The sequence below is a fragment of the Osmerus mordax genome, chromosome 10 (genome assembly GCF_038355195.1).
Source record: "Osmerus mordax isolate fOsmMor3 chromosome 10, fOsmMor3.pri, whole genome shotgun sequence".
NCBI classification, from domain to species: Eukaryota; Metazoa; Chordata; class Actinopteri; order Osmeriformes; family Osmeridae; genus Osmerus; species Osmerus mordax.
The window spans coordinates 1494906-1565248 of record NC_090059.1 but is presented as its reverse complement, the minus strand read 5'-3'; the positions used below and the strand labels follow the sequence as shown (position 1 = coordinate 1565248).

General features: G+C 42.9%; 5 protein-coding genes and 1 long non-coding RNA gene across 10 annotated transcripts; 2 read left to right on the top strand and 4 right to left on the bottom strand.

The window, feature by feature from the left end:
* The first annotated feature begins 4106 nt into the window (after positions 1 to 4106).
* timm23a (translocase of inner mitochondrial membrane 23 homolog a (yeast)) lies at positions 4107 to 10572 on the top strand. Its single transcript, XM_067245459.1, has 7 exons — positions 4107 to 4527; positions 4798 to 4856; positions 4962 to 5055; positions 5172 to 5256; positions 5461 to 5519; positions 5647 to 5757; positions 9850 to 10572. Exons 1-7 carry the CDS (start codon positions 4422 to 4424, stop codon positions 9966 to 9968), a joined length of 633 nt encoding a protein of 210 aa, XP_067101560.1. The 5' UTR covers positions 4107 to 4421; the 3' UTR covers positions 9969 to 10572.
* A 95-nt stretch (positions 10573 to 10667) lies between these two features.
* zgc:112285 (uncharacterized protein LOC561476 homolog) lies at positions 10668 to 13307 on the bottom strand. Its single transcript, XM_067245457.1, has 6 exons — positions 13169 to 13307; positions 12794 to 12903; positions 12583 to 12677; positions 12189 to 12469; positions 11419 to 11582; positions 10668 to 11174 (listed from the first exon to the last, which is right to left on the bottom strand). The coding sequence occupies exons 1-6, from the start codon at positions 13305 to 13307 to the stop codon at positions 10995 to 10997; spliced, it is 969 nt and encodes a 322-aa protein (XP_067101558.1). The 3' UTR covers positions 10668 to 10994.
* Positions 13308 to 30208: 16901 nt separating this feature from the next.
* On the top strand, positions 30209 to 32497 carry nat9 (N-acetyltransferase 9 (GCN5-related, putative)). 3 transcript variants are annotated; one of them, XM_067244731.1, is made up of 7 exons: positions 30209 to 30280; positions 30362 to 30448; positions 30837 to 30946; positions 31085 to 31225; positions 31314 to 31373; positions 31501 to 31595; positions 31696 to 32497. In XM_067244731.1, the coding sequence occupies exons 2-7, from the start codon at positions 30372 to 30374 to the stop codon at positions 31864 to 31866; spliced, it is 654 nt and encodes a 217-aa protein (XP_067100832.1). In that variant the 5' UTR covers positions 30209 to 30280; positions 30362 to 30371; the 3' UTR covers positions 31867 to 32497. The 3 variants fall into 3 exon arrangements, with proteins under 3 accessions (XP_067100832.1, XP_067100830.1, XP_067100831.1); XM_067244729.1 differs by having other exon boundaries at positions 30837 to 31225; XM_067244730.1 differs by lacking the exon at positions 30209 to 30280 and having other exon boundaries at positions 30306 to 30448; positions 30837 to 31225.
* Positions 32498 to 32630: 133 nt separating this feature from the next.
* Positions 32631 to 35423, bottom strand: lrrc59 (leucine rich repeat containing 59). Its single transcript, XM_067245018.1, has 8 exons — positions 35299 to 35423; positions 34936 to 35053; positions 34786 to 34845; positions 34546 to 34704; positions 34346 to 34450; positions 34141 to 34213; positions 33722 to 33913; positions 32631 to 33629 (listed from the first exon to the last, which is right to left on the bottom strand). The coding sequence occupies exons 2-8, from the start codon at positions 35032 to 35034 to the stop codon at positions 33349 to 33351; spliced, it is 969 nt and encodes a 322-aa protein (XP_067101119.1). The 5' UTR covers positions 35035 to 35053; positions 35299 to 35423; the 3' UTR covers positions 32631 to 33348.
* A 19535-nt stretch (positions 35424 to 54958) lies between these two features.
* Positions 54959 to 64011, bottom strand: LOC136951020 (uncharacterized). Its single transcript, XR_010877534.1, has 3 exons — positions 63932 to 64011; positions 63759 to 63832; positions 54959 to 55133 (listed from the first exon to the last, which is right to left on the bottom strand). It is a non-coding gene; the product is annotated as an uncharacterized lncRNA (long non-coding RNA).
* A 2061-nt stretch (positions 64012 to 66072) lies between these two features.
* LOC136950927 (putative nuclease HARBI1) lies at positions 66073 to 69785 on the bottom strand. Of its 3 annotated transcripts, XM_067245454.1 has the most exons (13): positions 69411 to 69785; positions 69059 to 69129; positions 68795 to 68971; positions 68643 to 68704; positions 68474 to 68560; positions 68345 to 68386; positions 68103 to 68276; positions 68005 to 68023; positions 67610 to 67658; positions 67335 to 67504; positions 67150 to 67265; positions 66942 to 67053; positions 66073 to 66847 (listed from the first exon to the last, which is right to left on the bottom strand). In XM_067245454.1, exons 1-13 carry the CDS (start codon positions 69566 to 69568, stop codon positions 66477 to 66479), a joined length of 1608 nt encoding a protein of 535 aa, XP_067101555.1. In that variant the 5' UTR covers positions 69569 to 69785; the 3' UTR covers positions 66073 to 66476. The 3 variants fall into 3 exon arrangements, with proteins under 3 accessions (XP_067101555.1, XP_067101553.1, XP_067101554.1); XM_067245452.1 differs by having other exon boundaries at positions 67335 to 67658; XM_067245453.1 differs by having other exon boundaries at positions 67150 to 67241; positions 67335 to 67658.
* Between the last annotated feature and the right edge of the window lie 558 nt (positions 69786 to 70343).

Below are 70343 nucleotides of genomic sequence, written 5' to 3'. Positions count from 1 at the left end.
TGCTTTTGTCAGCAGTCACATCATCGATAAATACAAGGGAACCAGTTCCATTGGCAGCATTACATGCCCACGCCATAACACTACCTCCACCATGCTTCACTGATGAGGTGGTATGCTTTGGATCATGAGCAGTTCATTCCCTTCTCCATACTCTTCTCTTCCCATCATTCTGGTACAAGTTGATCTTGGTCTCATCTGTCCATAGGATGTTGTTCCAGAACTGTACAGGCTCTTTTAGATGTTTTTTGGCAAACTCTAATCTGGTCTTCCTGTTTTTGAGACTCACCAATGGTTTACATCTTGTGGTGAACCCTCTGTATTTACTCTGATGAAATCTTCTATTAATTGTTGACTTTGACACAGATACGCCTACCTCCTGGAGAGTGTTCTTGATCTGGCCAACTGTTGTGAAGGGGTTTTTCTTCACCAGGGAAAGAATTCTTCTGTCATCCACCACAGTTGTTTTCCGTGGTCTTCCGGGTCTTTTGGTGTTGCTGAGATCACCAGTGCATTCTTTTTTTTAAATTATGTACCAAACAGTTGATTTGGCCACACCTAATGTTTTTGCTATCTCTCTGATAGGTTTGTTTTGATTTTTCAGCCTAACGATGGCTTGCTTCACTGATGGTGACAGCTCTTTGGACTTCATATTGAGAGTTGACAGCAACAGATTCCAAACACAAATACCATACTTGAAATGAACTCTAGACCTTTTATCTGCTCCTTGTCAATGAAATAACGAACTCCCTTTATGAGGGAATAACATACACCTGGCCATGGAACAGCTGAGCAGCCAATTGTCCAATTACTTTTGGTCCCTTAAAAAGGGGGGGGCCACATATAAAATGTATTTAGAAAATGTATCCAAAAAGTTGCGATGAAAGTTACTGTGTTTTTTAGGTGTTTGTTGCGATGAAATTGCGGGAGCAAGTGAAAGTTGCGATAAAAAGTTGCGAATTTCCCTCTTTGTAATTTTAATTGAGTTATTGGTTATAAATTAAGTAATTAACAAACATTCATTAAAGAATAAAACTAGAGTGACCAGATGTCCTCTTTTACCCGGACATGTCCTCTTTTCGAGACCTAAAAAATTTGTCCGGCAGGGATTCCAAAATTGTCCAGGATTTTGCCTCGTCGGATATTTGTGTTTCTCTGGGTCTTTCACAAACTATTATCTCCCTTACGTTCCACCTTCTTGCACGAACACTGACTGTAGAGAGAACTGTAATTTTAATCAGATAGTGCGGCATGCAATACACGACCAGCGCTCTCACGCTTGCCAGGCATAGACAGTAGAAGAAAGCACATGCAGCGATTGACTGGTTGGGCAACCCTGGATACAGGACTGTTAACGGTGTGTTTTTCGCCTGGTAGTCTCTAGAAATCTGGCACCTTATTGAACGAAATTAAAAAGAGTGAAAGAGTTCACAGACACCAGAATGAACACGTTCACAGTATCGTTCATCAGGCAGTAATACAGTACGTTCACGTTCACCAAAATTATGAACGAGTTCATGAACTTTCGTTCAATGAACGCGTTCAGGCGCAACACTGGACTTAACCCCTACTGGAGAGAGTTGTGGGAGACGACAATGATTGGTCACAGTTGCGGGAAAATTCCGGTAATTGGTTAAAATTGCAACGTCTCGCTGATTTCGCAGGGAATCATTGAATTCGCGTGAATTGCTGCGATCGCAACATCGCGAATTCCTGGAGGGTCTGATTAGCTCAACATCGCATTACATATTCATGTATAAATTTGAACATAAATAGAAACTAATAATATAAACAAGATTTCCAATTGAATAAACTTGTAAGTATAGCCTATATACCTTCAGATATAACATGAATTAAAACAAATTGTCTGAAAAGGGGTATGAAGAAGCAAAACTTATTTATTCATACACCTTCTCCCTCTAATTGCCCTTATAGTTATGGAAGCAAATCGTTACCAAAATTCCATTGAAGAATGTGGCTGCATTATTTGACTCATAAATGAAATTAGTAATCAATCATCCTATTTGCATTTTAATTTTCTTCTTCAAGAGTCCTCAATCTTTCACTTCAAATCAAATCTAATCTAATTTATTTGTATAGCCCTTTTTACACGCAAGCATGTCACAGAGGGCTTTACATATGCCCATAGAACTGCCCCTCAACCAACCTAAACCCTCAAGGAAGACAAGGAAAAACTCCCAAAAAACTCTCAACAGGAGAAAAAATGGAAGAAACCTTGGGAGGAGCAATTCAGAGAGGGATCCCCTCCTCCAGAGACGGTTGGTGAGAAAGAGGTGCAGAACACAGGCTAAACATAGTCATACAGTGTCGGTGGGTTTTTAAAACACCAAAATCCATTGTTCAACTTTATAGATGTAGGACAGGACCGGGAGACTCGCGACCAGGTCCAGCGTTGGCTGACCGACGACCAGGCAGGTGCTGACAACTCAAACCCCCCACACCACAAGGGATGTGTGTGGGGGGGGGACAGAGAGAGGAGAGCAGGGATTAGAGAATGCCAGGAGCAGCTAACAGTTACAGTCATAATAGAATGAGATCCCCACCGGTCAAGTGTGGACTGGTGCAGCAATTTAACGGAGCAAAAAAGGGGAATTTGATGCAACCCCACACACCAAGACAGCGACAGCCCCCCCCCCCATTTGGAACATGAAATCTGTTCCAGGGGAAGAGAACTCTTAATTAAAATTTAAAAGAAATAGACATTTGAGATTTAATTTTCAAAACATGTGCCAGCAAATAGATACCAAAATTCAATTTGAAATGTAAAATTTGAAAATTCAAATGCATTTCCAGAAATGCATTTTCATTTTCAATAACGTGGCTGCAAAATCGTGAACACAATTCAAATTCAAATGCATTTCCAGAAATGCATTTTCATTTTAAGAACGTGGCTGCAAAATCGTGACCACAATTCAAATTCAAATGCATTTCCAGAAATGCATTTTCATTTTAAGAACGTGGCTGTAAAATCGTGACCACAATTCAAATTCAAATGCATTTGCAGAAATGCAAAATGAACGAAAAAGCATTCTGAGCGGCGCAGCAGAGTGACGTCAATAGCCGTTCTTCTTCAGCTCCCTGCTGACCGAGCTACCCATCTTGTTCGGTAGGGAGCGGTGTGCACATCTGCATTGCATTACATTGCAAATGTGCCGGGAAATTGATTGAGTTGACTGTGTGGTCTGCCACACAGCTTTATCCACCGTAGACATTTGGCCCTGTCTTGTTTTGGGTTGGGAAATGGGATAATATATACCCCATTGCCCATCCTCTCATGATACCTCGTATCAGTGTTGCATCTACCCCATGCACATCGTTTGACAATTTGTACTTACATTACAACAAAACCGATAAAACAAGAGAAGAATCCCTTTTCCTAATGCACAGACATCCCAACCTGCAGAGACTTATTTGAGGGAGGAGGCTTCGCCACATCCAAATTTAATTATGCCACCCCTAAATTATAGTTATGACAGATTTGGTTTAATAATGGAGGACAACATTTTTTATTTAATAATTTAATAATACTGGCAAAATATTTCATGCACAAATGTAAATGATTGAAAACCCCTCCCATGTTTAGAAGATTCTTAAATTAGGTTTATGTCACTTTATTTAGATTCGCTGAAGTTTCTTAGATCTACAACAGCCCTACATCTACACAAACACGAGTTGAAGCTTAACTGGACCCCTAAGGGAAGTTGGTGAAATATTTTACTGTTTGTATAGTATGTATTTTTGTTAATGTTTTTTTTTTTTTTTTTTTTACACACTGTATCAATACCTTTGTAATGATTTGTGTTTTTGCAAAAAAAAAAAATGTTTGAACTATTTGGCTTGGTCTAGTTATATAACTCTATGGGTGATGCTAACTTTCCGGTTAGCCTACAAAAATACGTTATAACTAAGACATTAGGTGTGTTCGACTTTATGCAGGCTGCAGCCGGCTGCCTTAAAGTTGAGAATGCCATTGGCTGCTTCAGTCAGCCAGGCTGCAGGCGGCTGCAGGCGACGCCGGCGCTGCATGAAGTCGAACGCACCTACTATTAGAGTAACCTACCGTATTCGTGCTCAACTGTCGCTAACTCGCTTTACTGTAAAGCATGTTGGAGGTCAAGAGGAAGACAGCGAAATGAAAAAGCAATAACCAGTTCAGTATGAAAATATGAGTTCTTTATTTTCGGATGCGATTTAGATTCAAGGTAAATTGATACACTGTGTTTTATACCGCTTAGTCATACCTACCTATTTTTATTCATGCGTTTAATCAGTGGGAGTCTGAATCACGTTCTCGGGATAGCAATCCTAAGAGGCCGGATAGTTAGGCTAGCTGTTCTATCTAGCTAGCTGTCTGCCACATCTTCCCTCAACGATTCTTAAAAAATATTAAAGTCGCTCCAGACATGGATAACAACGCTCCGGGATCGGGTGGTTTCAAAGGCGGACTCGGAAATCTCTTTGGAGGGAGTGCTCCTGAATATTCCAACACCGAGCTAGCTGGTGTGCCATGTAAGTTACATTAACTAGTCGTTCATTGTATTGCTCTAGGACTGAGAGGACAAACCCATTTGAGCGATTAGTCTATCTTGCGACAGCAGATTACATTGAGTTGTCTCAGACAAACTACTTAGCCTGATTAGCTTCTTCAAAGTCGTCGTTAGTTTGCTAACAAGTTAGGTATCAAACCTTTTACTTAAGTAGGCCTGTTAGGGCAACAGTTTTCAATAGCTTGATATTTCCCACTGCCACTGTACTAATGCTGCTGTTGGTACTTCCAAGTGACAGGAATGAGCCCTCTCTCTCCTTACCTTAATGTCGACCCACGCTACCTGGTTCAGGTTTGTATTGCACTGCTGAGAAGCCAAACTAACGTTAACAAATACTATACTGAAGAGCGTATGTCCGTCAGTGTTATAAACTACTCTTACATTGTGGTTCCACAGGATACAGATGAGTTCATCCTGCCAACAGGAGCCAGTAAGACCAGAGGAAGATTTGAACTGGCCTTCTTTACCATTGGCGGCTGCTGCATCACAGGTGAGGCCTCCTTCCTGACCCATCCACGCACACACTGTCAGTATCTTTTCAGTGAGCCTCTAGTTTTATCTTGTCTAATTTGTCTTCTCCCTCCTCATCCCTCGCTTACTCTGCAGGTGCTGCGTTCGGCACGGTGAACGGTCTCAGACTGGGCCTGAAGGACACACGGGACATGGGCTGGTCCAAACCTCGTAATGTCCAGTAAGAAACCTCTCAATACCTTCCACTAGTGAAATTAGGATTACAACGGGCATGATCAGTTTTAGTCATGGTATGATGCACGCTGTATTCACTGGTCTAGGCTCATCATTCTTAACAACTGGATCCTGGTTTGACGTTGTTAAGAATGATGAGCCTAGACCAGTGAGAGGTCTCACCTGGTTTGACATGACATTTCTTCCTCAGGATTTTGAACATGGTGACTCGTCAGGGTGCGTCATGGGCCAACACACTGGGCTCAGTGGGTAAGCTCTCACCTGCTTCTCCCAGAACACCACCACACTAACTGAACATGTTCTTCTGCCGTGTTTAACAGATGTGCCTTCCTTGGTGTGCTGTTTGTTGAGCTGGGTGTGTTCTGCCCTCCTGCAGCATTGCTGTACAGTGTATTTGGTGTGGCCATTGAGAAGGCCAGAGGAGCCGAGGACGATGTCAACACAGTGGCTGCTGGAACACTCACAGGGATGCTCTTCAAAGCCACAGGTGTGTGCTTCAACATACTTAGTTTAGCTTTTATTTTAACAAATGATTAATACTCAGACCACTGTTTGTTTCTCAGGCTAAGTCTGTAATTAGCCTACAAAATAACTAAAATCAATGCACAGTGTGCTATTTAAAAGATTGAAGATTAAAAGGTATTGAGATCCTTGATGATCCTCCTTAATGCTAATCTGTGAGAAGGCTCCATTCCATCCATGGAGGATGACAATGAATGGCTGTCCTACCTGTCTCTCATACTATGAGAATCTTGAATGAATATGTTGAGAAATATCAGTGGTGTTTCAAGGTGTGTGTGTATGTATGTTTGTTATATCTACACTGCAACTACAACTACATGTTTGTACTTACTGATGTTGTCACGGTACCAACATTTCAGTAGTCGGTACCAATACCAGTGAAATTTCACTGTACTCGATACCATTTTCGATACCAAAGCAAAAAACACAAATTGGTTACTGAACAACTCTCATTTGTTGACAGTAACAGTCACCTACAATATCTAAGGCTGTAGCCTACTAATGACAACAACAGAATACATATCACAATGCATGTACGCCTAAAGGCAAAAAATTTGTGTGTGTGGGGGGGGGGGGGTGTAGGCTGCCCTTCTTCTGTATGCCATGCAGGCTTAGAATTGCGAAACATTATTGGATAATTCTTATAATTGACATTTCTCTGGGCCAATCGGAATCTTAGCACTTTTTCTCTTGACAAATCGGAATCTTAGCACTTGCGTCAGAATCTTTAAGCACACAGCGTCAACTGTTACTTGCACTGGCCAGCTTGCCTACCGAAGTTGAGTAAGAAAATGTCGTTAGCTATGCTAGCTAACGTTAGTTTGCTAGCTGTATATAACATTTCACTGGGTCTTGCAGGCAGCTGTGTGTTTAGCAAGTCGCAGTATTTCCAAGCCCTGATAGTTTAACTGAGATTACGCAGTAGATACGACGTGCATATATGTGCTAGGCTGTATTGAACTAGCACTATATGGGATAGACTGTTGCACAGTACTACTAGTACTAGTAGATAGTAGTAGCTTAAGTACTATCTATCGTTCCGTGGTGTACTGGCAGCATCATACATTTAAGCAATTCAAGACTTGCATGTGCAGTAAGTAATGTCACATTAAATAATGTAGCTATTTAAACTCAAGCTTGTGTGGTGCGTCGCTGTCTTCAATGCCACAGGCTAAACTAGGTTATGTCAAAAGAAAAGTTTTTCATTTCCGGCACATTCAGTGAAGTTTGGCTAGCAACATAAGCTAGGCTAGCTGGCTCGTAGCTTCTTCATGCATCTTCTCCATGCAGGGCTCTAGACTGAGACCAAATGGTCGGTTTTTTTTTTTACTGACAATGATCGCTTCCAGCAAACTTCTTTTGAATTTGCCATTTCCCCCTAAATAAATATCAAGCTTATTTACGTGTTTGGGGGCATATTTTCAGTTAGCAGATGGTACTGTTTGAATCGCGATTCCATCTGAAAAATACTGCTGGTGACAACGTTGTTAGAATAGCTAGTTTCAAACAGAGTTAATATAACTAGAGGAAGCAACTTTTGTCTTCCAAGATGGCGTCCCCATTCATTTCTATGAAAAGTGCTCAGTGGCGCAGTGAGGCAAGCGAGAGCATGAAACTGGACCGCGCCATCTTTCCACTTCCGACTCTTCTGGTCTAGCTTTAATCAGTGGCTCTTTTTTTCCCTAGCTCCGAGACTTCGTGCACGCTTGCAACTAGCTGTACAAGTCATACTTTGCGACAGCCAGTGGCGAGCATAGATTTATATGGTTGCGAGCGTGTGAACTAAGGCATTGCAGTGGCAGAATGGGGTACAAGTCCGATAAGAATCAGAGACATGATGCAAACTTTATGTAAATGTATGCTGTCATTGTATAGTATTCCTTTCACTTGGTTGTTATAAATAGGCTATAGGGCTAAATATAGGGCTATTCTAGATGGAACTCATCACATAAGTTGCTTTTTTTCTTGTGATTTGAGAATGATTTCCAACGCATTGTATCGGATTAAATAAACTGTGAACATGAACACCTAGCTCCGTCGTTGTTCTCGCCAGGCAAAGAAAGCTCAATAGTTATTTTGGTAACAGAAATCTTCCATAATGCAGATTTACCATAGCTTACTGTCAACTGTATTTTCAAACGAAATGCCACGAAATTCACACTGCCTTCAATTTACATATCAGTGTAGAAATGTGGCCTGTGTTTTATATGTTCTACAAAACCAAACGCCTATTAATGGATATAACGTGATCTAACAAGACTTGGAATTAATGTAATAAATAAAAGCTTGAGAAGTGTGTCTAAAATATACTGATTTTAACATTTGCCTTTGAAAGGGGCATATTAACAGAACGAGGCCTATATACAAGACGTTTCCATCAGATATAAGTGCGGGTGAAACAGTCACTGAGGAAAAGCAGTCTGGCTTGATGACACGATAAAAAAAAAGAATAATGGGTGTGTTTAACAAAATCTTCTGAAGGCAAGACTAATCATATTTATATAATTTATTATTGTGGTTATCAGTTAAAGTATTAATCTTCGTCTTTGCTCCAGATAGACATGTCAACAATCTATGCGCACGCTTAACATAATGTAATATTTGCCATCATGTCATGAACGTAAACACGTTCTTGACAGAAAAATCTGTTTTCAAATAACGGGAATAAACTCTATTAACAACATTTCATGGATGTGTGACAACCATTTGCTAAACTTGCTACAACAGGGCAGGCAACTCAAGCCATTTCTCCCTGTGCTCATTCAATATGGCTCATTCAGCTCCAGGTAAATCGGCTATCGGCCAATGTGAACTTTTGTGCTCGTGCCCTGTTAGTATCCGCGAGCACATTTGCAGGCAACTTTTATTGATGTAAGCAAATAAATGGGGTGCTAGTTTACCCATTTCGGATTGGTTTCAAATTAAGCAAAAATCAGGAAAAATTATTTTATGAAAAAGCTAGTAGTATGAGCCAGGTTCGAGAATCGAACAAAAATTATTGGGGGAGATAGTTTTGTAAATAATGACTGGAGTTAATAGAATAAAAACGACCGGAAGAGCCGGAAGTCTAACAAGAAATGCAATACCACCTACATCCACCGGGGCCGGGTGGGGGCTTGGTTTCAAAGGGGGTTCGGCTTGTTTCATAACAAACGGACCCATCTGCAACCGACGCACGCCCTACAATTTCCCCCAGAAATTGTACCATCTCTAGTTCCTCTTTCAAGTAATAAGCCCATGTGTTCAAGTGTTGAGCATTAAATTAGCTGCATGGTCTGTAGAGATCTTGGGACGAAGCTGCAATAGCGTACATAACAGAAAGTGTTTCATTCTGGAGAAATTGTGTAAATGTTTTATGTAGTTAGATGGTCCGAGGAGAATGATTGGAGTTTGTGAAGCGCCCTGGTGAGTTGCAGTCATTCGCCATAGTTCTAGTACTAATCTGAGGCTAGTCTCCATAGATATCTATATTATGTCTATGGATATCTATGCCTAGTCTCCTCCACGTCTCCCCAACGTGACGTCATCACCAAATTGCGCTTATATATGCTAATGCTAACACCAAAAACGACAAAAACTGGTCTTTAACACCATTTAGAGACACAATTTGGAGATTTGTATATCAAGATATGATATACATATCTTGACTGCTTCATGTACCCATTTATCATCAGTGATGTTTAACCTGCAATATGACCTTTAAGTCACGCTCAGAAATGTTTCATTTGCATATTAAAATCACAACAACAAAAAAATCGAGAACGCCCCCCCCCCCCCCCCCCCCCCCCCCCCCCCCGACTTTTCGCCTTCCCTAGTGACAAACAATCTAATTTAGCGACTTTTCAGAGAGCCACTGGTGAGATTAGTTTGGAAACACTGTGTCAGCATTAAACTCTGCATGGGTACTGGGTAGAACCGTTGTACCGACTTGGTACCGGAGTAACGATTTTTGTGACAACATTAGTACTGACTACAATGAAAAGTACAAAATACACACTTGTAAATACGCAGGTAAACTCACAACTCTTTCATCCCCTGTGTGTTTGGTGGTGAACAGGAGGCCTGAAGGGTGTGGCTCGCGGCGGTCTCGCAGGCTTGGCCATGTCTAGTGCCTACGCTCTCTATAACAACTGGGATCACCTCACCGGCTCATCCTCCTCTTCAAGTCTGTACTGAACTCACCACCAGGTGTCCTCAGTCACCTTTTCAGCTTTCCCAGAATCACTGTCCACTTCTTCTGAGAGGAGCATTTTGTGATGCTGTTGGAAGCAAGTTGTTGAACCATGGACTGAATAACGACTTGAATTCCACTTCCACGCCCTCCTAAAGTATATGCTCTTTCCCCACAAGTTTCTGACAAGTTCCCACCCACCGGAGGAGTCCCCCTGTCACACACAGACAAAAATGAAAATTGTTTTCCCAGCAATTATTTGTGAAGTTATTTGGTAGAGTTATGAAACTCCTCATTCTTTACTAATATTAAGCCCAAGTTGTTGTTCCAACTCAGCTGATGTACATTTAAAATTGGGCAAGGTTACATGTCTGATTGCCTACAGTTGGAGTACATTATATTATTGATATCATGATACAATATATTAAAATATATGTTTTTAATGTTGGCTCTTCAAAGAAAGCCTAGTAGTGTCATCATAACTTACTGAAAGCATTTCACCCCAGCACAGTCTTAAAAATAATACTGTTGTAATGAATATGTGGGTACTAGTTTAGTGGCAGTTAGACATGGAAGCCTGGAGTGAGTAAACATGACCTCTCAAAGGTATGGTGTGTGTATGTGTGTGTTCTCTTTGTCCATGTCTCATTTACCACACTACCAGACTGTCAAGAAGAACAGATACCACCAGTGTTTTGCTTTTATAAACTTTAATTGGTAAATAAACTAGGTATTGTGTTAAATAACGAAGTTAGATCAGAGGCTTGTAGAAGCCACTGCTGTGGTGTATATCTCCTTTAATCATATTAGAGCTTCAACCTGGGAAATAGGCCAGCTAGACAGTTTTCTGTATGAGTGTCATAGATGCTGATATCCTAACCCTAGACAAAGAACACAGGTGTGTTTATCTCGCAAATCTTACAAGTTCTTAAAATACGGGGACTAGGCAGGAGTATATCTCAGGGTCCCCAGACACAGGATGTTGGGTGAAGTACGGGGTGTTTGAAGAGATACGGAATATATGAAGAGGCTTAGTGAAGGAAGAAGTCTCTGATGCGTGTGGCCTCGATCCAGGGAATGTAGGCTGCTGTGCGCGTAAACACACTGGGCTTGTTTTCCACTGTGCAGCCAATTGGTCCAAAGCTCACCACCCCATGCACCTCCCAGCTGTCATGTCCCACCTGGCACAGCAGAGGACCACCGGAGTCCCCCTGAAGGAGAGGTGGAGGAGGTGGTCAAACATATTGAACATTGGTAAATCAAGTCGAGACATGTATGACCAAATAATTGTTATGACTTGTCTCCTATCTCCAGTCCTTAAAATGACATGCATCCATCCATTTTGTGTACTTTAAGGTGTATTGTATTTTTATTTCTATTGGGTCAGTAAATAACAGGTATTCTGATGCCCATGTCGGTCAGGCAGGGAGGGAAAGCCTTTGGAGATAATCTTACCTGACAAGCTGCAGGTGGACCTTCGGTGTCTCTGAAGCCAGCACAGATCATGGAGTCTCTGACACGCTCACCCCAGAACTTCTTCTGCCGGCAGGTTTTAAAGTCAATGATGGGCAGACGAGCCTGGTTCAGAGCCTCAGCCAGAGACACGTTCTCCTTCCCACCTTAGATCCAGGGGACAGAACGTCAGATCCTCTCATCCCCTGCCCCTTCTCAACCTTCCACTCATTCCTTTTAACCTCAGCCTTGTTCTCCCACCCCCCTTCCCAACATCCCTTTCTCTTCAACCTTCCTGTCTCCTCAACCTTCCTCCTCAACATTCCTGTGTCCTCAACCTTCCCCCTCAACCTCCCTGTGTCCTCAACTTCCCTCCTCAACCTTCCCTGTCTCCTCAACCTTCCTCCTCAATCTTCCTCCCTCCTCAACTTCCCTCCTCAACCTTCCTGTGTCCTCAACCTCCCTGTGTCCTCAACCTCCCTCCTTAACCTCCCTCCCTCCTCTAGCTCCCCCTCTCTTCTACTTCCCCCTCTCCTCAACCTTCCTCCTACCTCAACCTACTTCATCCTCTCAACCTACCTCTCTCCTCAACTTTCCTGTCTCCTCTCCCTCCCTCCTCAACCTACCTCCCTCAACCTTCCTCCTTCCTCAACCTTCCTCCCTCCAAAACCTACCTCTCTCCTCAACCTCCCTCCCTCCTCAACTTTCCTGTCTCTTCTCCCTCCCTCCTCAACCTTCCTCCTTCCTCAACCTTCCTGTCCCTCCCTCCTCACCTCGTGTGTCCCCCCAGCCAGTGACCCAGCAGTAGTGGCCTGGTTTGAGACTGGTCTGTTTGCGCGGCAGGCAGGCGTAGCGAATGAAGTTGGATGGCACGATGTCTGTGCCAGCTTTCACCAGGGCAATGTCATAGTCCAGCTCGCTGTGGGTTGGGTAACGGAAGTGCTCATGCCTGTAGATACGCTTCACTGGAAAAATCCTTTCAGGTTTCTCAGACCGCTTCAGCTGGTGCTTCCCCACAACAATCCTCCAGCTCCCAGCATCCTCTGCCTTCCCCCTGAGAGAAACAGAAAGTGGGGACTGACTTGTGGGGATTCTTTCCAGAATTTGTTTATGGTTACTTTCAAAGCATTCAGTAATGTGTGTGCATGATAGAGAGACAATTCTTACTTCTGGAAGCAGTGTGCAGCGGTAAGGATCCAATTCTTGTGGATGAGTGTTCCTCCACACACATGGATGTAGTGCTTACTGCCCCGAGGACGGACCTGACAGAGAGGGATAATACATGACATAATGTCCTCGAGTCACATAAACACACGAGTGGTACATCATTGTCAACTTCTTGGTTGAATGTCTGTGTTCTTGGTAGATAATATGTTACCTGCAAGGACACCTGCCACGGCCATGAGTGAGGTCGGGCCTCGTTACCAGAGACGATCCGTTCAGCCATGTTGGGTTTGAAGTGGGACATGCCGCAGTCCTTTGGCCAGTCTGGAAGGAGAGGAGAAGCAATCCGTGAAGCACAGGGATGCTGATCACAGACCAGGCATGAAACAGTCCCAGCCATACACGAACAGCTACTTCTTTATTTCTAACTGATCTCAGGTCAGCAACAAAAACTGAGTGATTACCTTTCAAAGACTGAGATCCAAGTAACTGAAATCCTGGACTGAAAATTATTTTGGCATTTATGTTTGTGTATTTCTGTTATGCATTTGAATATTATTAGGTGTCTGTCTGTGTGTGTGTTTCTCACCCAAGTGCAATACTTTGTGTTGGGGCTGACTTCCGGGGCTGTTGAGGGTGTGTGCAGTGGCTGGCGGGGGAGCCTGGCCCACCAGCAGCAGCAGCAGCAGCAGGAGAGGGTTCCCAGGAACAGCCTTCATCCTCCACATGATCACTACCCTGTCCCCAGGCCCCACTATTTATACTGCAGCCTCAGGACCCTCCCACACACACACAATCACACAAATACAAACATACAAACCACCTCTCTTTCACCCCTCCCCCCCACACACACATGCACGCACGAACACACAATCACACAAATACCAAAAAACAAACCATCTCTGTCTCCCATGCGCACACACACACAAATATACAAACGTATCTTCCTGACACACAAGTAGACACATACAAAGATACAGATGTAGATCAAAACACATTCCACAACGCACATACAGACTCATTCAAGACACATGCATGCACATGCATGCTTACAGACTTAAACTCCCCCAGAACACGCATACACACACAAATATACGCCCCTCCAGGGACAATAAACATGTTCACAAAGCCCCAACACTGGATTGTTCTCCTGCAGCCTGGGCTTTCCACTGCTGCTGGGATTCTGGGAGTCCCTTCAGCGATTTAAAAAAACATAAGTACACACACAGGCAGACAGAGAATACATGACCTTACTGTATACATTCACTTCAACACAAACAAACAACACCCACCTCCCCCCACCTCCTGGTTACATAGTGTCATGTCACATGACACACTGCCCTGTAGATGAACCTCTTTCTAAACTCAGTTTTAACTAATCTCATTCCCCCCATCCAACCCCAAACCAGGACACCCTGTGTCTCTGCGCCTGCTGGAACAAGGTCTTTATAGTTATACTCAAACAGCTAGAGGCATGCAAGAGCTCTGGCTTTGTTAAACAACATGGTATCACACACGCACATGCTCTGTTGGTTTCTAAAGAGTAAAATATGACAACAATAACTCCAATAGAAGCAGCCAGAGAGTGAAGCATTTTAGTACAGTGAATGACAGGGAATGTGCCGGCTCATCTGAACAGAAACCACCTGAATGGCCTTACAGAGAACCGTCCACCGCTCTCACCGTCATGGTTCACCAAGCTGTGTGTGTGTCTGTGGGTGAGCCCACTAAAATGTGTGTGAATGTGTGTTTGCATCATATTTTCAAATACACAATAAGTATATATTATAGATGAGTGAAAGATCAATAACAATATATATATATATATTTTAAACATTTTATTCAGTCATGGTCCAAATAGTAGATTATATTGTTTGACGTTTGTCCAGCATTCTTCCATTCTTTGTCAGCACACCATTCCTCTAATTTCTCCACACTTGACGTACTGTATACAATAAGTTAAACCCTGGCCATGCGTGCCCCTGTGGGCCTGTCCTGCAGAGGCTGAAGAGAGGTACTGGACAAGAACAAGTTAGTACAGATGAGTCCTGGTAAATGTCTACTCTAATTCAGTGCTTATTCCCCTCTAGTTCATCTGTCTGATATTCATCTATGCTAGGTATGTTTACATATACATTACACGTAATACATTGGATATTAGATTACATTGATCCTTTTTTGAGGCAATTGTGTATTTGTTCACAGTAAATATAATGTGTTTCCTTTTCCTTTAGCTACTGTGTCAATGATTGTTTGACAAACTGAATTATTCAGCACAACAGAAGGAAACACATACAGAATGAGAAGTTCCATGTGCCTCCTTCATTTACAATCACGGTGAGTTTAAACAGACACAGGAGCAGCGGCCGGCATCAGTCGCTGGCTTTGCTGGAGCGAACACAGCAGCCAGGCTTCCTCAGTGACCTCATCACGCTCCTGCGCCTTGTCCGGATTCTCCTTCTCTCAAGGGAGGGCGACTTGTTTGATGTTTGGGTTCCCCCCTCCTCCCTCTCCTTTGCACTGCCATCTTCCTCCTGTACCTCTCTATCTTTTCCCCCTTGTCCTCCCTCTACCTTATATTCCTTTCGCTCTACAACTGCTGGCCCTGCTTCAGTCTCTACTGCAGTAGAGAGCTCAACTGGTGCAGAGGTTTCTGGGACCGTGGGCGGTGTCTCGGTTACTGTGGCAGGACTTTTGATCTTGGTGGTTTTGGTTTTGTTCTTGGTCTTGTTCTCTCTGGCCTTGTAGGTTTTCCTCTGCAGGTGCTTCTGTATGGCTGAGGTCAACTCCTCGGGGTCCAGAGATGCTCCGTGTACATCCCACGTCATCCCGTCCTCATCCCACTGCACCTGCTTCATACTACTCCTCCTCCGTGTGTAATCCCTCCCCCCAGTCCTCCTCCCCTCCTCAGTCTGGACCTTCAGACAGGACCTTCTCCTCCCTCCAGGTGCCGGTGGGGGAGTGCTGACCTCCCACACCACCTCGTCCTCCCCCTTCCCCTCCTCTCCAGAGCTGTCCACGCAGAACATGCTGGAGGAGGGAGACACCAGGTTAGAGTGGGAACCTACTGATGACCTCAGGTTGAGTCTCGACCCTGGGGGAGAGCCCAGGATGGAGTGGGATCCCATGTAGGAGCCCAGGTGTCTCCCCAGGTTCCACATCGATCCAAAAGGAGAGCCCACCTGGACCGCCATGTCTCTCAACTCCATCTGGGACGTCATCGTCCCCTCCTCCTTACATGCACCGCTCCCCCGACCGTGGCGCAGCTGTGGGGATGTCCCCAAGCTCGCCATCTCCTGTTTCACATGGGCAGACTTGAAGAAGCCGCCATCCATTTGTGAGTCGCTGAGCGATGACGTGAATTCAGACCTTTGATATTGGGAGGGGGAGGAGGCAGACAGACAGTTTGTTGATAACCATGGAAAGTCCATATGATGCCAGGAGACTCTGTCTCTCTTCTGCAGTTTGTCAAAGGGTACATGCGTCTTGCAGTTCTGTGCTTCAACTAGACTTCCTGGAAGTCCACCTTGGGGATGTGTGTCGCTGGGACTGGTGAAAAGGGTGGGGGTTCTTTCTCCGTTGTTCGTCTCTTCCTCACTGCACTCTGCATCCAGCAGGCTCCCTCCAAATGTGCCTATCCCCACCACATTCGTCCCAGAGGAGCAAGAGGTAGATGTGGGTGAGATGGCTGTGTGTTTCTGTTGTGGTAGTAGCAGTGGGGAAGGGACATATGTGCGTGTATGTGAGGGAGATGCCACTGGGGTCTGAGGCGGTGAAATGAATGAAGGAGGAGTAGGAAGGGCAGAGGCCTGTCTAGAGAAGGGAGATCCGGGAGAGTACAGGGCTTGTTCAGTATGACTACAGGGGTTTGAAGTCCCTTCCTTCCATATAACTGTGTCTGGAGTGCTGCTTCCACTACACACACTCCCACTACACACGTTACAATTCTCACATTTTGGGTTTCCTTGTTGGGATAAGTTTGTAGGTTGAAATGTGTTTGTCTGTTGTAGTTTATGTTTGTTGTGGGGTGTCTTAATGAACGCTTGCTGCAGGGCCTGTATGTTTGGGGCTATGGCTTGACTTGTGTGGGTCTGATGGCTGGCGCTCCGTCTTAGATCCAGTCTTGCCAAGGCAGGATCTCGCAAGAAAGGCATCCCTCTTGTCATGACTATGTCCATGGAGCTCTTGGACAGAGAGATAATGGGTCCATGCTCCTCCTCCTCTTCATCCAGCTGAGCTTCATGAGAGGATCTAACATGGCCACTGCCAAAGGGAAGGTGCTCAGAGAGTGGACGCCTCGCCATGGCAACAAGAATACAATCTGTAAAAAGGAGAGAAAGGTTTCCAAATAATCAATCTTTTAACCTGCCAAAAGTTTTTACTAATTTTTCCCCAGTCCTATCATCGCTCATTCTCTTTCTCTAAGAAACGCAAACATGTATGTAAAAAAAGTGAGATAGAGATTTGCCTAATCAAATAACACAATACAGTAATACATTTTTCATAGAATTACTTTTCTGAATACCGATTAGTCTACACATCCGAATTGGGGAGCCTAGCACCACATTTTCTTTTGTTTATGTCAAAGGTGGCATAGAAACTAACTGAACGCAACTTATAAGAATATTCTTTTGGGTGTCTCTATGAACAATAAAAGAACAAAATATTATTGTTTTACATCCACAAATGTAATTATAGGCTACAAATTATCAGCCTCTTTGCTCAGTTTTTTTTTTACGAATTGAAACTTTATTTGAATACATCAATACATTTGTTCTACATCTAACATTTTATTTTAATATTTCTCATGCGTCCTATATATTTATTTTCATGTTTTTTCTTTTATTATTACGAGCCATCCATCCATCATCTTCCGCTTTTCCGAGGGTGGGTCGTGGTGGCAACACCTTCCAGATCCTCCAAGGAGATCCCTAGGTGTTCCCAGGTCGGAGGATATATATAATCCCTCCAACGAAGTCTGGGACTACACCGGGTTCTCCTCCCAGTTGGACGTGCCTGGAAAATCTCCATTGTAAGGCGCCCAGGAGGCATCCTAGTGAGATGGCCGAACAACTGGCTCCTCTCGACGCGCAGGAGCAGACTGTTATTAGTGTGTTTGCTGCAAGCAAAAACACTATTGTTATTCTGCATACTTATTATTGGGTGTGCTTTGCCTTCGGCAAGGGCACAACCTTTGTTCTCTCACATATATATTATTATTGGGTGTGCTTTGCCTTCGGCAAATAAATTGTAAAAAGACACACTGTGTAAAGTATTTTTTTTGGCAAGTAGCCGTGTAATAACGGGATAATGTATAGAACGCCGTTGTATAGAACGCCTTTATACCATTTTGAACATAATTTACTTAAAAATGTATCTTCATGTGTATCCCATAGGCAAAAAGTCTGGAGTGGGGAAGCGGCTCACAGATGTGTACCCGGCCGGGCTTGATTACGGTGCCACAGGCTCAACCTCGCCGTGTCTGACTGCATCAGTCAGACCAAAGGGGTGCCCTACCTGACAAAATATGCAAAGACCTTAGGAACCATCTTCTGGTTTTATCAATGGCTGTAATGTAGGTGACAGCGCTGAAGGCGTCCCTGGTCCTACTTAAGGATAAGAACTTTGTTAGGGACAGGTGGTGTGCATACATGACCTCCGACACCGGGCTGAAGGCACTCCACGAAGAAATCCCAGCCTACTTCAAGGCTGATGTCCTTCCTAAAGCTAAACGGCAATAAAACTGAGGCCCTACTCATCGGCTCCAAATCCATCATCACCAAATCCCAACACACCCCAGCTCCACCCATCATCGTTGACAGATTCCCTGTACCCTTCTCCCCCCAACTCAAGAGCCTTGGCGTCATTCTGGACAGCACCCTTTCATTGCTTTTTGCACCCCATATTCAAAACATCACCCGGACTGCATTCTTCCACCTCCGCAACATTTCCAGACTGCGCCCATCACTGACCCAGTCCAGCACCGAAATCCTGGTCCACTCATTTGTCACATCCCACATCGACTACTGCAATGCCCTCCTCACCGGACTCCCCACCAAACTCATCAACAGACTGCAAATCATTCAGAACTCAGACTCCATCATATCATTCAAGTCTCAACTCAAAACTCACCTGTTCAAACTGGCTTACTCTCTATAACTGGACCCTGTGCACTTCACTTGTTGGTGGCCAAGCCGCGAAGTGGCGCAGCCACCTCAAGTGTTTCTACCTTTTCTTATTATTGGGTGTGCTCACGCCTTCGGCGAGCACAACCATTGTTCTCTCACATATATATTATTATTGGGTGTGCTCAAGCCTTCGGCGAGAGCACAACCTTTGTTCTCTCACATATATATTATTATTTCTTTTTTTATTTCTTTTTGCCCCCCTAAAACTCAGTCAATATTTGGCCTACATAGACAACGTAGGTGTCAAAAGTTTCGTCTTGGTAGCGATTGAGTTGCTTCTATTGGAATTTACGTTCCGTTGCATGGTTTAGGCTTAAGTTAAGTTTTTGTGGCGAAAAGTGAAGCTAACGGTGGCTAATGTGCTAGCCACAGTCACTGACGTTACTAACGTCACTACGTCACTAACGTCACGAAAACACGCGTGACTACCTTTGGCAGAACATTCGTTTTGCATCTGTTAACTTGGGGGATAGCTAGGCTAACTATAGCTTTACTGCAAGGCAGCTGCAGAAACGCCACAAGCAAAGAGGCTAGGGTGATAACTATTTACTCATTTTACTTTGTGATATGACACACAATTGTGATGTGTAATGTACAGTATAAGCTGATATTATTAAGGAAGTACATCTACTTTCGGAAACAGTAGTCTACTATTTCACTGAAGTATTAGCATCATGACATTAGCCTGTGTTGCCCGGGCAACACATACTACAGTAGTCTATGATGTAGCGTTATCTGTTTTCAATCGTTAAAATAAACACTCCTCACATATACATTTTCGTTGTAGGATTTATTCTGACATTAGTAAACGATTTGTTGGTGAAATTACCATTACCTGTCGTTTCAAACCAGTGTAGCTCACTGCAACGCTGTAGCTTACGCGAGACACACTACAAAAACATCTAGCTACAGTCAAACGGCGACAGAAAATGTTCGGCACTCCCCTTACTTAAATCAAAAGTCTATCTAACTACTAACCTGAACTTCATTGCCACAGCCTAAACGTTGCCAATCTGTTCATGAAAATAATTAATTTCAGCCTAAACCGTACAACGGAACGTTACATCCAATTCAACCAACGCAATCGCTACCAAGACGAACACAGCAGTAGTCTACTAGTACTGTACCGTAGTAGTACAATTTACCAGGGCAGCTTCTCCACACAGGGCTATATCGCATTTTGCGTTGTTACTGACAATGATCGCTACCAGTGAGCTTTTTATGAATGAGCGATTTTCCACTAAATAAATGTCAAGCTTATTTACGTTTTGGGGGGCATATTTTCAGTTAGCAGATGGGACTGTCTGAATCGCGATTCCATCTTCTACTGCCGGGTAACGTCGTAGAATAATCTTCAAAGGGGGTTCTTTATTAATGAATGAATGCAATGAGTAGGCTACATGCCTGAAAATATCACGAGAAGGGAAAAACTTAAAATGACGTTTAAGTCATAGAGATTAGGTCCATTTTTACACCGGTCTGCCAAATTTATTCGTTTTGATTCAACGATGAGGCTGCCTCTTGCAGGGGAAATGAGAAGACATCTATTTCATTCTACACTTCACTCGTATTTTCAGTTGTAAATGAGCAGCAAAAAAAAATTCCTTTAAAATCTATTTAATCTTTATAAATAATAAGTATGCATTTTCATATAAAATATACAGAAATCAGTTGTAAAAATTTCATTAAAAAACGGACCCCTGTGCAACCGACGCAAGCAAGCACACCCTACAATTTCCCCAGAAATTGTACCCTCTCTAGTTGGGTGTGCTCAAGCCTTCGGCGAGAGCACAACCTTTGTTCTCTCACATATATATTATTATTATTTTTATTTTTATTTATTTTTGCCCCCCTAAAACTCAGTCAATATTTGGCCTACATATACAACGTAGGTGTCAAAAGGTTCGTCTTGGTAGCGATTGAGTTGCTTCTATTGGAATTTACGTTCCGTTGCATGGTTTGGGCTTCAGTTAAGGTTTTGTGGCGAAAAGTGAAGCTAACGGTGGCTAATTTGGTAGCCACAGTCACTGACGTTACTAACGTCACTACGTCACTAACGTCACGAAAACACGCGTGACTACCTTTGGCAGAACATTCGTTTCGCATCTGTTAACTTGGGGGATAGCTAGGCTAACTATAGCTTTACTGCAAGGCAGCTGCAGAAACGCCACAAGCAAAGAGGCCAGGGTGATAAATATTTACTCATTTTACTTTGTGATATGACACACAATTGTGATGTGTAATGTACAATATAAGCTGATATTATTAAGGAAGTACATCTACTTTCGGAAACAGTAGTCTACTATTTCACTGACATATTAGCATCATGACATTAGCCTGTGTTGCCCGGGCAACACATACTACAGTGGTCTATGATGTATCTGTTTTCAATCGTTAAAATAAACATTCCTCACATATACATTTTCGTTGTAGGATTTATTCTGACATTAGTAAACGATTTGTTGGTGAAATTACCATTACCTGTGGTTTCAAACCAGTGTAGCTCACTGCAACGCTGTAGCCTACTGTACCCGAGACACTAGTGTGAGTAGCTAACAAAAACTCCTCAGCTGTTTAAGTCAAACGGCAACAGAACATGTTCGGCACTCCCCTTACTCAAAAGTCTTTCAGTAGGGAAACTATCTGACTACTAACCTGAACTTCATTGCCACAGCCTAAACTTTGTCAATCTGTTCATGAAAATAATTAATTTCAGCCTAAACCGTACAACGGAACGTTTAATCGAGTTCAACCAACGCAATCGCTATCAAGACGAACACAGCAGTACAGTAGTCTAGTACTGTACTGTAGTAGTAGAATTTACCGGGGCGGCTTCTCCACACAGGGCTATATCGCATTTTGAGTTGTTACTGACAATGATCGCTACCAGTGAGCTTTTTATGAATGAGCGATTTTCCACTAAATAAATGTCAAGCTTATTTACGTTTTTGGGGGCATATTTTCAGTTAGCAGATGGTACTGTTTGAATCGCGATTCTATCTTCTGCCGGTAAAGTCGTAGAATAATCTTCAAAGGGGGTTCTTTGTTAATGAATGAATGCAATATGAGTAGGCTAAATGCCTGAAAATATCACGAGAAGGGACAACTTAAAAGGACGTTTAAGTCATAGAGATTAGGTCCATTTGTACACCGGTCTGCCAAATGTATTCGTTTTGATTCAGCCTGTCAGCTGCCTCTTGCAGGGAAAATGAGAAGACATCATATTTCATTCTACACTTCACTCGTATTTTGAGTTGTAAATGAGCAGCAAAAAAAAGATGCTTTTAAATCTATGTAATCTTTATAAATAATAAGTAGGCCCGATGCATTTTTATATAAAATATACAGACCCCTGTGCAACCGACGCAAGCAAGCACACCCTACAATTTCCCCAGAAATTGTATCCTCTCTAGTTATTATTATTATTTTTATTATTCTTTTTGCCCCCCTAAAACTCAGTCAATATTTGGCCTACATAGACAAAGTAGGTGTCAAAATTTTCGTCTTGGTAGCGATTGAGTTGCTTCTATTGGAATTTACGTTCCGTTGCATGGTTTAGGCTGAAGTTAAGTTTTTGTGGCGAAAAGTGAAGCTAACGGTGGCTAATTTGCTAGCCACAGTCACTGATGTTACGAACGTCACTACGTCACTAACGTCACGAAAACCCGCGTGACTACCTTTGGCAGAACATTCGTTTCGCATCTGTTAACTTGGGGGATAGCTAGGCTAACTATAGCTTTACTGCAAGGCAGCTGCAGAAACGCCACAAGAAAAGAGGCCAAGGTGATAACTATTAATCATTTTACTTTGTGATATGACACACAATTGTGATGTGTAATGTACAATATAAGCTGGTATTATTAAGGAAGTACATCTACTTTCGGAAACAGTAGTCTACTATTTCACTGAAGTATTAGCATCATGACATTAGCCTGTGTTGCCCGTGCAACACATACTACAGTGGTCTATGATGTAGCGTTATCTGTTTTCAATCGTTAAAATAAACATTCCTCACATATACATTTTCGTTGTAGGATTTATTCTGACATTAGTAAACGATTTGTTGGTGAAATTACCATTACCTGTCATTTCAAATCAGTGTAGCTCACTGCAACGCTGTAGCTTACGCGAGACACACTACAAAAACATCTACACTACACAGCTGTTTAGGAAGTCAAACAGCGACAGAACATGTTCGGCACTGTCCTTAAATCAAAAGTCTATCTAACTACTAACTTGAACTTCATTGCCACAGCCTAAACCATGTCAATCTGTTCATGAAAATAATTAATTTCAGCCTAAACCGTACAACGGAACGTTAAATCCAATTCAACCAACGCAATCGCTACCAAGACGAACACAGCAGTAGTCTAGTACTGTACCGTAGTAGTACAATTTACCGGGGCAGCTTCTCCACACAGGGCTATATCGCATTTTGCGTTGTTACTGACAATGGTCGCTACCAGTGAGCTTTTTATGAATGAGCGATTTTCCACTAAATAAATGTCAAGCTTATTTACGTTTTGGGGGGCATATTTTCAGTTAGCAGATGGTACTGTTTGAATCGCGATTCAATCTTCTACTGCCGGTAACGTCGTAGAATAATCTTCAAAGGGGGTTCTTTATTCATGAATGAATGCAATATGAGTAGGCTAAATGCTTGAAAATATCAGGAGAAGGGAATAACTTAAAAGGAAGTTTAAGTCATAGAGATTAGGTCAATTTTTACACCGGTCTGCCAAATTTATTCGTTTTGATTCAACGATGAGGCTGCCTCTTGCAGGGGAAATGAGAAGACATCTATTTCATTCTACACTTCACTCGTATTTTCAGTTGTAAATGAGCAGCAAAAAAATATGCTTTTAAATCTATGTAATCTTTATAAATAATAAGTATGCATTTTTATATAACATATACAGAAATATCAGTTGTAAAAATGTCATTCAAAAACGGACCCCTGTGCAACCGACGCAAGCAAGCACACCCTACCATTTCCCCAGAAATTGTACCCTCTCTAGTTATTATTTATTTATTTTTCCCACTTTTTTCCGTCGCCTTCTCCTTTCACACCGTTTAAGGTAGAAACACCGTTCAAACTTCATTTGATAAAGTCTGAACTGCTCTAGTGTGCTATTACTTTTCTCATTGATAACTTTTAAAGTTTTTAAGGTATTAAAGTTTAAAGTGCTAAAAAAAATGAATGGGTTTCAATGGTTCAGAATGTTCAAGTCAAATTCAATTGTGACGTCATGCACTGACAGAACTGTTTCTCACCGCGTCAATTTTTGACACTTTAACACTTTCCTGCCTGAATATGCAGACTTTTTCAAATAATATACCTGAACTGTTTATGCCATTTTGAAGACAAGATTTAGGGCTTTCTAATGATGTAAATATTTATATGATAATGTTAGGCAAATCATCCTTTATCAAGACGATTTCACGGAGCCATTCTGACAAAAGTCTTCTCCGTCTGCATAACTTTTTTAGAAAACCTCATTTTTAACCACTTTCACTACAAGATAGAAGATAAGTTAGAAATGTGCGTACTTTTGTCGTGAATTCAGAACAGCAGACAGATTTAAGATAGACTATTTTGTTTAAAAGTTATGACCACTGAAGTGATGAGTGGGATAACGCAATTCCAAGCTAGCGCGATGGCTCTCCATAACTAAAAACGGTTCTACTTTTTTCCACAATCGACCTAATTGGATCGAACAAGGTATGTACATTGAACTTAAAGTGTACATAATCTAGCTAGATTATTTTTCTTTAAGAAAGTTTAACAGAAATCTGCAAAAATCGAGGCTCAACACTGTCATATCCGACTCAGCCAGTCACGAACAGCCAAACCGGGGTCACGAAAGGTTTACTGCAGCTGGCGTTACTACGAACAAAAGCTTCGTAACTGAAAAGTTTTTACTTTTAGTTGACGATATTGAACACAGACGTTAAGAAACTTGTCTTTACTCTAAATATCTTCTCCGTTTTCAATTTGAAGCAGTAAATCGAACAGTAGGAATTCTCCCACGACATCCGCTCGCTCTGCTTTGACAAATATGTTTTCTCAGTCCACCATACATTAGACAAGCTAATTTTCGAGCACTTTCAATACAAGATACAGGCCATGTTAGAGTTGATATATATACATAATTGTGTGGGCAATGTAGAACAGCAGACAGATTTGAAATATGATCTTTTGTTTTAAAATCATGGCCCTTCTAGTGACGAGTGCTTACAACGCTAGCTACGACTGTCATCATACAGTACTGTAGCTGCCATAGAACGGCGAAACTGGCTACGTCTATCGTTCGTTACCTACAAACAAATGCTTCGTAACAGTATTTACTTTTTATCGGCGATATTGACAACAGAGGTTAAGGAACTTGTCTTTAATCAAAAGATCGTCTCCGTTTTCAATTTGAAGCAGGATCTATCTTACTGTAGGAAGTCTCCCATTGCATCCTCTCTAGCTTCTTCGGCTAAAGATGGACGACAATGACGATGCATGCATTATTCACGCCTACGGTGTTAATACAGTCTTTCAACCGTGAGAAAATATTGCAATGCATAACAATGACAGATATACTTTTAACACTGTCTCACCATTTTGGTTTCAAAGCAACACTTTTTTTCACCTTCATACTGCTGACATACTTTTGTCTGCTATGATATTGATAACTGTTATGCAATATACTCTTCATCACTATATTTGCTCATTTTTCTAACTTCAAACTTTTTTCTGTTTCTCAATCTTTCATCCTTTAATACTTTTAACGCTTAAAAATGTATGAAAGTCAGTAAGATACTCTTTTCATCACTGTTTTTTCTCAATTTTCAACAGTAAGGAAATATCGCAATGCATAACAATGAAAGATATACTTTTAACACTTTTTCTCACCATTTTTTTTAAAGCACATACCTCTTTTAATTTTTTTGTAAAACCTTCACTATTCAAGCCATCAAAACAATCGTTTCAACTGCTTTCAGCAAACACACACATTTTCTTCAGGAAATGTACCTTTCTAGTTATAATTGGTGACCAAGCAGCGAAGCTGCGAAACCACCTTTTGTTTTTTCTTCCTTTTATTATTATTATGATGTTTTTGCTTGCATTGGAGTCTATTGCAGCCCCTAGAACCGTATGGTTAAAAACTTGTGAAATTTGGCACACTCGTTAAGGACAGCCTCCTCATTATTTGTTGTTGTTGGTTGCCAGTTCGATTCCCGGTCATGCCAACTGACGTTGTGTCCTTGGGCAAGGCACTTCACCCTACTTGCCTCGGGGGAATGTCCCTGTACTTACTGTAAGTCGCTCTGGTTAAGAGCGTCTGCTAAATGACTAAATGTAAATGTAATGTGAAGTAACTTTTGAACTGTATGGCCAATTTTCAAAATGAGGTACTGTTGGATTCCCTGGATCAAGACAAGTTCAACAATCTATGGCGTCAATTTTCGGTAATATAGATTTTCCGCCATTTTTAATGGTAAGGGAGTTTTTCGCTACTCCTCCTACAACCGTTGTCCAATCTTCCCCAGAATTGACACAGATCATGGTCAGAGCAATCTTCAGTCAAATTATCAAAGGGATTTTAATTTTCAAAACCGTTTGGCCTTACATCCAATCAAAATCTGCAGCTAAGCCGCCAAACAGGAAGTTGGGTCGTTTCTCAGCAAATCTTTGATGTATTTACACCAAAACTTGCTGCATGTACTTGGAACCCTGTTCTGAGGATGTCTAAAGTTTGGGTCATTTGACCTGCTTGGCCACCTCATTGCTGCTTGCAGCTATATTTAAAATAATTATAAGAATTATATCATTTATATTGTTTACATCTTGAGTAAGAAATATTGTTCTTTAACATTAGGCCTATATGTGATATTTGCAATAATAACAAATATTTTTTTAAGGTGATAGGTCTGTTGTTTCATTGCCAATTTTGGGTTGAGAGTTTCAAGCAATCCCACTGATGGACCAGATCTTAGCATATTACATCAATAGTTCCACAAATTCTTCTCCAAAGTTAATGCTTTGAATTGGTTTGTTATGTGCTCTTGGAAAACAATAAAATCACACATTTTCTAAATACAAAATTAAAATTCTAAATTAAGAGTATTGAAGTTGTCCTTTTAACGCAATAAATTGGATAGGCTGTATGTGAGTCATTTATTTACGCTAAAAGTCAGCTGTTGACGGTGGTGATAAATCAGCCATAAGGATTTTCAAAATAAAGGACAAACAATTACTGTACCAGTAAACCAAGTGTAAACTTTGGTTCCAGGTCCTAAATCCTACATATTTTTCTGCACTTTTGAAGATACAAGTATTTATCCCACGCTTACATCCAGTTTTACACTTCCAAATCTTTTTGACCCTAACTTACCTTATAATAAAACTAGATGTGGTAGTCGGTGTCAAAGAAACAGCTCAAGGGGCAGAAGAGGAGACAGGTGACTCAAGGAAGTGTAATGGTCAATTGATTGATTGAGTCCAGTACTGACTGTGTGTGTGGCTTTGCTGCCCTGCAGATGGCTTTTCAGCTTAACATGGGGAGCTCATTCAGACACTCACGAACATGCATACACACAAGGGCACACTCTAAATCACGCACACCCAGATACCTGCTCACTTTCTTTCATCGAGGGGCAGTTCTATGGGCGTATGTGAAGCCCTCTGTGACATTGCTTGTAAAAGTGGCTATCCAATTACGTATACCCTGTACAAACATCTGACTCAAACCAACCAACACCAACATAGACACCCTTATCTTAGCCACATACTTTAAAAGAAAGTATATTTGTGTATAAAGTATATACACAAAAACACACTTCAAACACCTAAAGACAAACATACACATAAGTACTTCTTACCTTTGAAAAAACAACAACTGTTGAGTTGTTTCCTCTTTATTCCCCAGTTTGAACAACTGTGTTCTATCTCAGAGTGTTCACTCTTCTGTACCTCACACACCTCACAGTATGCCCTCTCCTCTCGACCTCCCTTCCTCTCTCACACACACGTTTTTTGTATTCCCTGCCGTCTTTTGCAACAATTCATTTAATTAACATTTTAAAATGTTCTCCATTCTATTCCCTTTTGGTCCGTATCTTTCTCTGCCTCTTTGTCTTAAGCGCTTATCTTACATAGTGCCAAAGTAGCTGTGTGGGTCTTTGACTGTGTGTGTGCATGTGTGTGTTTGTGTGTGATAGCAGTACGTTAGCATTAACTCCAAGGATTAACAACCTTTCATCTCATTAGCTGTGGTTCGAGCTGACCAATCTCTACAAGGGGATTGTGTGTATGTGCTTGTGTGTATGTCTGTGTCTGTGTGTGTGAGTGTGTAGGTGGTAAAGGTTACCCAGGTTGTAGTTCCTCTGGCCATAGATAGGATCAGCCCCCAATCTCTGTCATCCTTAAGACTCGACCTATAGGGCATTAAGATCAGATGTGTGCATGGTCGAAAGATAGATTAGAAACATATTGCTGCGATGGGAATAGAGGGACAGATGACATGATAAACATCCTTAAGGATAATTAATTAATCATTTCGGAATCAGTGAAAAAGATCAATTAATGTTTTCTGAAAATATTTCTGAAAAGTGGTGGATGGTAAACAGATGCAACAAAATATTATAGATATGTTAGAGGCCCAAAGACTGCATACAATTGTATGCTTTGTTCACCAATAGATAGAAGATTCAAGATAGTTGATCTATCTTACCAATAAAATGGTTCCTTGTTAAATGCAATATATATAAATAAATATTGTATCAATAAGAATTGTAAAAACTCTATTGCTGTGGCAACACGTTTCTGCTCTACCAGTAATAGAGTCTTGTCAAATACAAACCGTTCCTTGGAATTAACCACTGTAATATATTTGAGAACTGTGCACTTCTAGTCCAATTATTTAACCGGCACTTTTGGAAAAAGATTAATTACAACACCTTTACACTGAGCCTATTTCTCCTGTCCATCAGGAGTCAGAGGGACTATGCAGACACAACTGAATCTGAAGGTTCCTCTGCAGCTGGTCTAGATGGTGGCTCCCCCTGTGCCCTGCACACTTCTGCAGCTGGTCTAGACTGTGGCTCCCCCTGTGCACTGCACACTTCTGCAGCTGGTCTACACTGTGGCTCCCCTTGTGCACTGCACACTTCTGCAGCTGGTCTAGACTGTGGCTCCCCCCGTGCCCTGCACACTTCTGCAGCTGGTCTAGACTGTGGCTCCCCCTGTGCACTGCACACTTCTGCAGCTGGTCTAGACTGTGGCTCCCCCCGTGCCCTGCACACTTCTGCAGCTGGTCTAGACTGTGGCTCCCCCTGTGCACTGCACACTTCTGCAGCTGGTCTAGACTGTGGCTCCCCCTGTGCACTGCACACCTGCAGCTGGTCTACACTGTGGCTACCCCTGTGCACTGCACCCTTCTCCATCATCAACATTTACTGTAATGTTTAACATATGCAGTACGGGTTGTATTATTTGAACTGTGTGTTTTAAAGAGATAAGGAGCTGCAGATAAATATGTCTGTAGGTCAAGATTCCAGTGGAATTAAGTCAACCACTTGCCAAAAGAATATCAGATGTTTAGGTTGTAGTTTGTAGACTAAATGTTTCCTTTTCTGTTTTCTCGGTTCAGTTAGAAAGGGAACGTAAGGATGGATTCCTGTAAAAGCTTTATATTATGTAAGTTGTACAGGTTTATATGGGACTGACTTATCAAAGCACCAGGTTCTATTTGTATCATATAGCAGCCAAATATGCTATAAATGTCTAAAGCAATAAACCTCGAGAGGGTGTGGTATATCGTCAAACAACCCATGGGTTGTGCTGCAGTCATAGGCACGAGGCGCAAAAAACATTTTTTTTTACTAACCCTCAGACAAACAAATAAACCTTGCACACTGTACAGGAGCTGGCTTTGTCAGTCAGATCTGCCCTGTCTTGGGATGGCATAACTACTGTATGATTAAAATCCTCATTGTTGTTGACATTTGGCAATACAATGTTATTGGGGCCTACATTTAGTTTGGATCTCTTTTGTGAAATTCGTTTGTTCTTTTATAGTATAATTTATTTAGTTGTTTCTGCTTGTTCTACTCTACATTTTATGTTATTTCCTGATGATTCGTTGGCTCAATAAACAAACTCTCCCACCTTTAGAATGGTTTAATCGATATTGTTGATATCATAATGTGTGTTATTTTTTCATGTAATACAAGGTTCATTTGCTTTACAAAGCACAGACAGACACTGTAGACAGATACAGACAGACATATAGGCTGTCTGATACCTAAATAATAAAGTTTTACTTCATTGAAACATTTATTGTTTCATAGCACCACATCAAAATACATCACGATCACTAGGATTCGACACAGGTCTCACTACTATCGATTCCAGACCAGTAGGTGGCGGGTTAGCTCGCTTAGCTGGCTAAAACGACCAACATCACTGGACCAAACCAACGAAGCTAGCAAACAAGGAAGTGAGTCAAACAGTACTTGTAAAGGTAAGTAAATGGTGAAGTAAATCTTAGAGCGCAATGTTGGGATGCTAATAAACAGTTACTTCGCTACCCGTTGTATGACAGGTGGCATACCATGAGAATAAACGAAGATACGTTACTGGAGGGGAAGAATGTTGTGTTGGTGCCTTACAACGCAGATCATGTACCCAGGTATTTTATACTGAAAGGTTTTGCCTAGATTTGACTATAGACTACGTCCCTATGTCTGTGCTGCTTCTTAAGGGACCTGTAACAACGTCCTCTATCTACAGTGCAGGCGCACTACATCTCCGCACACATTTCAGACCCAATAGGCTACCTGTCCACGCTCAGCTAATTTTTGAAAGCTGTGTCTCATCTATGTTTCTGTGGTTGCTAGGTATATTCAGTATGTCCCTGTGGTTGCTAGGTATCATCTGTATGTCCCTGTGGTTGCTAGGTATCATCTGTATGTCCCCGTGGTTGCTAGGTATCATCTGTATGTCCCTGTGGTTGCTAGGTATCATCTGTATGTCCCTGTGGTTGCTAGGTATCATCTGTATGTCCCTGTGGTTGCTAGGTACCACCAGTGGATGGAGTCCTCTGAGCTGCAGCAGTTGACTGCTTCAGAACCTCTGACTCTGGAACAGGAGTATGACATGCAGAGCAGCTGGCGGGAGGATGATGATAGTGAGCACGTGTACACACACACACACAACCACACACACACCCCAAAGAAAGGAAACGGTGGTCAGCCTTTATTACTTAGTGGCCTTTTTGTCTTCAGGAGTTATGTCTCTCTACATTCCTCCTTTCATTCCTCTCCAGAGTGCACGTTTATCATCCTGGACAAGCAGCGCTGGGCGGATCCAGCGATGCAGGAAGAGCAGTGTATGGTGGGCGACGTCAACATCTTCCTGACAGATCCCAGCGACCCCTCTCTTGCCGAGCTCGAGATAATGATCGCAGGTAAACAGCAACAAAATTACAATTGGTTCTTCACCAACTGATCTGAATAATAAGAGCTGATAATGATAGTCTTTTTATGTTGTTCCAGAGCCATGCTACAGGGGAAAGGGCCTGGGGAAAGAGGTTACATGGATGATGATCTGCTATGGTACTGTGTTTCACAGTACAGTCAATCCCCCCCCCCCCTCCTGTATTAGAAGATGTGCTTTAAATATGTTAGATGTGTTGAAGGTTTTTTCCCCCACTTCTGTGGTGACAATGGTGTTGTCCTCTAGGGGTGACTAAACTGGGAATCCAGAAGTTTGAGGCAAAAATCGGACTGGACAACAAAGTCAGCATCGCCATGTTCAAAAAGTTCCACTTCCATGAGGTATGGCTGTCAAAGTATGATCATGTATAAACGGAAGGAGGGACATGTCAGTGACATGGTAGCAATGTGTAGTCATCCTGCTCCAACTCTTGTCCTCCAGTTGTCCGTGAGTGAGGTGTTCAAGGAGGTGACCCTGGGGCTGACCGTGGACAAGGCCATGCGGACCAAGCTCATGGGCGACATGGCCTTCATGAAGGAGCAGGAGTACAGGAAGGCCCGCGAGAGCCGGCAGGAAGGGACCTTACCAAACACATCACATGCCTCCCTGTGAACCCTGCCCGACAACTTCCTGTTTTCAAACTGGTGACTACGGTCAAAGTGTTCCCAGGCATACAGCTGCATTAGGCTACCATTGACCTGAACGGGAAACTCTTGTTTTTACTAACTGTATGCCCAGGAATTGTACATACACAGGTATGTAGAGTCCACCTCCTTCTGTAGTCCTACATGTTTGTTGTAATGCTGCTCTGGTCAAAGTCAGGAAGGAAGAACATGAGTAGATGTCCTAGACCCAAATATACATTTAGACCTAATTATACTCTTCTTACAGGTCTCTGGCTGAGTCAGAGAATGACAGTTTTGGGACTCATTTCAGAGGCAAGCCTTCTTTCAACTTTTAAGAAATGTACATGTGCCAAGTCTAAGTGGAGTACTTTTCAGTACTTAAGTATTAGTATACTGTGTCTGTAAATGGTCACCAAGACAGAGAATGGGAGAGTCCATCTAGGGATGTATTCTCTACAGATCTATACTCGATTGGGTAGATGATTTTCTGAGGTTCATGGACATCTCATTAATGTTTTCCACAAATATATTGGAAACTGTAAACGATTGGGCTTGGGTAATAAATGTTTACTATATAATGCGCATATTAAATCCAAGTCTTTTTTTCTTTTTTATAACTTTGGATTTTTGTATTTCTTTTTCACATTGTATTGCAGCTGCTGCAGAATAGTTGTTTTATTGATCGGTTTTAAGCTTCAATACCAACACACCTCATTAAGGTTATTTAGTTATAGAAAACAACTGCAATGGTTGCCCAGCACACAGACATTTATTTATGTTGACATACATATCTTGAGCATAGCTGAAACATGATAGAATATCATCAAGGACAAATGTACTGCTATAGCCTCGGACTTGGGTCAAGCATTACAGCCATTGCAAAACTTGGAGGCATCAATAGACTTTATAGATTAAAGAATTGTCTGAAACAGAGTAGGCTAGATGTTATAATTAAATATGTGACACAACTCAACATTCACACAGGTTTGGAAATGCTCATGAATGCCTAACACACCAGTGTCTTGTATCTGGTCCTGATGGCTCTGAGGACTTCAATGCACAACAGACAAGGCCACTTGTTTGGCTGGGCTTCTCCAACTCCAAGCCCTATGCTAGGGCACTACATAGCCATGTGAGGCTGTAGGTACATGCGTAATACAGAGGAGAGGTGGCCATTTTAATACTAGGCCATGATTTAAAAACAAGGACCTTGTACTGAAGAACCAGGACAAAGACAATTCCATAGGAATTTAAGATGATCATCCAATTTATCACCCCCCCTATCCAGACCCACACATCACAGTCCAGCGAGTTAAAGAATGCAAGGCCCCCACTTTAATCAAATCCCATACCCCAATGTCCTGTAAAGTTCAAATGTGAGCTTTGGACTTAATCCATGTGTGAGCATAGTAAAGGCCAGTGGGAGCCATGGGCTGGTAAAGAGGGGGACATGGAGGCAGAGAGACGATTAGTTTTCAAACGGAGCCCGGCGTTCCAGTAGATCCTGACCCAGAGTGGACAGCTTGTGCACCAGCTGTCTGACCACATTCTCCTGCTCCCGTGCCCACGACAGGCTGTCACCCACGGCAACATTGATTGGCACACAAACAGGTTCCTTCTGTAGCTCTGTCAGATGACAAGCCCCTATGGCTCCGGCCAATCCCAGAAGCATCAGGAGGAAGATCTTGAACAGCAGGCCAATGAGAGAGCGTTTGGCTTTTGGGAAAGAGTCCACCACTGCTTGTTTGTCTTGAGATGTGAATGAAATAAATAACACATGAATGATGAGGTGACCAGCAAGTTTACATGGATTGACCAACAGTGCAATGCAGCTTTCCTACCGGCAGCCTGTCCGTTTCTCCTCTTCTTCTCCTCCTTGTTCTTCTTCTGTTGTTCCTGAGCAGCCATGGAAGCCATCTGAGCGTTGTACTCTTTCCTCCTCCTCTCCTTCTCTTCTGCTTTCTCTCTTTTACGAGCCTCTCTCTCTTTTGCCTCTCTCGCTCTCTGCTGGGCTTCCTTCTTTTTCTCTAGTTCTAGTTTTGATAGTGGAGAGAAAGATGAAATAAAGCAGGATTAGCAGATGGAACATCATCATCATCAATCCCTCATCTGAAAAAACTGAATTTTTTGTAATCTGACACTAGACTGGTGGATAAATGTCTAAGCTCAGAAACCAACCTCTAATATTATAGGTTTGCAGGTTTGATTTCATGAGCCAACAGCCAACCATCTCTGGGATAAACACACTTGCAGTACCCACCTTTCTCCTTCAACAGGCGCCGCTCTCTCTCCTTATCCACCAGCTCCTGAAGGAATCTCATGTGCTGGAGAACCTTTGAAAAAATACAGCCTTCTCACCATAAACCAGTAACACTGTTTTCAACAAAGATACTCCAGCTCTCTCCCACTCTCTCGTCTTACTGTCTTTGCGGCATTCTGTCCATGACATCTCTCTCTCTTCTTACCTTCGAAGCACACTGCTTGCATTGTTTCTCGTCCAAACAGTCACCTGCAGCCATTGCTAGCTGTGGTTCTAGAGGGTTATCCTTGAGATCCAGCCACTTCAAATTCTACAGACCCACATACAAACCACAAGGAACATTTGTCTGTTATTAATCCAGACAATTAATTCCAGTTTGTACAGTGTGTGTGTTTGTGTACATACCCTGAGCTCTGAGAAGCTAACAGGCAGGATGCTCAGCTTGTTGTCGTACAGGTCCAGATGTTGCAAGTTGCTTAGGTGACCCAGGTCCTCTGGTAAACTGCTCAGCTGGTTCTTGCTCAGGTCTATCTTGACCAGGTGAGTCAGGTTGCAGATCTCTGGCTGCACACAGTCAGAACCACATATTCCATTAATAATAATTTGAGGAGAGACAATGTGTGTTAGTATGCAAGTGTTACTCACAGGTAGGGAGGTGATGTTGTTGCAGGACAGGTCCAAAACTGTTGCTTTGGGGAATGCTGCCTGTGGTGGCACATTTAAGAAAATTTAACATACAGGTCTGTTGCTAAACTAATTGTCAATTTAGTCTTTCTACTTGTAAAAAGCACTTACCAGTTCTTTGACTGGTACCTCTGTTAAGTTACAGAGACTTAGGTCCATTTCGTTGCCATTGATTTTGTCTTTCAGATTGATCACCTTGCTTTTACTCATTGTGGCCTTGGTTTAAGAGCTGTATAAGAAAAATCTTATTTACAAAAAACTGTAAGCTGATGGACACGGTTGGTTTGTTTGCATAATGGTTAATTTATCGTAAAAGTAAGCCTAGTGTATCCGTTTTTCTGCCAGTTCATAATTAAACCATTTCTGTCTACCTGACTATGTAGCTAATCTGGCTAAAAGGTAACAGTTCCCACGATGACAGGCACAGTGACAATACAACAAAGTGGGATGGTTTTCAAGAAGATCCACACTCACCTGTTTTAAGTTGACAGTTTGAAAACCAGCAAAAGGAAAGGCGAGACAGACCTATTTGTAAATATAAATGTAAGAGCTCTGGTAGATCTTTAATGTTCCAGTCTGTAGTTACAATGAAAGTCCACGTCAGTCATTTAACTCGTGTGCTTCAGTTCTTTGCATCAAGTCAACAACAATGCCACATCGACATTGTTGCATACATTGCCCTCTACAGCATTGGAGGATGGTTTGTCGGTTCCGCTCCTGCTGCACACAGCCGTCATCGCCAGAGGTCGACATAGTTCACAGACCGCTGGAAAGTTTGCAATCTAGATAGAAGGAATAACGTTTTTTTTGTTTAGTTGTTTTCAGACTCCTACTCCATAGACTTATATATTAATAGACACAGCTACTTCTGTCTTCCAAGATGGCGTCCCCATTCATTTCTATGAAAAGTGCTCAGTGGCGCAGTGAGGCAAGCGAGAGCGCGAAATGGACCGCGCCATCTTTCCAGTTCCGGATCTTCCGGTCTAGCGTTAAACAGTGGCTCGCTTTTTTCCTTGCTCCGAGATTGTTTTTGTAAATTTTTTATAAATCTTTATTAAATCTTCACGATACAAACAGTAAAGACAAGCAAACAGAGTCATTGATACAAAAAAACATAAGTCAAGAGGAGAGCCAGGGGGAGTTTCAAATATATACATTAAAAATAGAGCAGAACTGATTGGTTTTAGCAGCTTTCTTATTTTCTGAATCATAGATGGTTTTGATGTACTGTTCCGTTTCCCTACCAAAAGCAATACAAGAAGGTTTAGAGTTACTCAATTTGGCTTTGTGATTATGATATTTGCCTAAAATGATCAATAAATTAATTAGGTATATTTCTTTCTGTTTCTTATTTTCGTTGTCATGGAAACCAAACAGTACATCTTTCCACAACAAGGAAAAATCAAAGACAAGTTTATCAGAAATGTATCGAGAGAGATCTTTCCAGAAAGTGGTGGTGTAGGGACACTGCCAGAAAAGGTGCACCATTGTTTCTGGACATATTCCACAAAAAGAGCAGTTAACACAAATGTCAAGCTTAAAGCTAAGGAGGTAATGCTTAGCAGGATAATACCTATGTATGATTTTGAAAGAGACTTCTCTTACTTTATTTGTAAGTAGGTATTTGTAAGGAAGGTTCCATATATTCCCCCAATTCGGGTTGCCAAAATATTTAGACCAATAGGGAACAACATTAGGGGTGCTGGTGACATCTCTCTGGAACAAAGAGCGAATGTTACGATTATTATTTCTCGTTGTAGTGAAACATATATTACCAACTGAGGTCAATTTAGGGTCCAAAGTTGGTAGGCAATCTGGTTTTCCAGTCCCTTTTAAGAGAGTTAAAATACCAAATGGGATGGCATCCATAACAATTGCAAACTCTCTTGGGGTGATTGGAATGCTAAAAGTGTGAAGGAATTCAGAATAATTCAACAATGATCCATTATCATTTAGTAGTTGGGATACTAGAATTATGTTATTGTTGTATTAAGTTTCATAAAATAAAGATTTATTTTTAAACCTAATAAACCGATTATTCCAGATGAAGCACCTATGTGGGGAGAAATTGTGTTTGTAGATTAACGACCATGCTAAGAGCATTTGTTTGTGGAATTTAGATAAGATTACGGGAATCTTGTCTATTTTATAATCACACAAAAGTAAATATTCTAGACCACCAACCTCTTAGCTCCGAGACTCGTGCACGCTTGCAACTAGCTGTACACGTCATACTTTGCGACAACCAGTCGCGAGCTTGTGAGCTGGAACTAAGGCATTGCAGAAAACTGTCAGAATGTGGTACAAGTCCGATCAAGAAGCACATGTGAACTTTACGAAAATCAATACTATTGGTACTGTAGCATTATATGTGCAGGGCCTATACGTTGTTCTTTTTGCTTCGTGTTTTTAGTTTGACTGCTTAAGTATTGTGTCGGATTAAAGAAACTGTAAACTTGAATATCTGGCTCCGTTGTTGTTCTAGCTCGGCAAAGCAAGCTTAATTAAGCCTATAGGCTACCTATGTTACTATTATAATGATGATGAGTGTTGCTTATTATTATTAGCTTATTGTTAATGCCATCGTTGTGGTGTTAACTGACAAAGTTCTAACAATATAACGACCATAACAATATTGTGGTCATCAGACATGATTTATTAATCTTGCTCCATAACAACATGTCAACCATCTATATTTAAATTTATTCATTTAGCAGACGCTTTTATCCAAAGCTACTTCCGGGGAGTCAGGTGGCTGAGCGGTGAGGGAATCGGGCTAGTAATCCGAAGGTTGCCAGTTCGATTCCCGGTCATGCCAACTGACGTTGTGTCCTTGGGCAAGGCCCTTCACCCTACTTGCCTCGGGGGAATGTCCCTGTACTTACTGGATAAGAGCGTCTGCTAAATGACTAAATGTAAATGTAAGAGAGAGCTTTACAAAGTGCATAGGTCACTGATCATAACAACAAGATAGCCACAAAACATCACGAGTAGCCAAAACATGAAGCACACATTGTGAACAACCAAAGTAAGTGCCAAAGGGAAGAACCGTAAGAGCATGTAGTCAAACAAGTTACAATTAAACAACATGAACTGCTATAAGTGCAAGTGTACCTGTGGAAAAAAAAACAAGCAATAATAAAAACAATATATCACAGCGAGTACAAAAAATGTAAATCAGTTACCACTAACCACAAGAGCAACAAGTCTCTGAGCAAGAGTCATTGTGATCCTTGAGGAAACTAACATCGGGTCAAGCGAACCATTCCTAAGTACCGATGAACTCCCGGAACAAGTGCGTCTTGAGCCTTTTCTTGAAGGTGGAGAGACAGTCAGTGTCTCTGATGGAGGTGGGGAGTTGATTCCACCACTGGGGGGCCAGACAGGAGAAGAGCTTGTGTTGGGACCGGGCGGTCTTGAGCGGTGGGACCACCAGGCAGTTGTCTGAAGAAGACCGTAGGTGACGGGTGGGGGTGTAAAGCTGCAGGAGAGACTTGATGTAGACGGGTGCAGTCCCGTTCACTGCTCGGAAGGTCAATACCAGGGTCTTGAATCTGATACGGGCCATGATAGGTAGCCAGTGGAGAGAGATGAGGAGTGGGGTAACATGGGAGCGTCTGGGTAGATTGTAGACCAGGCGGGCCGCTGCATTCTGAATCCTCTGAAGAGGGCGGGTTGCACATACTGGGAGACCAGCGAGCAGCGAGTTGCAATAGTCCAACTTGGAGAGGACAAGTGCTTGGACTAGCAGCTGGGTGGAGTGCTCAGACAGGTATCTCCTGATCTTCCGGATGTTGTAGAGGGTGAATCTACACAACCGGGAGACCGCAGCAATGTGGGCCGTGAGGGAGAGCTTGTCGTCCATGGTAACCCCAAGGTTCCTGGCAGAGGATGAAGGGGTCACCGTCGCATATCCCAGGGTGATTGAGAGATCGTGGGAGATGGAGGGTTTAGCCGGGATGATGAGAAGTTCTGTTTTGGCGAGGTTCAGCTGGAGGTGGTGCATCATTCTACACCGAGTAGCCTAATATAAATGTAGCGGTTTGCACTAACTCATAGCAGAGATACCTCTGGAAAAGTTATCTAGTATAATTATAACAAGCACACAGAACTGATGAACTGCTGGCGGAGGTGGATGGTCCAGGTGCGACCGGAGGATGAACGGCCGGGGGGGCGATGCTCGGTACAGCTCCGCGCTGCAAGAGAAGCTGTGTGTTGGTGAACCCCGTCTGTCTCTGGTCCATGTTAAAACTGTCCGCCGTGAAATGGTCAGTGGCGCAGAGGCGGCTGTTGGAGTTTATCCGAAGCTTTCCATGAGCGTGGCTCTTCACAAAATCTATCCTATTTTTCCTTTCATTATCAACAGGGAACTTAAATGGAGTTGCAGCGCAGCTGGAGTTCTTGCATCCAGGGAAGATGCAGTTGCAGGTGGTGGGAGACATACTGAAGCTAGCTAGCTAGCTGATGTAAGCTACAACTAGAGAGGATACAATTTCTGGGGAAATTGTAGGGTGTGCTTGCCTGCGTCGGTTGCACAGGGGTCTGTATATTTTATATAAAAATGTATCGGGCCTACTTATTATTTATAAAGATTACATAGATTTAAAAGCATCTTTTTTTTGCTGCTCATTTACAACTCAAAATACGAGTGAAGTGTCGAATGAAATATGATGTCTTCTCATTTCCCCTGCAAGAGGCAGCTGACAGGCTGAATCAAAACGAATACATTTGGCAGACCGGTGTAAAAATTGACCTAATCTCTATGACTTAAACGTCCTTTTAAGTTGTCCCTTCTCGTGATATTTTCAGGCATTTAGCCTACTCATATTGCATTCATTCATTAATAAAGAACCCCCTTTAAAGATTATTCTACGACTTTACCGGCAGAAGATAGAATCGCGATTCAAACAGTACCATCTGCTAACTGAAAATATGCCCCCAAAAAGTAAATAAGCTTGACATTTATTTAGTGGAAAATCGCTCATTCATAAAAAGCTCACTGGTAGCGATCATTGTCAGTAACAACGCAAAATGCGATATAGCCCTGTGTGGAGAAGCTGCCCCGGTAAATTCTACTACTACAGTACAGTACTAGACTACTGCTGTGTTCGTCTTGGTAGCGATTGCGTTGGTTGAATTCGATTTAACGTTCCGTTGTACGGTTTAGGCTGAAATTAATTATTTTCATGAACAGATTGACAAAGTTTAGGCTGTGGCAATGAAGTTCAGGTTAGTAGTCAGATTGTTTCAACTATTGAAAGACTTTTGAGTAAGGGGAGTGCCGAACATGTTCTGTCACCGTTTGACTTGAACAGCTGAGGAGTTTTTGTTAGCTACTCACACTAGTGTCTCGGGTAGGCTACAGCGTTGCAGTGAGCTACACTGGTTTGAAACCACAGGTAATGGTAATTTCACCAACAAATCGTTTACTAATGTCAGAATAAATCATATAACGAAAATGTATATGTGAGGAATGTTTATTTTAACGATTGAAAACAGATACATCATAGACCACTGTAGCATGTGTTGCCCGGGCAACACAGGCTAATGTCATGATGCTAATACTTCAGTGAAATAGTAGACTACTGTTTCCGAAAGTAGATGTACTTCCTTAATAATATCAGCTTATATTGTACATTACACATCACAATTGTGTGTCATATCACAAAGTAAAATGAGTAAATAGTTATCACCCTGGCCTCTTTTCTTGTGGCGTTTCTGCAGCTGCCTTGCAGTAAAGCTATAGTTAGCCTAGCTATCCCCCAAGTTAACAGATGCGAAACGAATGTTCTGCCAAAGGTAGTCACGCGTGTTTTCGTGACATTAGTGCAGACCGGTGTAAAAATGGACCTAATCTCTATGATTTAAACGTCATTTTAAGTTTTTCTCTTCTCATGATATTTTCAGGCATTTAGCCTACTCATATTGCATTCATTCATGAATAAACAACCCCTTTGAAGATTATTCTACGACGTTACCCGGCAGTAGAAGATGGAATCGCGATTCAAACGGTACCATCTGCTAACTGAAAATATGCCCCCCAAAACGTAAATAAGCTTGACATTTATTTAGTGGAAAATTTCTCATTCATAAAAATTACGTAGGTAGTCTATGGCCTACATAGACACCTACGTTGTCTATGTAGGCCAAATAGTGACTGAGTTTTAGGGGGGCAAAAAAAAAAAATAAAAAAATAAATAATAATATATATGTGAGAGAACAAAGGTTGTGCTCTCGCCGAAGGCTTGAGCACACCCAATAACAGTACAGCAGGAGGAGCCATTCAGTGATCTGACGTAGATGGGGCGAAATGATGTAGATAGGGCATTTTTTGGCTCCGCCCATTAAAAGTTTTAGCGCTTTGCACATGCTTTCAGGAACTCATTTCACACATATATAATGTACTTAGAAGCAAAACATGGAATTTACTTTACAGGATCTTTAACAAAGGTACATTCCACGGTAGAATTGTTAGTCCAACAGAAGGTAATCCATAAAAGGTAATCCACAAGAGAAAGTATAATCCAAAAGGAAAGAAGTATCCCCTTCGGCGTAGATGCACACAACTAGTTACAGTCAATGGAAGTCACGGCTAGATTATGCTAAGCTAACTTGCGATAACATTAGCATTACACAAACGGGGTCAAGGCCCACAAACAAGTCTTCCTAAGAGAAGAGGGAACAGGACTTGTACTCACGAAACTCCATGACAGAGTGAAGAGGGAAGGAAACCCAGTGCTTAAGTAGGAAGTGGTGATCACCGCAGGTGTAGCCCAGTGTAGAAGAAAAGGTTTGTGCTAGGTGCTCGAGGATGAGTGTCACCTCTAGAGGACTGGCGACCATGCGCGGATGTGACAGATTATAACATGTATTTTTAATTAAATCATCATTTTCCTATTAATTAGATGTCCCTCACAATAATTCAATAACTGCAAATATAAAAGTAACATACAATTTAACACTTTTTATTACTAAAGCCTGAAATGGGCAGTTTTTGTGACAAGAACCTCATACCTTTTCATCAAAGATGTGGTTCAATTTCAGAATTTCAACTCAAATCAATATTCTTAAGATTGCTCGAAACATTTCAGACATAGTTCAACAAAGATTAAATTACTTTTCCATAAGCGTAAAAAAAGAATGTGTGTGTAACATATCAATAGTGTGATTTTTAACTACATTTTACTGTAAGAATTTCAGTAAACATTGTATTTCATTATGTGACCATTTAAGAAAGACAATTGATCTAAATTGCAATTGAACTGAGTTGTATTAACCCAACTGCAGGAAAACCAATGAAAATAACAACATAGCATACATTAGCACATTTTGAACTTACTGAATAAGTCATCAAAATCAAACATATAACTTGAGTGCTTTTGGGATGTGTGTGTGTGTGCGAGTGGGTGTTTGTGCATGTGCGCCTCTTGCTTTATGGCATTCAAAGTCTGGCCCACACCTCTTGCAATATCTCCACATGGTGCTTTGTCACAGACTTTGGGGGTGGAATTATTTCAAGGACATCATCAAAGAGGTACCAGAGGATATAATTCCGACTCGGCCAGAAGAACCGGTTAGCCCCAACACGATGAATGCCTTTAACTTGGACATGTGTTTCATCTGTGCTAAGGATCAGAATCAGAATGGGTTGTCATTCGCCATGAAAGTTTGCACAGACAAGGAATTTACTTTGGCAGGAAGGGCCTACCGAGGCAGCCATTATCGGCGCCAACTAGAAAGTAGAAAGTTTCAGCATAACATGTGGAAAGGGGAGGGGGGAAAAAAGGCAACCCCCAGACTATGCTCCCAGAGGAGTACAGTGTGGGAACAGGCAAAAAACACCTCGGCACATAAACACATACATTTTACATTACAGAAACACATGACTTGCAACGGGGAGGGGGGGGGGGGGGGGGTAGACAGCAACATCTGGACCTGCAGCCATAGTAGGCGCTGGTCACAGACCCGCCAGCCACCCTGGGGGACCAAGCAGGGGAAGGAATTGGATGGGGGAAGGGGTGTGATAGCATATCTGTAGTAGATGAAAGTTAGTGTATGAGTGTGCCTGGGTTGGCGCCTTCGCCTAGGCCACAATCAGTCATATTCTCAGTTCGCAGATAGTATTGCCATGCATCTTTGGTCATGACCCAAGACAGAGACGCAATCCACAGGTGTCTGTGGGAGGGGGAAGGGAAGAGACTACAGAGAGTCTCACTGCAGCGCTCTCCAGGGGAGTTGTTGTTCCAGCAACGGCCTTGGCCAAGTCCTGAGCTGGTTACGGGGCCGAAAGCAGATTGGGGGGGTAGTTGTTTGGTCGAGTAGGCACCTTCAATTCCACGTCTACTCATCATTATGGCCTCCAAGTCGGTTCACTTTCCTTTGCAGAGCCGCTAGCTTCTCCATGATGTTATCCAAATTGCGTTCAACGCGTTGTAATGTCACAGTCTGAGTGCCACCAGCTCTGCCCACCACATCAATCATGTCGGGCAGCCTTACGGGGCTTTTGACAGCTGCAGCCGTTTCTTTAATTTTCCGATATACCAGGCTAGCGCCCAATCCAATCAGCAGAAAGCCTGTAATCATGGTTCCGAATAGAAAGATGTCTTCAACGTCCTCCACGGAAAGCGCCGCTAGGCACACGACACGCCACTTATCCCACGCGTCCATCGAGTACCCAGCTGCAAACGTCCCGTCAGGACAGTTAGGTTCCCCTGAACCCAAGCTTCTCTTCGAGAAGATGGTGTCAATTGCGTTGAGAGACCAGCTAATCAATTCCATGCTTCTTGCTTCGGAGAGTGATGCGGAGAGAGTCTTTCGAGTATATACAAGACAATACGATAGAAGCCAAGCAGGGAAGGTCAGGGGAGGGGAGGGAGAGAAAAAGAAAAAGTGTGACCACCTTCGTCGAGAGCCAAGAGAAGATGATACCTGGATACAGCTCTTGGTCATATCTGAGCACGCACCACTGCCCAACCAACTCTGGACTTCCCCACTGGATTTCCTTTTCTGTCTGTGGCTGTGGATTCCCTTCACTGGCTGGTTGTGGCACATTAATTTGTACCTTCTGGCCAAAACGGAAACTCTGCGTGTTGAAGCACATGCACTTAAACTGCTTCCGTGTTGAGCACATGCAGCTGACATCACAGTGTATCAGTTCTCCTGGAGCCAGAGTGATCACCTGGTGGATTCTCATTGTTCCTGGAACAGCTGGTATCTGCTTTGGCATTTCCTCCATTGCTCTTTCAATATCCTCGTTCTTCACAAAGAACAGTTTCACTGTTGTGTTTGTCTCGGTCAAGGCCTTGAACAGCTTGTGTGCATCTGGGATATCTCGAACCCTTTGCCACCATCATGTCAGCTGTTCTCTTTAAGGCTCGCATTAAGACACCATCAGGTGCTCCTTTACCGTTGAAGCCAGCGTTGAGTCCTCTTCTGTCTAATTCTGTGCTGAAAAGGAAGAAGTTGCCTCGTTGTTTGTACTGAGTACAGGGGCCATCGCTAAAAAAGAGCAGCACAGATACTTGTGGATATGTGGCTTGAATGTAATCCAGCACAGGACTGAGGTGTTGCCATATTGCTTGGAGGGCCTTTATGTCTGCAGGTGGAGACTGTGCTAAAGCACACAAGCTCTGGTTTTCCACCAACATACAACACTACCGTATGCAGAGTGGCTTGCTGGTATGAAGCCCCAAAGTGGACTGCTTGGATCTGGGAGCTGTATTTGCAGCTATAATTTTCTGAAAAGTCAATATGTATCAAGGCCTCTTCCCCTTGTTGATGTTGTTCATCAGGTCGCGGCAGAAGGCATACTGCTGCTTGATGTTGAAGTGAAGCTGTTTGAACCGCTGTAGGTAGCTGTGGAACAGCTCAGTGAGGTTCTCCTGTGTGCCCTCAACAGATTTCTTGATGGTGACCTTGACAGTTGACCTCTCTTCTCCCTCTTTCTTTTTATCCATCTCCTTATCTTGTTACCCACTGGGTGACAGATACTTTGGTTGTACCGTTATATGTACTGGAGACATTCTTGTCCTTGCAGTGGACACTCCGTACATGCAGCTCTTGTTGGAGTTGCAGCACACCCTCTCTAACAAGTTTTCAAGATTGGCAGTCTCAATAAGTTTCAGTTGGTTGAGCTTCTCAGCCACAAAGGTCAGATTTTCATGCAATTTACACATGCATGTGTCTCGTTCTGAGATCGTCGGATTAACAACCCAAAAAGGTTGAAAATGGCAAAACAGAGAATATGAGATCTTTTCATCAGAGTTCTCTGATAAAAATCTCCACAGGAGATTAAATGTATCCACCAGGCACCTTTTCTGCATCTTGATTTTGTTCCTTGTGAGTGTTTGTTTGGTCCCTGTTGTTATCCTACTGACAGTGTCTCTTACATAGAACGTCTTCACTCTGTTCTTGAATTCATCAGTGAACCTGTTGGTCTTCTTCCTTTAAAAGCTAAGACTATCCTTATGTTGCCAACGCTTCCTCGAAAAAATAAGCGAATCCTCAGCAAATCTCTGTAACCTGTATTTTTTGACAATTCTCCCTGTTGTCACTTTTGCAATTAGTTGTCTTTCTCTTTCTTTTGTGGTCAGATGATATTTGTTACTGATGTCTTTAATCAGTGATTGGTGATACAGCAACGTCTTCCAAATTATGGGGTTTACAGGGCAATTTGCAGTTAGCTCATTCACTTTTGACTGTGGTGAATCGGAATGCTTATTAAAACATTGGCACCGCTTTTTGTATTTTTCTTTCTGTTTTCTTTCTTTGTCCAGTCTTTGCTGAAGTTGTTCTATTTTCTTCTGCAGCCTGTTTCTGTCTTTTCTTATTTTTTTATTCCTCTCCACATGTTGCCTACAAACAAAATAAATAATGATGCAAACATTTCATGACGGAAATACTGGGAAAAGAATACAAGGAAAAGGACTAAATAAATCACAGCTCTGTAGTAAAAGTTAATGAAAAAAGCTATCCGGTTGATGGCTGTATAAACGGCGAACAGCCATCAATAGGATTATTTTTCACCAAGTAAAACTATCACATGCAACCTCAACAACGAAGAGTAAGTATTCTCTACATTTTTCATTTTCTAACTCTTCTAACACTCAACCTAGTCCTTTTCAACACTCTTAACTTCTCATTGCTCTACCTTGAATGTCCTGGCTGTGGATACTGCTCTGGGACATGATTGAGACTTTGTGGAGGAGTGGTTAAGTTCCTCAGTGCCTCTCTTTTCTCCTTGCTTCTTTTGTAAGCTTCTCTCCACTTTGTACGCTTCTGCCGCTGTTTTCTTTCACTCAACTCATTGATTCATTTTTTACTCCCTGCCTCTACATTTTTTCTCCATCTCTGATGCTCATTGTGCAGGTATTTCTTCCTTCTTTCAGGATCAGCATTCAGGCGTGCATGATACTGCCTCTGTCTTTCTGCAGCTGTTGTAGGTGCCATCACAGACTCATAGATGTCTGTAGATTGTAAATACTACTGCTCAAAATGATAAGTAACTTTTGCATTTCTCTTATTGCATAGTTTTATATAAACTGACAAACAATATTCTGTAGTGAATGTGACAGACATAATTCACCTTTGTTGTTAAGTGTTGTTCTATACACAGTTGATTGTAAACACAGCACTTTGTTCTTAGCGTGATTCTTCATGCAGTGAAACGTAATATGTTATACTTGTAATTTACTGTCCTTAGCCACTTAATGTAGTTAGGACTGTTCAGGGATCGCGGTCCCTTTAAAAGGTTCTGCATGCATAATGACGTTGGACCCCACGGGGTTGGTTGCTTAGCAACGCTTTTGTCTTGTTGTTTTTTTGACCTACAAAAATAAACGAGACACGCATTTGTGTGCTCAACGTGAGGAATAGTTTCTTTCGATTTGATGCAATTCCCACACTGGTGACCCCAACGTTAGTTTGCTGGACGGATCCAGTAACACGACACGATCATGACCGCGAACGCTGTTACCCTCAAACTCCCCGAATTCTGGGAATTTTCGGCGTCGGCATGGTTCGCCCAGACTGAGGCGCAGTTCGCGTTGCGTGATATCACCTTGGATACAACAAAGTACTACTACGTTGTGTCGGCACTTGGAAATTCTACAGCATCCAGAGTGGTGAGCCTTCTTACATATCCTCCGGCAGCTGAGAAGTATACGGCACTCAAAGCCCACCTGTTGAAAACGTTTGACCTATCGGACGCAGAGAGAGCCAGCAGGCTTTTCTCTCTTCAAGGACTGGGTGACAGCAAACCGTCCGAGCTCATGGACCGTATGCTGGATCTCTTGGGTGAGCACAGGCCCGATTTCCTGTTCACTCAGCTTTTCCTGCATCAGCTGCCTTCCCAAGTTAGAGCGGCACTTGCCAACACCACAATCACCGACTGTCGGAGACTGGCTGAAGAGGCTGATAAATTCTGTAGGTGGATGTACAGAACCGCCGTTTGATTGACGCGATCACGTTTTGTTCTTATACGTGCACGCTTAGCGGGGCCGACTCCATAAGACTGTCTAGCATGCTCTCAACCTCAGATGACTTCCGCCGTCTGCTGGCCGGTTTCCCTACCCTCACTCAGCCCACTTTCTCTGCGTCTGCCGTGAAGCACGGTGTGGAGCACCATCTCGCCACTACTGGTCCGCCCGTCTACGCCCGCGCTCGACGCCTCGACCCGACCAAGCTTGCCGTTGCAAAGGCTGAGTTTGCAAATATGGAACGCCTGGGTATAGTCCGCCGATCCGACAGCCCGTGGGAATCACCCCTCCACATCGTCCCCAAACCTGGCGGCGGCTGGCGCCCGTGTGGCGACTACCGGCGGCTTAATGAGGCAACGACACCTGACCACTACCCAGTCCCGAACATACAGGATTTTTCGGCACACCTGGCTGATATGGTGATTTTTTCCAAAGTGGACCTTGTCCGGGGATATCATCAGGTGCCGGTACATCCACTGGATATTCCCAAAACAGCAGTGATCACGCCGTTTGGTCTGTTCGAGTTCCTGCGCATGCCGTTTGGCCTTAAGAATGCTGCTCAATCTTTTCAACACCTCATGGACTCTGTTTTGCGGGACCTGCCTTTTCTTTTTGTGTACTTAGATGACATCCTGGTAGCAAGCACGTCCAGATCTTAGCACCTGGCGCACCTCCGCATCCTGTTTGAGCGGCTTAGCCAACATGGGCTAATTGTCAACCCCGCCAAGTGCCAGTTCGGTCTCTCCACCATTGAGTTCCTGGGACACAGAGTCACTAAGGACGGTGCTTTCCCTCTCCCATCAAAGGTGGAGGCGGTCTCACAGTTCCCGCGCCCGCTCACTGTCAAATCTCTACAGGAGTTCCTCGGCATGGTGAATTTTTACCACCGCTTCATCCCTCGAGCCGCTCAGCTCATGCGGCCCTTGCACGAGGCCTTGAAAGGTAAACCCAAGCACGCTCTGGACTGGACTGAGGACAGGGACAAGGCTTTTGCTGCCACCAAGGCAGCCCTGGCTGACGCCACCATGCTGGCGCATCCTTCTCCCACGGCCTCCATCGCCATCACCTCGGACGCCTCGGACTACGCTGTTGGTCTACGAGCAGTGGGTTGGCGGGGCCTAGCAGCCGCTGGCTTTCTTTAGCCGTCAGTTGCGCCCCAATGAGCGGAAGTACAGCACTTTCGACCGGGAGCTGCTGGGTCTCTACCTCGCCATCAGACACTTTCGTTCCCTGCTTGAAGGCCGACACTTTACTGCTTTTGTGGACCACAAGCCGTTGACTTTTGCCATGGCCAAGATGGCTGAGCCATGGTCCGCCCGCCAGCAGCGTCATCTGTCCTACATTTCAGAGTTCACGACGGACTTGCAGCACGTGGCCGGTAAGAACAACCACGTGGCGGACTGCCTGTCACAGGATGTGGCAGGGGCAGTCCATCTTGGTTTGGAGTACGACCGCATGGCAACAGATCAGACCACAGACCCGAACGTACAACTCCTGAGGACCACGACTACGGGGCTGCAGATTGAGGACGTGGTTTTTGGCGATGCCAGCACCACACTCCTGTGTGACGTCTCCACAGGCAGTCCTCGGACGCTCGTTCCCACAGGATGGAGACGTCAAGTCTTTGATGCCATCCATGGTCTCTCCCACCCGGGTTCGAAAGCGTCACAGAGACTGGTGGCGGCAAAGTTCGTTTGGCACGGCCTCAAGAAGGACGTTAGGGTCTGGGCTAACACCTGTGTTGAGTGCCAACGGGCAAAAGTGCACCGCCACACTAAAACCCCGTTGGAGTTGTTCCCGGTTCCGGAGAGACGTTTTGACCATGTGAACGTGGTTCTGGTCGGTCCCCTGCCCTCCTCTCACGGTTTCACATACCTGTTAACCATGGTTGATAGGACCACCCGCTGGCCTGAATCTGTGCCACTGACGTCAGTGACGTCTGTCGAGATGACACGGGCATTTCTCGGTGCCTGGGTTGCCCGTTTTGGCACTCCTTCGGACATATCCTCTGACCGGGGCGCGCAGTTCACATCCGAGCTGTGGAACGCTGTCGCACAGAGCCTTGGACTGAAACTCCACCGCACAACAGCGGATCACCCGCAGGCTAACGGACTCTGAACGTTTTCATAGGTCGATGAAGGCTGCCCTGCGTGCTAGCCTTAAAGACAGCAACTGGGTCGACATGCTCCCATGGGTGATGCTGGGCATCAGGACTGCGTCTAAGGAAGATCTTCGGTCTTCTTCCGCAGAGCTTGTTTATGGACAGCCGCTGCGGGTTCCAGGGGATTTTGTTCCTAACACCACAGTTCCTTGGTCCGCTACCCTCCAGCGGTCTACTCTACAGGACAATGCAAGGCTTTTTGCACCTGTCCCCACTTCCCGTCACGGCCTCCCTCAGTCGCACATCCCCACTGGGCTTCAGACGGCTGACTATGTTTTCATTCGCCATGATGCCCACAGGGGACCGCTACGCCCACCCTACGAGGGCCCGTTCCGTGTTTTGGAGTCGGGGGACAAACATTTTGTTGTGGACAGGGGCGGTAAATCAGAGCGACTCTCCATTGACCGCCTCAAACCGGCTCACTTGGACGTGGCCAGGCCGGTTGACCTGGCCCAGCCCCCACGACGCGGCCGGCCTCCAGCTCTGCCCCCACCCCCTGTTTCCCCCCCTCCCAAGCCTCCCACACTCCTGGCCACACGCCAGTGTTGTGACGAGTTGCCCGACGCAGTTGGGCCTCCCCGACCTCCGGTGCAGCACAGCCGTTGTGGCCGGCTGATACGCCCACCTCCCCGTTTGACTGTTTGATTATTTTTCTGATGTGGTGAATTCTGGGGGTACGTGTGTAGTGAATGTGACAGACATAATTCACCTTTGTTGTTAAGTGTTGTTCTATACACAGTTGATTGTAAACACAGCACTTTGTTCTTAGCGTGATTCTTCATGCAGTGAAATGTAATACGTTACACTTGTAATTTACTGTCCTTAGCCATTTAATGTAGTTAGGACTGTTCAGGGATCGCGGTCCCTTTAAAAGGTTCTGCATGCATAATGACGTTGGACCCCACGGGGTTGGTTGCTTAGCAACACTTTTGTCTTGTTGGTTTTTTGACCTACAAAAATAAACGAGACACGCATTCGTGTGCTCAACGTGAGGAATAGTTTCTTTCGATTTGATGCAATTCCCACAATTCCAAGTTTAGAACATCAAAGTTTCAGTATAATTAGATCCATTGACACCAATTACTATGAAACAGGAACAAATTGGACTAAACCAACATGTTTTCAGATTTGAAAACCAGCAGCACCTGTAGGTATGCAGGCCTTGTACTGTAGTTGCTTTGTCAATTTACAGCCTTGTACTTGACCCCATACTCTCCCTCAACCCTATTGAGGAATTGTTCTTCACATGGAGGTGTACGATAGGCACCCTCATGAACAAGTTACTCTTCTCACCACAGCAGACCAGTGTCAGGCCTGGATTCGCCATGCCTGGAGATTGTTTTAGATGTTTGTCAAATGAAAACATCTATTGCGATGTGAATGAAAACTTGTGGCCAAATACACAAGACAGGGTTAATGGAAATGTAGGAGCGTAATCAATCCTTTATTTTGCTTTGTTTGTTTGTTTTTTGAGCCAGGTGAGGAACACTGCAGTACATGTTCATGTACTGTAGCATAGTTTTCTTTTGTAGCTAATTATGTTTGCTTTGATACAAAAAAAACTAAGACATTTTGTAATTTGATTGTACTTTATCAATACATTTCAGATTTTGCTCAATTATTCCACTGTCTGTAGTATTCTCTCTTAGTCCATTTATGGGGATGTAGTATCTTATGAAACATGTAACACATATTTTGTTGTACAATATTTAATGATTGTACAAACAACTACATGGCGAAACTATGGGTATCTTGTGTTTGGATGATCTAAGTGAATGTTCCTATGGTATTTCATGATAAATTCTTTTTTAAACTGATGATTCTGTATGCGCAAGGTGTCTTTAGAGAAATGAACATACAATGCTTTGAACATGTGACAACGTGTTACAAGTAATGACTGTTTCGAGTTTTGTATCTAGAGTTTTGAAAAAGGACATCAAGGTTCTGAAATTTGTGTCAAAGTGATTGTAAAAAACGGTATTAATCCGTGTAACAGTGTTGCTGTAACAACTACTGAATAATATAACTTTTGAACACTCCATAAAGAAATTGACAATAAACAATTGCATTTGGCATTTTAGCAATAATATATATTTTTTTATATATTAAAAAAATGTATCAATTTGGGGATTTGAGAATCGATGTTTGAATTGCCAAAAATGTATTGCGATACATCACTGTATCGATTTCTTCCCCCAATCCCTACTTTAAACCAGCCTTCATGAATTATTATTTCAGAGATGGGGTTTGGGGCTGGGTCCGTGGGACTGTTTATGGGGGATGAGTCTGAGGGAAGAACAGAAGACAAGGGTAAGGAGAATGCAGAAGACAAAAGGTAGGTAAAATAAAAAGTGGCTGGATCAAACTAGGTACACAATGCACCAATAGAGAATCTCATCTTCATTAGCACAGTTTTCTTGATGGTAGCACACTGCACAGATTTCTGCATCAACAGATCAGCATCTCCTGAAGCATGGTAGCTCTCCAATTAGCATGAAAAGGAATTGCTGTTTGTTCTGCCTGTTTGCCAAGAATTCGAATTGACTAAACTTGACATCGTTTCACCAATAATAGTCGTACCCAGTGGTGAAAATCTGCTATCAATTTTGGGGGGGACAATTATATGAAATTTTCTCAAGAGCCTAAGGGGGACACCACAATTACTGCTGCCTACATTAGCCTACATTGTAATATGTTAAATGTATATAAATAATATTATTTACATTTCCTTATGTTTACTGTGATTTATTGGGGGGGATAAATCATATTTTTCCCAGGATGGGGGGGTCGTGTCCCCCCTTTCCCTCCGGGATTTCCGCCTATGGTCGTACCACAGCTCAACACACATCCAGATGTTCCCAATAAATTGTAGATGATCACCAGGTATGTTTTACTAATGTAGGTTGAATAATCCCTGTAGGAGAAACAAAAGGATATCTTTCTTCCCTGAGTGACAGCTTACTGACAGTTGAGTGACAGTTGAGTGGACCTTGAATGAATGACTGAATCTCTGCCCCTTATGGTGACATTTGTGCAATGTTTAGATATGTTGTGGTATTTATGCAAATTAGTGCATACATTATTATGCACCGTTGGGGGGGGGGGGGTTTAAATCCACTATCGGAATTCACACTGGCTTTAACCCTGGTACCTAGTCCGTCCTCACAAAAAACACACCACACACACCTCAGGAATTAATATTTTTGTTTTGAATCACAGTATATCAGTAGTTACCATGCAGAGGAGCTATTTAAAAAACTTGTAAAACATTTTTTGTTTGTCTTAATGTAAGTAATCAACTCAATAATTTGCATGGTAATATCTAAAGGTAACAAATCTTAGCCTATATTCACGAGAAAAATATTGAATAGGCGTATGAATAGGCTATTTAGGTCTTTTTCGAAACTTTCCCCAAGTGGGATTCTTTGGGGCTTTTTTTTCTTACTCAGGACATTGAGGATCCAAAATCAGTTGAGTTTGCTTCTGTTGCAATTTGTCCTAGGTTGACCCCCAATTTTGGCTTAAAATGACTGGACTACTAGGGAGAAGCAAAAGGAGGAGACACTACATGAAAACACGGAGGTCCTCTTCAGGACTATGTTCAACAAATAGGAGGAAGTAAGAAGAACAACATCATATTCTTCACTGATTTCATCGACATCTGGAAAGATACAATAGTGCAACAGTTACGCATACATATCCAGTAGGGGTGTAACAATATATTGTGGTACAATACATTGTACAAATTTAACAATATGTATTATAGAGTCATGGCGAATCTTTTTTTTTTTAAGATATGAAATCTGTTTTATAAGATTGGTTTATGGGGAGTGATTCATGCCAGGTAAAGATAACAAAGCTAGCAACCGTTGTTACGCCGAAGAAAGCAGACAATCACTGCCACCGCTATATGGCGTGAAATTAGTGCCAGGAGAGGGAGCTCTGTAAAAACTATTTGTAACTTGCAAAAATGATGTGTACTTGCAAAAACGATTTGTGTACTTGCAAAAACGATTTGTAACCTGCAAAAAATATTTGTAACTTGCAAAAAATATTTGTGTATTTGCAAAAAATATTTGTGTACTTGCAAAAATGATTTGTGTCTCTGTAGAAAATGATTTGTGTACTTGCAAAAAAGGTTTTGTGTCTCTGTAGAAGGAGGCTGGAACACCGCTACCAAAACCATCTAAGCCAATCAAATATAGCAATTTCTGTGTCCAGTATCATTGGTACAGGATTTATGTCCGACTTTATTTATATAGCACATTTCATACAAAAATTGCAGCTCAATGTGCTTTACATAAAATCAATGAAACCAATAATAAAAGTGATAAAAGTAATACAAATAAATTAAAAATAAGAAAAATAAATAAATATGTAACTCAACAATATACAAGCCGCAGTCTTTGCGGTATCTCGAATCCGTTTTAGACTCCCCACGTAGGAGGGGACGTTATTGGGACTTTGCATAACGTTCCCTAAAAGTTATCTAAAAGTGATGAACGTCCCGAACCTTTACAGAACATTGGGGACGTTTTTAAAACGTTCTCATTTGGTTCTGAATGTACTTTTTTGAAAGTTTCCTGAATGACTTTATGGAGACGTTCCATGTTCGTTATTTTGTGGTCACACCGCAAACATTACAAATATGACATTTGGGACTTTTAAAGAACGTCCCCGTATAGTTCCCTGAAAGTCACATGGGGACGTTCTGTGTAAAGGGCCTCTGTTCAAAAAGAACAGGTCTTTGTGGACAGTTAAGTTTAAAATGGAAAATTACACAATTGCTTCTCCCCCTCTTCATGTTTTTACTTCTGAATTTATATTGATTATAATTGTCACAAAGTCTGTGAAAAATAAAGTTACTTTATTAAACAGACCTGTTTCATTAATAGATTCTTTTTTTCCATTTACCTTTGTTGCATAAGGCAGGCTGAAATTATGTATTATATATTATATTTTGATTTCATTTTCTTCCAGGTAGAAGTAGACACGCTCTTGGGCTGATACCTATGTCTTTGATGGAATATGCCAGGCTTGAGTTGGGGGGGCCAGAAGTGTACCCGATGTTTATATAGTGGGTGTTTATAGCAGTCCTATCAGGTGGTTGGACTGTCCAAAGACAGAGATGATACGTTAGTCTTTTCAGGCTGTTCCTTAGATGGTTTGTTGTCAAGTGAATGTCCTTATGTAAAAATAATCGATTAAAAAAGTAATGTACCATAATGTATATATTATATTGCTACAGTTTTGAGTGTGTAATATCTTTGCTGGTACTTTTTTTGTTCTCAATATTAGAATTGATACTCTATCCCTACAGCCACTTCATGGAAGAGGAAATCCAACCAGACATATCAGGTGATTATTATCCCCATAACCAATATTGAACACTATGAGGATTTGTAGAAGCATTATTTCTGTTCATACCAACCCCAACTAACCTAAATTGTTAGGCTACAATCAGTACACTGGTAGACAGTCAAAAGTGTATAATTTATTGAAGGTTGTGGAGACAATGGTGATAACTGACGAGGGAAAGGCAATGATGGCGGATGTGGAACTGTAGCTGGGCTGAGTTGGATGCTGTTGAGGGACCAGCAGAGGTCCTCAGGAAAGAGGTGTTGAGGGATAAGGCGAGGTCCTCATATATGGGGACACCCAGGAAACTGAAACTGGAGACAAAGATTACTTGTATTAGGCTGATTTTTACAGTAGTATTAAGTAATCAATAAAGACATTAGGAATCATAACACATTATAGGTTGGTCTCCTGAAGGTTTTATGTCACTAAAAGGTTCTGCAAACGTTGTGGAGCGTAGCATTTATACATAGGAAAATGTCCTATAATGGTTCCCTAAACGTTCCCAGAACGTCCTGAAAGGCCCCGAAATAACGTCCTCCTACCCTTTAACGAACTCCACATTGAGACCAATATGGGATGTTCTGGGAACGTTACAAGGCGACGTCCTTTACACCAACGGGGACGTTCTGGGAACGTACAATTTCTAGCTGGGTCGAGCTGCCTTTACAGTTTCCAAAACATATAACAACCCAGACTACATTTACATTTATTCATTTAGCAGACGCTTTTATCCAATGCGACTTCCAAGAGAGAGCTTTACAAAGTGCAAAGGTCACTGATCATAACAACGAGATAGCCACAAAACATTGCGAGTAGCCAAAACATGAAGCACACATTGTGAACAACCAAAGTAAGTGCCAAAGGGAAGAACCATAAGAGCATGTAGTTAAACAAGTTACAATTAAACAACATGAACCGCTATAAGTGCAAGTGTACCTGTGGAAAAAAAAGACAAGCAACAATAATAAAAAACAATATATCACAGCGAGTACAAACAATTTTAAATCAGTTACCAATAACCACAAGAGCAACAAGTCTCTGAGCAAGAGTCATTGTGATCCTTGAGGGAACTAACATCAGGTCAAGCGAACCATTCCTAAGTACCGTTGTATTCCCGGAACAAGTGCGTCTTGAGCCTTTTCTTGAAGGTGGAGAGACAGTCAGTGTCTCTGATGGAGGTGGGGAGTTGATTCCACCACTGGGGGGCCAGACAGGAGAAGAGCTTGTGTTGGGACCGGGCGGTCTTGAGCAGTGGGACCACCAGGCGGTTGTCTGAAGAAGACCGTAGGTGACGGGTGGGGGTGTAAAGCTGCAGGAGAGACTTGATGTAGACGGGTGCAGTCCCGTTCACTGCTCGGAAGGTCAATACCAGGGTCTTGAATCTGATACGGGCCATGATAGGTAGCCAGTGGAGAGAGATGAGGAGCGGGGTAACATGGGAGCGTCTGGGTAGATTGTAGACCAGGCGGGCCGCTGCGTTCTGAATCCTCAGAAGAGGGCGGGTTGCACATGCTGGGAGACCAGCGAGCAGCGAGTTGCAATAGTCCAACTTGGAGAGGACAAGTGCTTGGATTAACAGCTGGGTGGAGTGCTCAGACAGGTATCTCCTGATCTTCCGGATGTTGTAGAGGGTGAATCTACATGACGGGGAGACCGCAGCAATGTGGGCCGTGAGGGAGAGCTCGTCGTCCATGGTAACCCCAAGGTTCCTGGCAGAGGATGAAGGGGTCACCGTCGCAGATCCCAGGGTGATTGAGAGATCGTGGGAGATGGAGGGTTTAGCCGGGATGAGAAGTTCTGTTTTGGCGAGGTTCAGCTGGAGGTGGTGCTCGGTCATCCAGGCGGAGATGTCTGTGAGGCAGGCCTCAATCCTAGCTGAGATCCCCGGATCGGTCGGGGGGAACGACAGGTACAACTGCGTGTCGTCAGCGTAGCAGTGGTAGGAGAAGCCATGGGAGGTGATGATTGGTCCAAGTGAGGTGGTGTACAGAGAGAAGAGGAGGGGTCCAAGGACGGAGCCCTGTGGGACACCAGTGGAGAGCTGGCGAGGGCCTGACAGTTTGCCTCCCCAGGAAACCTGGTAGGATCTTCCCGACAGGTAGGATGAGATCCACTGGAGTGCAGTGCCAGTGATGCCCATCTCAGAAAGTCTGGCGAGCAGGATCTGGTGGTTAACCGTATCAAACGCTGCAGAAAGGTCCAGCAGAATGATGACGGATGACCTGGAAGCCGCTCTGGCAGACTGGAGGGCAGTGGTGACAGAAAGGAGGGCAGACTAGCTGCAATCTATCTGCGGTCTCTCAAATCCGTCTTAGACTCGAGCTGCCTTTGCAGTTTCCAAAACATATAACAAACCAGACTAGCCACAATCTAGCTGTGGTCTCTCTAATCCGTCTTAGACTCGAGTTGCCTTTGCCGTTTCCAAAACATATAACAACCCAGACTAGCCGCAATCTATCTGCGGTCTCTCAAATCCGTCTTAGACTCGAGCTGCCTTTGCAGTTTCCAAAACATATAACAACCCAGACTAGCCGCAATCTCTGCGGTGTCTCGAATCCATCTAATGCCTGGGACACAGTGGCTGCGAAGCGCCTGGACGCTCCGCGCCACGATCGGCTATGATCGTGGCGCGTTGATTATAGAACTGAATTTACCTTGTCACAGTTGAATAACGACAGGTCAGTGGGTAGAATGGACATACAGTGAACCTCAAAGTCCACTGACACCTCTTTCCTATGCAAATATCACACATAAAAAATGTAGCTGTAAAACGTCGGTTTTGAAAAATCCCCTGTTATGATGTCACAACGGGGGCTCCACCTTTTTTGGCTCTGGTCTGTACCTTTGTCAAGCCCCAAAATTTGCTGCGCGCTGCTCTGTGTACTTCCACAGAATTACAAAGAAGAACGTTTTTCAAGGATATTGAAAATGGACTACGGTCGTAAATGCAGTGTTCCAGCCTGTACAGGGAATGCTGACACTTTTCAGAGTCTTCCCAAGGAACCAAACACTCGACGGGCTGTGATGTTTGTCTATGAGAAGATCCCTGTGCAGTTTGACCCTCAATTACACATTTGCTTGAACCATTTCACCAAGGACAGTTTTGAAAACCTGGGACAATGTAAAGCAGGATTTGCTATGAAGCTGTTGCTGAAAAGAGGTGCTGTTCCAACCTTATATTCATCACAAGCAAGCTGTATGATGTTGTCGCTAACAGTTATTAGCAATGCTAACGTATCCTGCCTATATCTAGCATCGGTAGAATGTGTGATGATTTACTTTTACTGGCAATGGGGCTAACGTTATTTCATGTGTTTCATTCAAATAAATAACCTGTGTTGTCATGTAAATCTACAATTCAAGATGCATGTTTGTCCAGATTTTTCAACAAGATAGCTAGAGCTAACTGAAGCTGAGTTGAATCACAATAGTTTGTTTGCTAAGCTTTAGTGCTAACGTTACCCACCTAAGTCGATCCTGTTTGCTTCAACAACAGAAGTGGAAACAACTAACGTAATCATTTCAAATGATATCTAGTCAATCTGTTGAAAACAGTGTTGTGTAGACACAATCGATTTATTTGTAAGTTTTTATTTCAAGTCTCCACCTTTGATGCTTCAGTGAGTGTTGGCCGTCTTGCATCTTTGCTCCGCAGCTTCACTCGTTGTAGACCAACCAATCAGCGCGCAACTCATCTATATACTCATGAGCATACCATAAAAGGAGAAAACCTAGCGTTTTTTACCCGGAAAAATTCACTGGAAGTATCAGGGGGCATAGAACAGCTCCCGGGCCATTTTCAGCCCAACCAATGTTACATACCCTATTCAGAGACCTTATGGAACAGTGTGAAATACCCAGAAAATCCAGTCAATCACCCCTTTAAAAAGTATACAATGATGCTCTGAGAGGGGTAGATCAGTTATTGAAATATTATTGATGTTTAGTCCAGTTGTTATTACTAGATCTAGTGTGTTTCCGTGCCGGTGTGTTGGGTCTGTTATGTGTTGAGTTATATCGAAACTGTCAAGGAGATTTAATGATCCTGTAAAGTGGAATTAAAAACGAGTTTCAAGTTCACCACACCACAGAATAATGTATTATTAACTACCCATCCAAACTCGAATGAAAAAAAACACGGACAAGTATGTTAAATTAGGCTTTGAAATCGTAAGAAAATCCTCAGTCTTCTCTGTTCGAGACTGGGGGGGCGTGTTGCCTGAAGGAGCTGAAGCTCGGCCCCCTCGCTGGAAGGCGCCGCCTCTCTCAAGTAAGCTACCTACGACCCAGATAATGAACTCTACGTCAAGCCGAACAAAACAGTATAGAATTAGAATGTATTTGTTCAATGAGTGAAACATACAGATGCATATAAATGAAATAGAGTAAACATTTACAGCAGAGACAGCAGACAGTGAGCTCTCCAACTACTTCTAGCACATTAGCTAGGTTACCATTTCACCAAAATACCATCATTCTACACCGAGTAGCCTAATATCAAGTTAGCGGTTTGCACTAATTATAGCAGAGATACCTCGGGTAAAGTTATCTAGTATAATTATAACAAGCACACAGAACTGAGTGATGAACTGTTTGCGGCGGTGGATGGTCCAGGTGCGACCGGAGGATGAACGGCCGAGGGGGCGATGCTCGGTACGGTTCCGCGCTGCAAGAGAAGCCGTGTGTTGGTGAACCCCATCTGTCTCTGGTCCATGTTAAAACTGTCCGCCGTGAAATGGTCAGTGGTGCAGAGGCGGCTGTTGGAGTTTATCCGAAGCTTTCCATGAGCGTGGCTCTTCACAAAATCTATCCACCTATTTTTCCTTTCATTATCAACAGGGAACTTAAATGGTGTTGCAGCGCAGCTGGAGTTCTTGCATCCAGGGAAGATGCAGTTGCGGGTGGTGGGAGACATCCTGAAGCTAGCTAGCTAGCTGATGTAAACTACAATAACAGTACAGCAGGAGGAGATATTCAGTGATCTGACGTAGATGGGGCGAAATGACGTAGATAGGGCATTTTTTGGCTCCGCCCATTAAAACCTGATCTGAAAACGGAAGAGAAACTGTTCTTCAGTCTAACTACACATTTCAGTGCGACAAAGTTTTAGCGCTTTGCACATGCTTTCAGGAACTCATTTCACACGTATATAATGTACTTTGAAGCAAAACATGGAATTTACTTTACAGGATCTTTAAGTCATTAAAGTCAGTGTGAACCCTTGGCCTCGTTGAAGAGGCCAACAGCGGAAGGGAAGAAACTGTTTTTGTGACGTGAGGTTTTGGTCCTGATGGACCGCAGCCTTCTGCCGGAGAGGAGTGACTGAAACAGGGAGTGTCCAGGGTGGGAGGGTCGGCCACAATCTTCCTCGCTCGCCTCAGGGTCCTCGAGGTGTGCAGGTCCTCGAGGTGTGCAGGTCCTCGAGGGAAGGCAGACTCACCTTCTCCGCAGTGCGGATGATACGCTGCAGTCTGCTCTTGTCCTCCTCAGTGGCAGCAGCGTACCAGATGGTGATGGAGGAGGTGAGGATGGACTCAATGATGGCTGTGTAGAAGTGCACCATCATTGTCTTTGGCAGGTTGAACTTCTTCAGCTGCCGTAGGAAGTACATCCACTGTTGTGCTTTCTTGGTGAGGGAGCTGATGTTCAGTTCCCACTTGAGGTCCTGGGAGAGGATAGTGTAGTGGGGTATTCTAGGTTTAAGATTAGCAATACTTCCATCCATCCATCATCTGCCGCTTTTCCGGGGGTCGGGTCGCGGGGGCAGCAACCTAAGCAGGGAGGCCCAGACTTCCCTAGCAATACTTAATTTATGATAAAGTATCTAGTTCTTGGGGGCACCACCTCGTATTTGTTAAAGGGACCGAGGAAACCTTATTTAATGTTATTGAATAATAGCCTTCGTAATAATCAGTCTAATCTTAAGTAGTGAATTTCTATTAAAGTAGAGCAGATCAGATGACGTGAGGGATTACGCGAGTATTATAAACAATGATTTATTTAAGAAAATGTAATTATAATGAACAAATACCAGAGAAGTTATAGGTTAGTTGAGAGTGAGTTGAGTTGAACAGTACAGTAGGTCCTAAAATATGATGAGAGCGGAATACAAGATGGTAGGTTGAGAGCGTGTGGGGAGGGGGAAGGGAGAGAGAGAGAGACTCTCCCATTGTTCTCCAGAAGCCTATGTTAATTAATCCTAACAAAAGTTAGGTTAAATCATTTGCAAACTAAAATCTAGGGAGTCCAAAACCAAACCAAATGACGTTGTGTCCTTGGGCAAGGCACTTCACCCTACTTGCCTCGGGAGAATGTCCCTGTACTTACTGTAAGTCGCTCTGGTTAAGAGCGTCTGCTAAATGACTAAATGTAAAAAAAAATGTAAATGTAAAAAACAAACGTAACAAATTAAATCACAATATGCCAATGTTCACAAGTAAGAAATGTAGCAATATTTAGATATAGTACTGTTGTCAGTTTGAAGAGTCAAAGTTCCGTTCGTCGTTGTCAAATGGTTAGAGCAAAGGAATCTTTCGTTAAAGTTCCTGGTGGTCCAGTGAGTTGCTGATTGAGAAAGATAGGTCAGATGTGTCGCGAACACTTCTGGTGAATCCTTGCGAAAAAGCAAGGTTTGCTTGTGCGTCGGGGTTTTATAATCCTTGCGAAAGGGGGGTATCCTTTTGGAGGTGAACTCTTTGATGGTTAGTTACTCCCACCTGGGCGTCATCCTGAGATTGACATATGGGTGTGAAGTGGTTGATAACTTGAGTTCAGCTATTTCAAATGTCCATGTATTGCTTATACTTCAAAATATAACAATACAACATTAATAAATGGTTTAGTTCTTAGATTAAAATAATTTTGATATCAAGATTGACTGATTTATAATAACAGGAAAGGAAGTTACATTAAAATGGAGTCAGATGGCTGAGTGGTTAGGGAATCGGGCTAGTAATCAGAAGGTTGCTAGTTCGATTCCCGGCTATGCCAACCAAAATGACGTTGTGTCCTTTGGCAAGGCACTTCACCCTACTTGCCTCAGGGGAATGTCCCTGTACTTACTGTAAGTCGCTCTGGATAAGAGCGTCTGCTAAATGACTAAATGTGAAATGTATGTACTGTATACAAAAAGTAAGCCGTGGCACGCGTGGTCAGATTTGGCCCAAATTGTTGCCCCAACAGCTGTAATTCAGTCCTATTTTGACATGTCATGGTGATTGTGGTCTGAAGATAATCTGTGCCAAATCTGGTGAATATTGGATACATTGTGTAGGAGTAGGTAAAAAAGTTTCATTCAAAATGGCGGCCTCATCAATTTGTCTGGTATCATGCGTTAACATGCGTCAGACACGGGATCTCCTAAGATATCACGAGACATAGGAATCACTTAAATACGACAAACAAATCAACAGTTATTGGTCAAAGCACAGTTTTGCCTATTGTAGTGCCCCCTAGAGCTCAAATGACCCTACCTTTTTCGGACCTCTTAATAACAGGGTCATGAATCCATACACCAAGTTTGGAGTCAATGCATCAAAGATTCACTAAGATATGACCTCACTTCCCTTTTTCCGGATAAGTTGCTGAATTTGATTGGCTGTAACTAAGAAACGGTTGCGAAAATCAAAGCTCCAGGGGATAACTTTTGTGAGGCTTGGTCTGTGGCAATTTTGAAGAAGATTCGACAAGAATTGTAGGAGGAGTAGCGAAAAAACGTTTCTCCTTAACATTCGAAATGGCGGAGAATCTATATGACTGGGTATGACGTCATAGAGTGCGTTGAACTGGTCTTGATCCAGGGAATCCAATGATACCTCATTTTGGAAAATCCGGCATATGGTTCAAAAGTAACATGTGTAAACACACCTTCAACTTTGACCCATTGGTGGCGCTAGAGGGTTTGAAATGGAGACATGAAACTTGGTGAAATTGATGAGGGGACTGGTCCCAAAGAGTGTGCCAAATTTCACAACTTCTGACCATGTGGTTCTAGGGGCTGCCATAGACTCCCATGGCAGATGTATAATAATAATAATTATAAGGAAAGGTAGAAACACTTGAGGTGGCTGCGCCGCTTCGCGGCTTGGCCACCAATTATAAGAAAAGGTAGAAACACTTGAGGTGGCTGCGCCGCTTCGCGGCTTGGCCACCAAATATAGCTGCAAGCAGCAATGGAGGGGCCAAGCAGTCCAGAGCAGGACATGGCCTCCATGGCACTTTTGCAACAAGCAGGTCACAACGAGCTATTGCACTCATGTGACACACCCAGTTCGTTTGAAATATATGTTTCTGCTCAGAAAAAGCTATCATGAATAAAAATCAAAAAAAAGAAGTGGCTGTGACCTGTAGCACCACCTACGGTCGAATATGGGTCCTTTGTGGTGTGGGAGTTACACTTGGCCTGTACTTATAACGTGCAGTAACTTTATTCGCTTCTTGGCTTTGGTCAAATATATTGTTCGATACACCAAGGTGATTCCAAATTAGATTTGCTGTAACTGACAAACTATTTTAAAAATCCATCAGATAACTTTTGTGAGGCCAAAATGTATTTATATAACAAACACAAAACGACAAATGTTAGACTGACAATCTTGAAAAATAGTAATCACATAATCTTACTGTAGTCTTGATGTATACATTGTTGATGTGATAAACAAGTCAATTCAAGAAGTGGTGAGTGGAACATGTTCTTTCATGGCAGCAGTGGTTGAGAATATACAATTAGCAAAGTTACATAGTGTATCATTTTGGCCATCATGCAACAGCTGTATAGTAGCTTATATGATCTGTTTCTTTGTACTGTGCTGTTCCCAGGTCTTGAGTAGGATATCGTCAACACAAAGCTGTGTAGTTGCACTCTGTAGTAATCTTTCAGTATATTTGTTGCTAATACATATTATGTTTAAGTTTGAAATAACTGTCAGCAAACTTACTGCATCCTGTAGGGTGTTTTGAACAATCTTTGCAGGGTTTCTTTCCAAAAGGTTCCATTAGGTGAGATACTATACTATAAATGATATAAAGCTGTAGGTTATAAAATAGAATAATCAATCAATAATGTATTATAGCAGTATTGGACTTCGCCTTTGGGCTGTTGCATACTCACCATGTATTCCCTTCTTCTGACTGCATTTCATCTTCGGTTTCTGTTGACAGGTAGGCTCAGGCTTCATAGCCGCTGTTATGTTTTTTACATGTAAGTGTTCATGTGCTCTGTAATATATGAGTGAAGGTTTCATACGTGACCTGACAAAATTGCTGGCCCCCCACTGGCCCCCCCCATCGCGAGTCGCATATTGTCCGTCATCAAGAATTAGTTCGTTTTTTCATTAATGGAAAATGGGATTTCAACTTCACTGTAGGACAAATCAACGTAAAACGTAGAACGTTTTAAACATATTTTAACCACAATCTACGATTGAAACACTTCGTCATAGAAATCCAAGTATCTCCCCACTCAGATCCTGTCACGTATCTTCACACTCAGAGCCTGTCACCCCTCCTCCCACAAGAGGTTGCACTGGGCCAGGTTAGAGTGCAGCCTAGGTTGGTACATATAGAAGCGGGAGTTTATCGTCGACCAAGTTCAAGGAAAAAGTGAGTACAAATATTGAATAAACTGTTTTTGAATTTTAAATGACCTATTTACAGTAGGCAACCTCACGTTGGTAAGCTACAGTAGTTATATAAATCGGTATTTTTGGAGGGCTGTCTTACCTTGCTAGCTAGTTCAGACAAGGTTACTTCAGTCTAGAGAGTAGCCGGTACCAACTTAGGCAATTCGGGCCGATCACACCGAGAGTGTATTTTTTAAACATTGCACTTAAAACCCCATTGTTTGCTATGGTACAGTACGTCAGTACAGCTCTGTTAATTCCTTCTTTGGCTCTCGACGAAGGCGGTCGCATTTTATCCTCCCCTCCCTGACCTTCCCTGCTTGGCTGTGTCTTGTGTCTTGTCTTGTCTCAAGATACTCTCTCATCATCACTCTCCGAAACTAGAAGCATGGAATTAATTAGCTGGTCTCTCAATGCTATTGACACCATCTTCTCGAAGAGAAGCTCGGGTGCGGGGGAACCCAACTGTCCGGACGGGACGTTCGCAGCTGGCTACACGATGGACGCGTGGGAGAATTGGCGTGTCGCGTGTCTAGCCCTTTGAGGAGTACGATCACACCTGTGTGATTTGTTCTGGGTGGGCCCTGGGGAGTACGATCACACAGGTGTGATTTCGAACGCGTCCTTAGAATGTCCAGTTTGGCTTATTACGTAACAATAAAGCCTTCAGCAGTAGCCTACGTGTATATTATAAACATAAGTCTCAATGTACTGTATATTTTGCAAAAGTATACCTTTATTATCCATATATAAACGTTCAGACAATTTTGTTAGCTAATGTTAGCTAACAGCTAACCAAAAATAACTCACGCTTTACTCACGTCACCTAGTAAACCATAATATTATACGTTTTCCTTGACTTGGCTATCACTTTCAACACATTTTACCTATTGTATAACCAACCAGGGGCCTGTTGCACAAAACTAGGATAAGGGATTAAGCCAGGATATCTTGGTGATCCTGGCTCAATTGATCCGTAATCCGGTTGCACTAAAGATGGATAGGGGGCAGGAGGATATGTTATGGTATAAATTACCATGGAGATTTATTCTGTGGAGCTAGCCTGCTCCAGACCAGGCTAAATTCCAGGATCTATTTAATCTCATCCCTAATGTCAGTCAGCAGTCACCACAAATGGAAACCAATAGTTATTTCACTGCTCACTATACATTGTTATCACATATAACTAGACCCACTGTCATTATTTAAACGTTTGTGATCATTAATTTCAATGATTTTGGATAAAAAATGATTTTTAGATGATGTTGCTTTCATTAGATAATTTACAGTTTCCCATAGACTATAAGGCTATATATAAAATGATAGAATATTAGGGCCACAGAGGGGAAAAAAACACAAGTCATAATATTGTAACCAGTTGTTTTAAAGGAGGACAGTTGTTAAAATGACAGATGTGGGGCATTTCGTGAAATTGTACTTCAGTATGGTTTCATAAACAAAGACATGCTGATGTGCCAGAATATTAAGTATCACATTGTCATAAGTATCAAAACTGTAAAAACAATATGTAGCTTTTCTGCAGAAAGAACCAGCCTCATAAATTTATGACTTTATCCTTTTTCTTCAGTGTGGCCCTAGTACTCTGTCATATAAACAAATACACATTCCATATGAATATAAAAACACAATGTGTAACATTATGTTCCTTTATTGAATAAGGACAAAACAAAGCAGGTAAACCATCAGCTCCTTTCGAAACTGAAGTCACAGTGACTCTACAAGATGGAAAGCACAGAATCCAAGCATATTATACAAAATGATACATACACATTCAAAGGTCTGTATATAACACACCCTGCATGTCTGCACACTAAAATAAATGCAGGACAAATCCATACACATCAACTGAACAGACAAATGAATGGATGCAGTAGCCTCCCTGCAGCCTTGTATTACACACAGTATACCGCACAAACATCATAAGAGGCCAAATTCGTAAAAAAACGAACCCAAAAAAACCCAAATTCCTCTGCCACCGCAGGACATATTTAACCAAAATTGAAAGCACACATACTAACTAAAATAATTCAACACATATTGGTCCCTCAGCAGCCGACCACTGTCGTCATCAGGGAAGATTGCCGGATTGTCCCAGTCCATGGCTGCTGGCACTCTGGGGGCCCTCTCCTTCCTCAGGCAGGCCACATTGTGGAGGACAGCACAAGCCACAGTAATATCACATGCCCTAACAGGGCTGACCCTTAATTTGTGAAGGCAGTGAAAGCGTGCCTTCAGGAGGCCAAAGGTCATTTCAACTCTGGCCCTGGTCCTGGCATGGGCATGGTTGTAGGCCTGCTGTGCTTCCTGGGGGTCTGTGAAAGGTGTCAGGAGAAAAGGCTGGCAGCCATACCCCCTGTCTCCCAGCAACACACCAGAGAATTCACCTGTCAACACAAAATCTCATCATTACTACCTCATAAACACAGTGATATTCTTGACACAGCCATGATGGTTATAAATAGGGGTTGTGTGGCTTACCTTGTGATAGGCACTGATAGATTTCAGAGGCCCGAAAGATTCTGGAGTCATGGACTGAGCCAGGCCATTTTGCCACAACATTGCTGATCACACAGTCAGCATTGCAGACCATCTGAAATCATAAGATGAGGAATATTACACCAATCAATGCACATCACTGGCAATGCAGAGTGTTCGTCAATGGACAATATCAAAAAGTTATGTTCACCTGAACATTAATGCTGTGAAAGGATTTCCTATTCACAAAATCGGCCTCATGGGCACCTGAGGGGGCTTTTATCCTTATGTGTGTGCAGTCCACTGCACCAATGACATTGGGGAAACCTGTCACACAAAGTAATGAGTATCCTACTATGTGTTAACAGTTGTCCTGTAATTTGTAGATCCTCTTACCTGCAATCCTATAGAACTCCTCTTTGATGTCACAGAGTCTTCTGTGGCCAGGGAAGGAGATGAAGACATCTGCTAATGCTTTGATAGCCAGACACACACTCCTTATTGTGCGGCAAATTGTGGCCTTGTTCAGCTGTTCTGCATCCCCCACTGAGTACAGGAAGGCTCCACTAGCAAAAAAGCGCAAGGCCACACAAACCATTTGCTCCACACTCAGTGCATGGCTCCGTGCAGTGCGGTGCTTAATCCTGGGACCCAGTAGTCTGCATAGATACCTGATGCCATCTGCAGAAAACCTGTATCTTTCATATAGATGGTCATCAGGGAAGGCCAGTGGGTCCAACCGGTCCCTGAAGACCCTTTCTCGCCTGAAGGCTCTCCTCAGCACAAGTGCTTCTTCATCCACCACATCTCGCACGAATGGGCATGCCATTGTCAGAGCAGAAAGGAACACACAATTTTGGGCCTTCATATAGGCTAGTGGCCACACCTGGTGCTGGGGGGGTGGGCAAAAGAGGGCGATGCCTTATAACGATGACTTGGTTGTACTGATTGCTGGGAAAATAAAAAAAACCTTAGAAAGATGCCACCGTCCTGTGTGCTCACAATAAGAGCTCATATGTCATGGCTCACTTGACTTTACGAGAATATACCTAATTTTTATTTTCAGCTGTGTCATCTTCTTGGAGCTGGGGGAGGAAAGAAAAATAATGATTAATACATTTGTGTTACAGTTAGCATACAGTGTACATTGAAGGCATATCTCACCTCCCTCTCAAGTTTTTTTATTTCAAGGTCCAGTTTCCTAATTGTCCTCTTTTTTATTTCGGACTCCAGTGCAAGATTTTCCATCTTTTTCTTCTTGTACTGAATGTCTATGTCTGCCAGTTCTATTTGGCGCCGGAGGTGGTTGCCATACAACTTTCTGATAGCTTGTGAGCTCTGTGAACACAATACAATTAGCGCAGCTGGAATTTGGCAGGATGTGGTGTCCTTTTATTAATACGCACTATGTTGCCAGGCTGGTTTTCCCACTGTATAGCATCTGGGTCCTGTAAAAGAAATTAGATTTTTTGATTTTGATGAGGACTCCTCACCATTGTAGAGTAAATAGTACTTTCACAGTCTTAACATGATACCTCATGCCTTCTGGAATCCAGAGAGATGGTCTCCTCCTCATCATCGTCTCCATCATGTGCTGTTGCTGCTGCACTGGGGCCTTCACCCTATCACATTTAATCGGATTCATATTGAAGCTAGTAGACAAGACATGCCAGGCCTACAGTATGCCTTTGATGGAGTACTCACTGGATCAGCATCGTCTGGTGCTTGTGCTGGTGGCTCTAACAGGAACACAGTGCTGCCAGACACTGCAAGGCAATAGGTAAACCAAAGTCAGACAGTCCAAATTGATTCAATATGAATGTGGTTGTATCCCATGTAGAGATGGAAGGACATACCTTGAATGAAGCGGGTGGCATCTTGGGAGGAACCTATGCTCGTCTCTTTCCCCCCAGGGATCCCCTCTAAGACGGGCCTGCCTTTATTTAGCTCCAAGGCCATGTCCTCTGCTGGGGTAAGGTCAGCCTTTGGTGACCCACCACCCGTGCCTTGTCTGTGGGTATTCTTTTTCACTGCTAAAACAGTACAGACAATGTGTGAGCAGGCACCTTCTGGGTACAATATATGCTTGTGCTTTGTTAAATATTAGTCAGGGACCATACCATTCTGCAGAATGTTCTTGTATTTGATTTTGACCTGCTGCCATGTCCGTTTTGGCCCGTTCATGTTTAATCTACACACACACACACATATTTAATGGAGTCACACTGCAAAAAATTACTTGGTATTTTTGTCTTGTTTTCAGTAAAAATATCAAAAAATTTATCATAGCTTTATACAGTGTGATGGAGTTACTTTACACAATTTCACTCATATCTGCAGTGCATTTCAATAAAAAATTTAACCGTTTCATAATTACAGTACAACTGCATTTTTGGAGATGTGAATTAAATATTTGAATTGTAATTGTGATGTTTCAGCGGAGCGGTGAGTATGTAATTGTGCACTACTTACGCATTCAGGCGGTCTGCAATACTTTGCCACGCTTTTTCTCTTTGCTTTATCACTGTGGCGGTGTTGCCTTTCTTCTTAATTATATCTTTTACCTCCTCGTATGCCTCCATGAGGATTTGTGCTTCCGACGGGGAAAAGTACGCGGCTCTAGTTGCCATGGTAAATCAGTTAATCTGTGATCTGTGGCGGGGTCTATTTGAGTGAGCCGTGAGCGCGCACCTATCCAGGATTGGTTTCACCTGGCTTAATGAATCCGTGTCTGCTCATCCTGGCTTGGTCTTTGTGCAACCAATTAAGCCTGGACGCACATGTTTTGGCTTCATTGAGCTCAGCTGAGTCATTTATCCCGGATGTCTTAATTCTACTTTTGTGCAACAGGCCCCAGAGATCGAAATAATAGATATACATTCACAAATATGCATCTAAAACATCTGACATTCGTCTGTCTTTCGTCTCGTATTTACTTGCGGCCATCTTGGATTCTTTTGTGTTCCGGCAACAAAGATGAACTTCGATGATGTGCCACTTTACCCCGTACACCTCATTATTTTCTCGTGAGAAGAGTAGGTTATCTCGTTGACCCTTTGACACCCACAATGCATTGAGTACTGATCAAAACAAAAAACATGGCAGCCTATATTATCGGTAATAGCCAAGTTAGCTTGTCGACAGCTACAAACGATCCTATACCTTATCCGATCACTGTGGATTCACTTATATGAATATTTCAAATTCGGAACAGTAATGACAGTAAAGTTATACCCCTAATTCGCAACAACCTATAAAAAACCCACACAAACACGTTTCTTAATTTTTACCACAGCATCCTTGAATTCGTTTCAAGTACATGTCCAGGAAAGGGTACAATCACGTCACTCACGTTACATATCAATGAATATCATTAGCACAAACATTGAGCCATAAAACATATCA

Bases quoted from the DNA above. Each gene is read 5' to 3' on its own strand.
- timm23a (XM_067245459.1), top strand. From the start codon at position 4,422: ATGGATAACAACGCTCCGGGATCGGGTGGTTTCAAAGGCGGACTCGGA. The intron at 4,857-4,961 runs GTTTGTATTGCA...GTGGTTCCACAG, and splicing joins ACCCACGCTACCTGGTTCAG to GATACAGATGAGTTCATCCT. The intron at 5,758-9,849 runs GTGTGTGCTTCA...GGTGGTGAACAG, and splicing joins GATGCTCTTCAAAGCCACAG to GAGGCCTGAAGGGTGTGGCT.
- zgc:112285 (XM_067245457.1), bottom strand. From the start codon at position 13,307: ATGTGGAGGATGAAGGCTGTTCCTGGGAACCCTCTCCTGCTGCTGCTG. The intron at 12,678-12,793 runs GTAACATATTAT...CCTCTCTGTCAG, and splicing joins CGTGGCAGGTGTCCTTGCAG to GTCCGTCCTCGGGGCAGTAA. The intron at 12,470-12,582 runs GTAAGAATTGTC...TGTTTCTCTCAG, and splicing joins GCTGCACACTGCTTCCAGAA to GGGGAAGGCAGAGGATGCTG.
- nat9 (XM_067244729.1), top strand. From the start codon at position 30,372: ATGAGAATAAACGAAGATACGTTACTGGAGGGGAAGAATGTTGTGTTG. The intron at 31,226-31,313 runs GTAAACAGCAAC...ATGTTGTTCCAG, and splicing joins GCTCGAGATAATGATCGCAG to AGCCATGCTACAGGGGAAAG. The intron at 31,374-31,500 runs GTACTGTGTTTC...GTTGTCCTCTAG, and splicing joins ATGGATGATGATCTGCTATG to GGGTGACTAAACTGGGAATC.
- lrrc59 (XM_067245018.1), bottom strand. From the start codon at position 35,034: ATGAGTAAAAGCAAGGTGATCAATCTGAAAGACAAAATCAATGGCAAC. The intron at 34,214-34,345 runs GTAAGAAGAGAG...ATTTTTTCAAAG, and splicing joins GCAAGCAGTGTGCTTCGAAG to GTTCTCCAGCACATGAGATT. The intron at 33,630-33,721 runs GTAGGAAAGCTG...TCACATCTCAAG, and splicing joins GAGAAACGGACAGGCTGCCG to ACAAACAAGCAGTGGTGGAC.
- LOC136950927 (XM_067245452.1), bottom strand. From the start codon at position 69,568: ATGGCAACTAGAGCCGCGTACTTTTCCCCGTCGGAAGCACAAATCCTC. The intron at 68,705-68,794 runs GTATGTCCTTCC...ATTGCCTTGCAG, and splicing joins TGCCACCCGCTTCATTCAAG to TGTCTGGCAGCACTGTGTTC. The intron at 68,277-68,344 runs GTGCGTATTAAT...TTGTGTTCACAG, and splicing joins AAAACCAGCCTGGCAACATA to AGCTCACAAGCTATCAGAAA.